A 62256-nucleotide genomic window follows, 5' to 3' on the forward strand; every position below is an offset into this window, starting at 1 on the left:
GAGTCTAGTTTTCATTGACATCGCTTCCTGGTCAAGGATCCACAGTGACCAGCTGTAAACACCAAGCTTATGCCAAAGGAATTTCCATTCAATCCAAAGGATCACTGGGACTGACCCTGGGACCCTGCCTGATTATCAATCAACTGAACCCACAGCTTCCCTAACCCTTCTCCCAACTTCCCTTTCTCCTTTTAAGTCTTCCTGATGACTTGCAAATTGGGACACGCCTTTTAGAGATTGAAGAGATCTGCTTTCGCCCCAGTATTGCCAACCCCTTGACTAAACATGCTTCCTTGCATCAATTCTCTGTGGTGAACTGTTTGCCCAGCAGTGAGTAGCACTGGCCTAATTTTAACTGAAGTTTAGGAACTGTGATCCTCAGACACATAGCTAAGAATTGAGAACGTTCTCTCAAGGAGTTATATGGAAGACAGTAAATTATTTCTACAGAGTCACCACTTTAGATTTGAAGTGCTGCTATCACTAAAAGAGACAGCCCAAGGCCAGTGCTGTGGCTTTGCCCCATAGGCCTCCACCTGCAGCGCTGACATCCCATATGGGTGCTGGTTTGAGTCCCAGCTGTTCCACTTCCAATCCACACTTTCTGCTTATGGTCTGGGAAAGCAGTAGAGGATGGCACATGTGCTTGGGCTCCTGCACGCTGTGGGAGACCCAGAAGGAGCTCCCGGCTTCAGATGGGTTGAACTCTGGCCCTTGTGACCATCTGGGAAGTAAACCAGAGAATGGAAAATCTCTCTGTAATTCCTTCTGTCTGTATCTTTGCTCTTCAAATGAAAATTTTAAAATCTTCAACATGGAGGAGAGAGAGGGAGCCCACAAAGTGTCCAAATACGTATTTATACATTAACGCGACAGTCTGAACATTTGACCAGAAAGAGCAGAAAGCAGAGGAGGTTCTGCAGAGCGTCTCCCTGTCCTTTTGCTTATGGTATAATCTAAGCTATATGTGACTGGTATCTACCTGTATCTTTAAAAAGAATCAGGGATCACAGGTAACATTACAACCTGTGAAATCATCTATGAGATGGATAAGATCAATGTATCTAGTTCATGATAAGCATTTGCTAAAGGTTAATTTGCTTCTCTCTTCCACCAGAGGTTGAGAGTAACACCCACCTGTGCAGGATCCAAACAGAAACTCCCATGGCATCTGCTGCCACTGTAGATGGAAACACTCATCTTCAAAAAGCCTGTGCTGTGAAGTGAACTGCCTGGATTAATAGACTCTAATTGCTCTGATAGGTTCATTTATCTGTGGGCAGATGGCACGCCCTATTGACATTGGTCAATAATGCACGATAGGAAAATGAAATTTTGCCATCACTTTCTTTCAATAGAGCATGAGGGATATGCAATGCAGCTGAGTCACACTCAATGAGATTCAAAGTCAAGTCTTCACTCACTGAAGTCTGTAAAAGTGACATCTCTAAATGACCTTCTATTAGGTCACTCCAATGCAAGCAGCTTGGCCAGACATGCTGCCCTGAATGGGGACTAGAGTAAATCTTCCACATATTAGTGAGTGCTAAGTGTTGCAACATTTCTTAAAAATCAGAAACAACGCACTAACATTTTCACAAGCCAAGATATTACTGTTTCATCGTTGATACCTGAGAAGTGAAACTCCAATACTGGTCAAGTAAAAATCCTTGCCATAAATTAAGTACAATAGTACCTGGCAGTAGACATCACATACATAAAATATAAATAGCTTTGAGATTTTAAAATAAAAGGCCCATTCTCTTTACTGTTTGTGGGTGGCAATATGCAGACAGCCAGTACAGGTGCCCTCTCTTTGTTGCTGTGTTGTACGCATCCAAGGAGACAGAGATTGGAGGCGCTGGGGCCAAGCTTCAGCCACAGGTTTGCCAGAGGGGAAGGAAAAGAGAAAGGTGGCTCTGGGTTAAGCTCTTTAGGTCCCCGATACTTGAAGATTACTGGGAATAAGCTCCCCTCTTAAAACCACTAAAACGCTTCTGATAACAAGCCTGTTCTACAAGGGGTGTAGCGGGTGACCTGCCATACAAATGTTAATGCTTTAATGACTGTTTTTACTTCTTTTCTTGAAAGGCCTAGGAATCATCCAGGATGAAAAGCCCCAGGAGGCTGGAAGGGATTAATGACAGACTCAGGTGTTAGAATCCTCCCACAGAGACACCTGCAATCTACGAGCTGGAGAGAATTTTTAGCCAGAAAACACTCTGGTGATGTGCACTTTTGCTGCTGCAGAAAAATCTCTCCAGGGGTGACTGATGGCACCGAGAGAAAAGGAGGCTCTGATAAACAACCACAACCGCAACGGCGATACCATGAGCAAGCTGACCAGCTTGCCAAATGCTGCTCTCAGTACTTTCCATCTCAATCTTACCACAGCGGCATGGTTTTACACTTTCCAATGAGGAAACTGAGGCACCTAGAGAGATTCAGTAACTTGCTCAAATTTAAACACTTTATACGAAAGGACTTTGGAAAGCATTTGGACAGGCGCCTGATCTAAGTTAAGATGAAGTGCATGGCTTCAATTGCAACTGGTGATTCCAGCTTGCTGCCAGTGCAGACTCCGGGAGCAGCAATGACGGCGAAGCGATTGGGTCCTTGTCACATATACTGAAACCAGAGTGATTTCCCAGCTCCTGGTTTCCATCCCCAGAGTCTTGGTAGCATTTAACTGATCATAAGGATAGAGAACACAGCTCTTAACCCCTGGGTATTTTGTGTGGCCCACAAAATAGTTCTGAACACATAATTTTTAATGTGCGCATATAAGAGATTTGTTGTTGTTGCCATCAGTAAGCTATTTAATGATCTGTAGCCACATGTTTTAGACTTTCTACTATGATTCCATCTTTTCCATTGTGGTAGCTGAACACATTCCTTCAATGCTTTGCTCCACTTTCCTCACCACGGGAGCTCTGTGCCAGTGGCAGAAACAAGCCCAGCGGTGTTGAGCTGAATGAGAAAGGCAGGAAATAGCTGATGGACTTGAAGTCCACAGCCTGCAGCAGGCAGGGTGGAGGAGAGACTGAGATTTCTGAACAGAGTGTTCTTAGGGAACTTGGTGAAGGTCTCTAAGTTCAAAACAAATGGGCAGGGGCCAGCACAGTGGCAACTCCGGTTGTCCTCTGCCCTGTGGCACTGGAACACCAATTCATGTCCCAGCTGCTCCACTTCTCATCAGCTCTCAACTTATGGCCTGGGAAGCAGTGAAGAGTGACCCAAGGCCTTGGGACCCTGCACCCATGTGGGAGACCTGGAAGAAGCTCCTGGCTCCCAGCTTTGGATCAGCTCAGCTCTAATTGTTGCTGCCATCTGCAGAGCGAAACAACAAATGGAGGGCATCTATATCTCTCCTCCGTCTATACAATCTGCCTTTCAAATAAAGATAAATAAATCTGTAAAAGAAAAAAATTGGCAGCAAGGGCAAAAAGGTGAGCAGGGCCAGGCTGGTATCCATGTCGTTCTTTGTGGTGTCCCCAGCAGGAAACAGCAGCCAACTGGGACACAAGGTAGCTCTGCTCTATTTTGCTTTGTTGTTGTTTGAAGAAAACGCACCACATGTCTACTGGCTGAAACAGTTGTTTTTAACAACAGATTATAGGAAAGAAGGAATTAACAGAAGAAGCAGGCAGAGAGAGAAGGAGGGACTGGGAAGTGACCTCAATGAAAGAAAGTCACGGGGAAGAAGTCAGTAGATATTCCTATCTTCTGGGTGCCAGGCCCATGCCACCTCCACAACAGGTGAGGAGTAAGTCTCCTGCAAGTTTTCCTTCAATTCACAATTCCTTAATTAATGCAAAGAGGAATTTGAGTCCAGTGCAGTGTGAGAGGCCAGGAAGCACTTGGCTGGGAGTCCCTTCTCCTGCACAGCCAAGGGCCCTGGGCTACCTCTCTTCTTCCCTGGGCACTCTGCCTCAAGGCCACATCCACCTCCTCACAACAAGTGCACTGAGTCTGCGATTTAAACTGAAAGCAGTTTAGCTCAGCCCTGGAAACACCTTCCTCAAAGTAAAGGAATGCAATCAGAGATCAGCAGGAAAAGAAGTTTCCAGGAGTTTGTTGAAGTGGTTGTCAAAGGAAAAGAGCCTATGAGTAAAGCCCCCAAGATTGGTCTAAGGACCAGCTCCCTTGGACCTCCTCTATGCCTCCTGGTTACCAATAGGTGGAGAAAAGAAAGCTTGATGACCCACTCTCGGGAAATCTCAACAATGAGGTGCTGGGTAGTAACGCAAGCGCTAACAGTGACCCTTTCTCCAAGGGACCCGACAAGGCACAGTCAGGAGCTCTAGCTCACATCTGCAATTACCTTTGTCACTAGCTAGTTCATGGCTAATACTCCATGGGCCAACATACAGGTGGATGAACTGACATCCTCAGTTAAAGCAGAGAATCTGCAAAGAGAAATCTGGCAAAATGTGGAACAGACATGAAGGATGTCAGGATTGAAACATTTGCAGAAGACCCAGAAAACACCAAGAAGCTTTTTAGGGGCTGGATAAGGAAATTCTTTCTGGGGTCCTAAAATACCCCTACCACAGCTGGTTGCTGCCAACATCTGGCTAGAAACCCTGGGTTATTCTGAGAGAAACAGGGGCCAGCAGTGCAAAAAGCACAAGTGTTAGAAGAGAGCTCACTCACATCCCTTCTCAAGAGCAGGGAGGTTGGTCTGTGCTGCTGGGGAGCACTGGAGCCCAGCCCGCGACCTGGAGCACTAAGGTCCCCACCAAGGGACTCAGACCCCAGAGGACTCTGCACAGCCACCCCTCCTGCACACAATGCTCTGAAGGTGGCTGAGACACAAGACCAAGACAGGCCCACAACTCAACTGAGTGACATCATAATGGCACCGGACACAACTATCTGGTTTAGCTTTTAGGCACTCACTGCAAGCTGACTGGAGGCTTACTTACAGTGATGGTATACAGTAAAGCAAATGGACACGTTCCTCGTGATCTACAAGTGAGAACACAGAGTCCCCAAGTGGACCTAACGAAACACACCAGGTGTGATCCAACAGCCAGGCAGGGCCAAAGGGTGGACCCTCGTGCCTAAATTAACAGAAGGCAGCACTTCAAGAGGGCAAAAGGAGGCAGAACCCATCCTCTCCGTTTGCCAGGATTCCCTTTCACTCCCACTCTTGCTGGATGAAGCCCTAGGGAGAGAGCTGGGAGCACGCTCCTTTGTAAGAGGGTCCAAATGCCTGGCAAATCATTGGTCTCGCCCCAGGAGCTCCCAGGAGTTCAGGGCACACCACTCCCCAAAAACAGGCTGGTGGAAAAGTTAATAAAAAGCTCAGCTTCCCTCAGGCACCAATTAGCACCTAATATAGTGAACATCCACACAATCCTCTCCAAGCCTTGTGGGGGAGGCGGAGCAAGGGGGGGTACCGTCATGAAGAAAATGTTGTCTTTATTCTCAAGGAATTAACACTCTTCGAAGGAAGGATAATTTGCATATCAAGCAACACAGGGCATAAACTCCTTCATGGAATACTAGACCACGAGTCTTCAGTATAGCCAGACAATACCTCAATCACTGGAAAATCATTAGGGTTTGTCATCCTTCTATGGCTGAAGCTAATTGCTGGGATAATATTTGCTTTGCTCACTATCATTATTAAATAGAGCCATACTTGCACATTTTTCACCTACATGTTTCAATCTCACAAGCCTGACATGTGCTACTACAAATAACATTCTTGTTTAACTTTTTAATCCCTTTTATTTAAATTAGGATCCTTGGTAATAATAGCCTTGACTAACTCTTTACTCTGTGCATACCACTCCTAGAACTGCTAGATTTATTAACTTCTCTAATACCATAAAGTAGCTTGTATTATCTCCACTCTTCAAGTATGGAATTGACCAGATAGATTTTGAATAAACCTACCAAAGTCACTTAGGTAAAGTGGAACAAAAGAGGATTCAAACCAAGACCTGTCTAAATCCGAAACTCTTAGAAGTTTGTTTTCTTAACATTATGTCATCGCTAGGAAGGCAGGCTTCACTGACCCCCATATGAAAGATGGGTTCGCCCAGAGGGTCAGTGATTTACCTAGGAATTTCAGGTCTAGACCTCAAACTCTGCTTCTATTTACAATCCATCCCATCATCTTTCTAAGATATCAGTAGCTATTTGCATCAAGAAGGAAACCCAGAATATCACAATATTCATTAAGACTTCAGTATGAACAGGATATAAATCCATTCATTTTTTATTGTTCTTTGTTATACAGATAGCGGTGGACCCAAACATTGACATGACAATCCTTCCCTTTATCCAGTAGAGAATGAGACAGTTTGAAATCCTCAAAGCCAAGTTAGAAATGAGCTAACTTTGAGAGAACTCCTGAGATCCCATCTAAGCCACACGATGCCAGGAGTAGTCAGATGCTACAGTCCCTGGAGCATTTACCCACTGTGAAATAGCAGTTACCTCTGGATTCCTGGTGGGACGGTTAACTTCCATCTACACTGGAGTGCCTTGCCGCACACACGTCATATCCACTCTCAGATACTGCCACAGAGCTTCCTGTCTCTGGACCAATGCTGTATTTGTCTGTCACTATGGAAGCTGGGCAATGCATACCTATGGAAAGAGGAAACACGGGTGTGAAGAAGCTGTTATGTCTCAGAGCTTTTGCTCCTTTACACACAATATACCTATTTATATACATTTCTATTAAAATGTATTTATTGTTATTGGAAAAGCACATTTACAGAGAGAAGGAGAGACAGAAAGATCTTCCATCTGTTGGTTCACTACACAGATGGCTATAACAGCCAAAGTTAAGGTGATCCAAGGCCATCAGCCAAGTGCTCCTTCCAGTTCTCCCATGAGGGTGCAGGGTCCCAAGGTTTGCGGCTGTCCTATACTGCTTTCCCAGGCTACAAGCAGGGAGCACAACTCGGACTAGAACCATACTCTGATGTGGGATGTTGGGTTAAATAGATGCGGGTTGACCCACTGTGGCATGATGCTGGCCAAATCCAATTTTTAAAATTTTTTACTGGAAAGTCAGATTTATACATAGAAGGAGAGATAGAAAAAAACATCTTCTGTCCACTGGCTCACTCCCCAAGTAGCCGCAACAGCCAAAGCTGAGCTGATCTGAAGCCAGGAGATAGTTTCCGCTGGGTCTCCCACACAGGTGCAGGGCCCCAAGGCTTTGGGCCGCCCTCAACTACTTTCCCAGGCCACAAGCAGGGAGCTGGATGGGAGGTACAGCAGCTGGGATATGAACCAGAAAACCTATGGGATCCTGGCAGAAACAAGGTGATGATTTAGCCACTTATCTATCACACCAGGTCCCAAATCCAACTTTCAAATAGAGTATTTCTCTCTGTCTCTCCTCCTCTCTGTAAATCTGACTTTCCAATATAAATACATAAACAAATCTTTAAGAAATATAGAGTATTACTTATTTTGGATTTGTGTCATGTCTTCTACAGCTCAGACTCAAGTTACACAGTGACCACATGAATACTACATGAGTGATGTGATGTCCTCCTCAGGGGTTTCATATCTAGAATGACATGATGACATGCAAGGTCCGCCTGCTCCTAATTACTGAAACCAATTTCAATTACACAAAGTGCTACCTGATTTCTTGACCGCACGGTGCTATCTGAGCTCTCAACTGTAGTTACATTTTTCTGAATAATTACTATCAGTGGGAGACACTGTAAAACCACACAACTAGCCTGTTCCCCATCAAAATTCCCCCCATGAGGCTGCTCCAGCAAGTTGGCAGAGAAATGGTATTAAAAGGCAAACTGATTTTAACAGTTTTTAATCCATACATACTTTTCATAATATACATTCTTACCAACTTTTTAAAGACTACTCATGGCATGAATTCCAACAATTTTTTGCACCAAAATAAACACCTTTTAATTGCATTTTCTATAAAGTTGGAAGTATCTCCAGATATTCACCATCCCCTGATGAGTGTGTCTAAAGCCAACTTTATTATAACAGTTGTAGAATGACAACTTTCCAGCTTGAGCGCACCCTGCAGGTGTAGCAGCCTGATCTTTGCTTCATCCACGAGGCAGGTGCCTTTTCTTCTCATTTATTTATTTGCTTTATCACTTACTGCCTATGTGTAATCACTATAGGCTCATGAATTCCCCCCCGCCCTTTTTTTTCTCCAGTGGTCAATAACTCCAAAATTATTTTTATGGTCACATCATACAATTTATCAGGAGACTTGACACCCTTCTGAAATGCCTTGTCACTCCCTTCATTTTCTTCCCAAGCATTTCTTGGTTTTCCAGAATAACAAGATCTTAAAGTTTATCTTACACTCACCCTTGTCCCATCTCTGGTTCCTATGTGAAGCTCTGACTCCTTGCAATATTAAAGACCAAGATCTATATACTAGGAGTTCATTGCTACTCAGAAGCCTTTGTTGTGGGTCATTTTGAAGTCTTTGTTTCTGGGCAATTTTGGCAGAAAAAAAACACACATGCTACATGTGTATTCATACTCACAAATACAATGCACATATATACATGCACAAATACACAAATATGTATGTTTTATGCATGTGTGTATTTGCATATTTATGTTATGCATTTGTATACTTCCTATCATAAAATTACATACATATACATACAGAGTCTTCAAAAACTGTATTAGAAAATTAGAATTTTAAATAATAATAGAGGTACCAGAACTGTGGCATAGCTGGTAAAACCACTGCTTGTGATGGCGGCATCCTATTTGGGCACCAGTTCACATTCCTACTGCTCCACTTCCAACCCAGCTCCCTGATAACAGCCTGGGAAAGCAGAAGTGCTTGGGGACTTGGACCCACTAAGAGACCCAGAAGAAGCTTCTGGTTTCTTGCTTCAGTCTGGCTCAGTCCTGGCCATTATGGCCATCTGGGAAGTGAATGAGTTTTCGGAAATTTTCTTTCCATCTGTCTAACTCTGCCTTCAGGCCAAATAAATTTTAAAAATTTTAAAAACAAGAAAGACAGAGAGGAAGAAAGGAAAGGAAAGGAAAGAAGGAAAGAAGGAAAGAAGGAAAGGAAAGGAAAGGAAAGGAAAGGAAAGGAAAGGAAAGGAAAGGAAAGGAAAGGAAAGGAAAGGAAAGGAAAGGAAAGGAAAGGAAAGGAAAGAAGGAAGGAAGAAAAATCAAGAGAAATTAATTCGAAGGAAAGAAGAAAGAAAGAGAGAAAGAAAGAAAGAAAGGAGAGAAGTTCATTCCAGGGGACAGTGTTGTGGTGCAGCCTGTTAAAGCCACTGTTTATTGCACCAGCATCCTACATGAACCCACGTGGGAGAGACCCAGGAAACTCCTGGCTCCTGGTTTCAGATTGGAGCATCCCTGTGCACTGCAGCCATTTGAGGAGTGAACCAGTGGATGGCAGATCTGTGTATGGACAGAATATCTGTGTGTGTGTGTGTGTGTGTGTGTCTCCTCTCTAACTATGCCATTTAAATAAATAAATCTTTAAACAGAGAGAATAAGTTCATTGTGGTGCTTTATATCCCTGCATAGTTTTTTCAGTAAAAACATCTTCCATGAACCTTTTTAAGACCTTTGAAGTCATGAGATCACATGAAGGCTTTTATTCCCAATCCAGCCCATGCAGCCACTTTTTGCCTTTCATCATTCCACACTTTGACGTCACTTCCCAAATGAGGACTCTGACTCACAAAACCACTAATCCATTTCCTCATGTGCCCAGTTCCAGAGCACACCTGAAACAGTTTCCAAACAGCTTCACACAGATACCAAAGATGAAGAGCGTACATCTGCTAATGAGTTCAGAAGCTGATCCAATTTACCTACACTCAACTCGCCCCAGGCTGACCCTGGGCAAACACTGTATTCCTGAGTTGTTTTGCTTTCCTCCTTCACTGTGGCTACAAGTATACACTTGAAATACAATTTAGTTCACTTGTCTGCTTACTTTCAGTTTTAGGGTTCTCCCCCCCACCTTATTTGTTTAAAGTTTTTTTTTTTTTTTGAGAGAGAGAGAGAAAGAGAGAGAGAGAGAGAGAGAAAAGTAGGGCTCCTGTCTGTTGACCCACTCCCCAAATGCACCACCAGCTGGCAGGGCCAGAACCAGATGCCAGATGCCAGGAACTCAATTCATGTCTCCCATAAGGGAGGTGAGGACTTGGTTACTTCAGCCATCACCAACTGCTTCCCAGGGTCTTAACAGACAGGGAGCAGGAGACAGAAGCTGAACCCAGGAACTCCAATGTGGGATGTAGGTGTCTTAACTACTAGGCTACAGCTCTGTTCCCCTTCCTTTATATTTGAATATGTAAAACATGAACATGCTTCCACAAGTCGCAACTATACCAAAAATGTCCTCAGAGAAGCGTTACTCCTCAGGAATCACTTCCATTCTCTCCTTCCAGTAACTGTTTTCTGGATAATTCTCCCTGTACTTCTTTTGGCAGTGGTACGCATACATAGACACTCACATGACTTGTGCAAGTTTTGTTTCCCTTTCTTACACAAAAGATAAGGTATTGTGAATCCTCTTCTGAACTTAGAATTTTTCAGACTTAATTTTTCCAGTTAGTATTTTCTAGATATAATTCGATGTTCATTCACATAAATCTCCCTGGTTTGGGTTCATTTTCTATAGCTGCACAGTGCTCCAGAATGAGTATATAAGGTATTTAATTCAACCAGTTCCCTATACTTGGACGTTCAGGTAGTTTCCACTGTTTTATGACCATAAATAACGTTACAACAAACAAGTCTGGGCAATATATTTTCATATTGTTGCAAGTACATCTTCCAAGTAGATTATTGTAAACAGATTTCTGGGTCAAAGGCAGAAGGCATGGGGTTGTGTTAGATGTCACCCTTACATCTCCCTAAGGAGACCAACCCCATTAATGGTGTGCTGTCAAGCTTCTCAACTGTGCCAGCCTGGTGGGTGAGAAGCGGCATCTCATCACTGTTTTCATTTGCCTTACATTTGTTGAGTGACTTGAATGTCATTTTCATCTAATTAGAGCTATTTGCATGTCTCTTTTTGCAAATCAACTATTCCTGAACTTCATCCAATTATCTATACAATTTGGATCCTTTTCCACTTTTTAAAATCAGTTCTTTATGTAAGAATACTTCCAAAAATTTGCGGAAGATAGAATTCAGAGATCAGTTCATCTTGCTACGAAAATTTTTTAAATCTATGTCATTTTCTCAAAACATGCATTTCAATGAACTTTTAAAACTCTCCTCTTAGGCAGAAACATCAGATTTTTATCTATAATATGCACTACAAGCATTCTCTTCCAATATACAATCTGTTTTTGGTGACTTCTTCCTCATGTAAAACTCTGGGGTGTTTTAAGTATAGTCAAGTCCGTCCATCTTATCAAGAATTCGGATTTCTTGGTCACTGTTACAAAACCTTTCTGTATAGCCAACTTGTAAAGCAATGTGTCCATGCTTCCCTCTAGTGTGTGCATACTTTCCTATTTGAAGCTTAGCCTTCTATAGGACATGGGGAAACAAGCACAGTTTCTGTTTCTCTGAATTGCTATTCACTTCATAACAACACTATTTGTTAAAATGCTCGTGTTTGCTCTAAAGATCACAGTACCTTTGTCAGAGCCTGTGTTTGTTTCTCAACGTTCTGTTCTATTCCTTTAGCCAGGTACCTTGCAGGCTAGGGAGAATACTTCAGCACCTAGCGGATTTAATGTCATGTTAGCACTCTTCCCTTGTAGGGTTTCCTACTTACCCTTGTGCATTTTATCCCAGTATGAAAATTTTGACAATTTGTACACTTAAAGACACTAACCTTATGGATTTATCTGAAACGCACACAGAGAGACAGAGAATCAGACAGATGTGGAAAAACCACCTACCTAGAGGGCCAGCACAGTGTTGTAGCCAGCCAAGCCTCTTTCTATAGCCCCAGCATCCTATACAAGCCCTGGTTCGTGCCCCAGCTGCTCTGCTTCCCATCCAGCTCCCTGCTTGTGACCTGGGAAAGCAGTGAAGGATGGCCCAAAGCCTTGGGACCCTGCACTCACATGAGAGACCCAGAGGAAGCTTCTCGCTCCTAGCATTGTACCAGCCCAGCTCCAGTCATTATGGCTATTTGGGGAGTAAACCAGTAGATGGAATATCCGTCTGTCTCTCTTTTCTTTATAACTGTATAGATCTTTTCAATAAAGATAAACAAATTTTTAAAAAGTAAAAGCTCCTTTCCACTGACTGCCCAAGTCCCTTCAACATAAGCAGTGCACCAAGCCCAAGCCAACAGCCAGGAACTCAGGTAGGATTTCCTGCGTACAGTCTGCAGAAACTCAACTCTGAATCATCACTGATGCATCCCAAGGCCTGCAGGAGCAGGAAAGCTATAGTCAGGAGTGAGAGCCAGGCATCAAATCCAGGAATACAGGCTCACATCTTAACCACTAGGCTAACTGTTAACGTCAGATTTGTCTTGGTCTTTTAGAATGCTCTTTGGCATTTGAATCAGGGTTACATTATATTTTTCAATGAACTTAGGGAGAATTGACATCTTAGTCAAGTGGACCACACCAAGAAGTACTCATGTTACTCTTTCTGTTCAAGCTATTCCCAGGTCTAACAATCTCTCCTGGCCTCTCACTGAGGCATCCTAGGACACTGGGTCAAATAATCATTATTAAGCAAGTTGCATTAGACACATCAGAAATGCAGAAGTTGGCATTACATTAGACACTGTGGACGTGCAGAAGCAAGCTCTGTCCTCAAGCAATCTAGAATTTCATGATAGAAGCACACTCACACCATGCAGCTAGGAGGAAATAAAGAACGCAGGAGGGAGACGATGGGAATAAGATACTGCGTGAGACTGCTGTTACAACCCTGAAGGAAATGTGACATGTAGCTAGAGCAGCAAAAGGAAAATGGAATCCCAGCAAGCCAAGGATCAGAGGTGAAGTGAGAGCAATGGAACAGCTGGAGCAGAAGGCCTAGGTGTGTGGCTAGAGGACTGCGGAAGCCAACAGCCCCCTCCCTGCAAGCCTCAGAGACTCAGCCTTCTGTGTAAGCAGTCACAAATCCCACTCCACATTCATTCAAATCACCTTCAAGAATGCCTACCAGGATTTCAGACACCCGTCTTCTAGAACGGTACAATCTCTACTGCATTGCCTTTCCAGAGAACCTTCTGTATTGTGCTAGCCCCATTATAGTTACTGCCACAGCTGGCCCTTAAGCCAATATGATGGGACAGCTGAGGCAACAATTATATTTAAACCTTTTTAAATGAGTTTTTTTAAGCTAAAAAGATGGAAGATTGTGAGATCACCTCTGCTGGTTCATTCACTCTAGACCTCTCGTGTGGATGGCAGGAACCCAGCTACTTTCATCAGCTGGCTCCCAGAATGGTAGCATGGACAGCAAGCTGGAACCTGAACCAAGAACTCCAATAAGGAATGTGGCATCTCAACCACTAGTACAACCACTGTGCCAAATGCCTATTAAGCTTGAATTTTAAAACGGAAACAATGTAATACATACTTCCATGGAAGCCAACCATGTACCCCGGAGAAGACTACGTTTTAGTTTAGCTATAGTGTTGTGTCTCACATTGCTGTGTCCTGCAGCATGTGTGTAGATACTACTTGGTAAGATGCAGCTACTGGGGAATTGTAAATTACCTAGGTGGCTCTAGAGTAGAGCCTGACAACTCAGTGTGGTCTGGTCTGCATCAGGTGTGAGTCACCCCAGACCTGCAGAATTCACATTTAACTCACTCCCCAAGTGATTCCCACACACAATGAGAGAGGCACGGATAGAAGGCCTGGGAAGGGCCCAGACCATAGGTGGAGCAAAGCCTGCTCCAGGTGGGGGTTGAGTGGGGGTGGGGACAGGAGGCAGGAGAGTAGCAAGGAGAACCTTGCTGCTGGCCACTGTGACATCATAGAGAGAGTCCACGGGTCACCCAACCACACCCAAACAGGTTTCCCACCTGAAGGACATCTTTCCCATCCTCTCCAGCCCACCCACCCATACCACCATATCCCTCTGCTGGCAAGAGGGGACTTGGCTCATCCTCAGATTAACACTCACTCCACGCAGCTAAGATCCAGCCAAAAAGCGAAAGAACAACAGTGGATGACCAGTCCCCCTCAACTGACTAAAAATGTTTGTCTCACCCAGAAGGTAGGTAGACTGAACAAGGTAGGTGGACTGTTTTTGAGATCTTGTCTGATACAGGTTATACTAATTCATCAATTTAACCTACTGCTCACAGTAGGGCGCTTGGGAACATACACTACAGGACTATATGAAATGGAATGAAAATTTGTCACTGCAGCCCAGTGTTTAATGGGTGAATCTGGCATGCTCATACCTTGGCCTCTTGCTCTTTTGTCTCCCATTAAAACTCTTATTTCTTTTTCCATTTCCTCTTTCTTCCCAATGCTGCCGACAGCCCTTCAGTTCTTCTTTCTCCCTTCCATCTGTCTGGTTTCAGTTGCCAAAAATCCAGTCCTAGGGCCAACGCCCAGTGAGGACGGGCAGGACAGAGATGCAGATAGCCTGAAAGGACAGACATTAAGTTCTGTGCCTGACAACAGAAAGAGAAAACCCCTCCACACAGCCCCCCAGGTCCTGCTGGAAGCCAGCTCAGATCTGGAACCCCAGGAGAGGCCTTCATAGCCTCGGGTCTCAACGATCCTTCCAAACACAGGAAGGCTCTCTGGACAAGCAGACATCTTGGCTTGTCCTTGGATTTGGATCAAACATCCAGAAAGTTCCAGGGAGCCACTGAACAAGAAAGCAGTGTTGTGTTCCCAAAGCTCTCACCTTTCTCAGGGAGAAAAATGAAGTTTCAGACTCAGGAAAGCTAGGAAACTGAAACACACAGGGTTGAGAAAAGCGAGGCTGTGGGACACTTAGGAGTTAGAGCTGCCAGGACACTGGGCATCAAGGGCCACAACAGTGGGCCCTGAAGACCCAGAACTGAGGTAGCTGGGCTCTGACCAAGGCCAACGCAACCAGGCCCTAAGCAACAAAGCCCTCTGAGACGACGCAGGCAAAGCCAGCGGTGGCTGAAGGTGCATTTTATCGTTTTCTACCTTTGCTTTCCTAAGCAAGACAGGGACTATGGGAGAGTGTTTGCTGACAGGCACCCGAAAAGTGTACAGTAGGAAAACAGTTCATCTCTTTTCATAGCCAGGACCGCCACCTGGGACTTTGGTGAAAGGGGATGGGAGTGTTATGCGTACTGAAGCCGGCCTTGTGGCCTGGGCCCTCCACCTGAAGCGGCGCCTCAGCCTCACCTTCCAGGAACCTGTGTGTGAAGGATGTGGCACGCCTTCCCCTCTTCACAGGGAACGGGGACAAAGCCAACCCTTGCCCTTATTTTTATCCCTAAGGGCACATTTATGCCTCGGGGAAGTCGTGGGTGGAGAAGTGACGCTGCGAGGCCCGCGGGCGTGGAGCCCCACAAAAGGGGCAAAGGTGCGCGTCCTTTTCCTCATGAGAGGCGCCAGGGGCCTGCACGTTTCGGGGAGAGGAAGAAGGGAGGGAAAATATGCGTAGGACATCACAGCCAACCCCCTCACCGGCGCCCCCTAGGGCCCCGTCCCAGTTCTCGGTGAACGCGAGGAACCCCAGGTGCGGAGACGCCCGGCCACGCCCGCTCCCGAGGTTCCGCGCGCGCGCGCAGCCGCCTCCGGGGCGGGGCCTCGCGGCATAATTTAGACCACACCCCCGCGCGGTGCCCTAGCAACGCGCGCCCGCTGCTAGGCAACCGGGGAGCGTAGTAAACCACGGGCGGGCAATGACTCACGGCGGGAGAGGAGGGCAGCTGGCCCGGCACGGGGAGGGCGAGGGCAGGAAAGGGAGGGACGGAGGGGCCGCGCAAGGAAATGGGAATGGGAAGGCCGAGCCACGCCTGCCGGCGGCCGCACCCTAAGCACCGCTCCATCACCACCACGCCACAGCCCACACCCTGTCCCGGGTCCCCAAGAGCCCCCCAGGTCCCCGCGCGTGAGCGATTGCTCCACAGGAAGTGTAGATGTGACACCCTCTGTATTCACCGCAGCTGTGGTGCATGGACAGCAGGCGGCTTCCCCTCCTGGAAGTGACTGCCTCAGCTGAAGCGTGCCCGCCGCTATCAGAAAGGCGAGAAGCAGGCCTGGAGATGCCCCCTCAACCCTGAACAGACGTGTTCCCGGCCTCGGGAAGACTGGGGTCGTTTTCACTGTTGGGAATGCTTGAGGCTCTGTGAGCCCCAAACAGGGACGAAGTCTCCTAATTAATCTCACAGCCATGACCCATGCCGTTGTAGGCACGCTGACCTCCCAGCAAAGTCATCTTAGTGGCAAACACTCTGCCACGAAATAAAAAAAAAAATATCCCGGGTGAGGACATTTCTTTACTCATCACCCCCGAGGTGATCTCGAGTGTCAAGCTCTGAAGTAAACGTTGTGATTAGAGCAGTAAAATCTCAGAACATCCCTCACCCCTGGGGTCACGAGGTTCTGTGACACCCAGCCTGAGAAAGGACATCACGTTTCCGAACTGTCACTGGCCCTCCAGTGATCTGTTTGTTCCCTGGGCTTTGCCGAACTACAATTAATCCTTGTGCATGAGCTCACTGCTGTGCTCTGGGCTTTGCCTGCTGAAAAGCAGGAATGTTTCCACAGGTGGGAGGATATGTACTGGCAGGGAACCGAGTAAAACGCTGAGTGCATCTGTGTGGAAAGACGTGGGGTGTGTCCGGAGTCGTGGACCGCTTGGTGGCTTCCCGCTGCTGTTATGCATGTGAATCGGGAGGAACCATACCTGCTTTACCAACCGGGGCTGTCTGGACACTGCCTCCTTCATATCTTTGCCTGCATGTTCCCTAACTCTACCCATAAGGCTTTGTGTGGCAAACCTCCTTCATTCATTGGGGGCATTAAGCGAGGACTAAGCTCGGAGGCTCGACCATGAGCAAAATGCAGCTGTTACTCTATCAGGCAATGTAAGGTCACATGAGCTTGGTAACACACAAGCACGCTGTGTGAGGAGTTTCATGAGACAGGTGCCTGCTGGGACAGGAATCAAGGACGCAGACAGTAGGGCTACATTCCACTCCAGGCTTCTCGCTACTGAGTAACAGGAATTGATGAGACATGGATCAGAAATTTCTCAGAGAAACCACTACCAGGGAGGGGCGGTGAAACTTCAGAGGATGACATGCAAAAAATAAAATGACAACCAAACGCTGGGTCCCTTCACCTCAGGCTCTGGCATTGAGGAAATGTCTTCTTGCACCACCTATCCAAGCCCAGTGCCACCCATCATTCCCATCCCCTCGCCTTGACAAAGCAGTGCACTGAATTCCTACCCACCACGGGCTGGAGAGTGTCCAAGACCATCGTTTTTGTTTTACACCTGCCTAGTAATGTTCCTTTTTTAACAGTACGGGGGCTAGTCACCGAGAACCTCAGTAAATCCTGTCGGTCACATCTCTTGGCTTTGTGACGTCACACACGGGGTGGTTGCATGCAGGTCGCCATGGAAGTCATCCTGTTAAACACTACGTTGGCATGTGGAATCTTTGGGTCTGGACTGAGTCACCAGCTTCGGAACCCAGCCCAATTACATTCATGTTGCATTGATTGGCAATTACTTTTTCTAAGAGAGGAAGGAGAAGAAGAAGAAGAAAATATATGCCCAAATTACAATGAGAGGAAGTGAGTGGGTTGCTGGACTCTGAGTTTTGTGGCTGGGCAGAGAAACCCATGTTTTGTCAAAAAGAGGAAATTAGACATTGCGGCTCAAAAGTTCTTGGGAGAAGGGGGAAACTCAAGATGGGGTGTATCCAGCAGCCCAGCAAGCCCACACCCAAAATACAGCTTCTTAAGGGTTGCTCCGTGGAGGCCTAAAATCATATGTTTCTAAAGATTTTCTTGAAGAGATAAATGAATAAAGTTATAAGAAAGAAATTAGGCAACCAGGTCTCAGAAGGGCCCCAAGTAAGCAGGCGACCACGAAGCCGAAGTTTCATTCCATTCACTCTGAATCCATCCCTGGGCTGCTCCTGTAACACAGATAGGACTCTAACCACTCCTCTCCCCTTTTCCCTGGAGAAGGCGAACTTGAGGCTATTAAGGCACAAGGGGTGCGGTTTATGAGCAGAGGCAATAAAAAGCAAAGAGCCAGGACTGCCAACAGTGACTCAAGCGGGATGTGAGAAGTGCCTGCAAGTATTTGAAGGGTGTAAGAAGGATACCATTCAGTAAAGAAAAATGCACATACAACTCATCCGGGAAGCATTGGCCAGCTGTATGTTCCGATGGGGTGCGGGTGTGTTTCCTGTGGAAAGTCTCTGAGGGTATTTGGAGTCACTAAGAAGTGGAGTTGGCCACACAAAAATGTGCTACCGGAAGCAATCCCCCAAGAAGTGCCCCCAGGGAGTGACTGGGTGTCCCCGGAGTTCACTGTGAGCCCTGAATTCCATGAGACTGACACATGGGGTTCCTGCATGAGTGAGCAATGAGGCCAGAGGAGGGAAAAAAAAAAGGGCAGTCCTGCAGGGAGGAGCTGCCACCTCCACCCACATCTCACTGCCTGCCGGGTGGGAGGAAGCAGGAAGAGAGAAGGAAGTGTGAGGGGACAGCACCACCCAGCGTTGTCCTGGCACTGCGGAGTCAAGAAACCCAGAGCCAGTTCAACTGTAAAAGTGAGCACCCAATCCCTGCTGGTTTGGGTGAGACAGAAAATGTGCCTGGATAGCTCTCCATGTGTATCCACTTTGCCTGTTCACGTCAGTCTGAGACTGTATTGAGGGGCGAAAACAAGATCCAGAGAGAGTCATTTGGCCAATCCAGAACAAATTCAGACAGTGAAGTTACAGGAAACCTGACTTGGCTCTCCGAAACTAGATGCACAAACACAGTAAAGGAAAAACATGACTTTGTGACTTACCTGGAAGAGAAGGGGGAAGGCAGAGCAGAATTCAGAGGCCTTCAAAGCAAAAAGACAAGTTTCTATGACACACAGTGTCACTGTCCATTAATTTCCAAGATATCTACTAAGAACTTTATAACATTACCAACTCTCAGGACTTGTATGGAATCTCAAAGTGGGGACCAGAAAAGTATATATTCTCCCATCTTCCAGAGAGCGTTGTGTTGAATGGAACTCACCGAGGACTTTGCTTTAAAATGAAGGCAAGGCCATGGGAGAAACTATAGTCAAGGCCAACAATCCCGATGGAATATAGAAAGAGCTGAGAAAGAAGTACAGTGTGACCAGGACAAAGAGGAAGAAACTCTCTCTCTCTCTCTCTCTCTCGGGGAGGAAAACAACCTTCTCAAAGGCAGTTCACACTAGTGTTGATGAGCAGCCCAGGCAGGAGGGATGCAAGGCACTGAAGGCTAAAGGAAGCGCCTCAATCAAGGCGTGGCAGGTCAAGTCCACAGAGCGTTTAGAGAATCGCCTCCCAAATCTGCCCACCAAGTACTGTGTGCAATTTTGAAGGCAGAAAGAACAACTTGTACGTCTAAGGTATGGCAGCAAAACAATGTGTTGACTTGCTGGATTCCTTTTTAAGATTTTAGAAACTCTATAAATTAAAAAAAAAAAATTCCTTCCCTAATAGTAGTATACTAAAGTAGTAGTATACAAGTCATAGCAGCACTGAACCCTGGCTGGTATTTATTCCCAGCACCCCATGACTCTGTCCTTCAGCACTCCGTGTAGAAAGTGGTACTCTCCATGATCTTTACCAGTTAGGGTTAGCTAGAAGGCATAGAAATCACCCATGTCACCAGGAAGCTCATTCATCTCATTGTGCACCTGAGAACATTGCAGAAAATAGAGCTGCTTCAAAGGCACACAGAACCCAATTCAACAGAATTTTCACAGTATCATTGACCTTGCAATATTTTCTGTGTCTGCTGCAAAACAAAACTGAATCCATTCCACCGCTTACCTAGGGAATGACGGCTAGAAACAAGCTAACCCATCACCTACCCCTGAGACAGGCTCTTCTACCAGTCAGTGCAGGTCCCTGCTTCTTTGTGCTTAATTCCACATCCCCATTGGCAGGCTCTCCAGTGTAATCTCCCAGAACAGCTGGCCTGTGATTACATTGTCAATTATTAAATGCCCATGTGCCCTGAAAGGCAGCATTTAATCATGAGGCAATCCAAAATATATGAGCTAGAAGGGGAGGGCTGGGAAGGAGAGGGAGGGAGGGTGGGCTGGCAGCTCTCATTCTCACCACATTCAACCAAAGGGACTTGGAGCACGGATGGCAGCCTTTGGTCCTCCCAGACAAACCGCAAGACACTGACCATGGCCAAGGTAACCAACTTCCTCCTCCTCTTGCCCAAAAGATACTTTCCACAGCTCATGTGGTTCCTTTAAGGAGGTGTGCCTGCCTCTCCGGTTCATTGTCCTTACGAACCTATGCTGATGCTGAATTTTTTTCTAATAAGATATGCTGGTGGAGGAGTGTGCAGAGAAATCTTCAATACCTTAGTGAGGAGTAACTAATCTTTGTGTCCTAACTAGTTCTGCACCTCAACTGTTGACATATGCCTTGCTAGAGTTATAAGCCAGTTTAGACTATCCTTAAAATCTGCCAAGTTCAGCAAAATTATGCTTCAGCACTATGAACTGCCAAATACTAAAATGAAAATAGACACAAGACAGCTGAATAGTACCCTATAGCCATTTTAAGGTATATAGAAGTGAGTCGTATATAAACTAAAATTGAAATGTCAATGAAGTAGTCACAGGATGTGGTTAAGAACTTGCATTTTTTTAACATATTGGTTACTCAATACCATGTCAAATAATTCCATAATGTTGTAAATTGCTGCTGATGTTATGTTGTGGCTTTTAATTGATCGGGATGATATTCTGCCAGCTCTGCCTTCAGACCAGAGATGGTCTCCCCAAGAAACCATTGAATTTATCTGGACAATAAGATGCTGGACTCTATGCTTGGTATATGTTTGCAATGAAAGAATCTTGACTGAATTTGAACTGTAATACTGCAACAAGGTGGAGGAATCCACCACGGGGGAAGGGTACAGGAAGGGGTTGGGGGAATCCCAGAGCCTATGAAACTGTCACATAATGCAATGTAATTAATAAATTAAAAAAAGAGATATGCTGATGGAATTATTCTGGACGTATTGATGCCCATGCACTCTTGGGTGGTCTGAGCCCCCTGGGTGTTGAATAAGCCACTCCTTTCCTTTTCACCTTGGCGAGGGGTTTGTCTCCTATGCAGATGGAGACTTTGATGGCTTCAGAAAACCATTGCAAAATGAGGTTTGTTCTTCCATTCGAGAGATACCTGGATCCTAACGAGAAACGACAAGTTTTGGAGGAAGGAATATGTAACAAACAGCATTGTGCTCTAGGAGTAGATTGTCTTCTTGATAAGGTTTTAGAGTGAGACTATCATCAATGACCGATTTGGTGATTCGTAACTATGGGTTCCTTTGTGTCTGTCCTTGTTGGACATTCCTTCTGGAAGGAGCTTCTGTAGACTCCAGTCTGAGCTCTTTCTCATCTTTTGCTGTTTCTCAGATCTCCTCTTCCTCGTTAGGTGTCACCATGCTGCTACAAAGCAGATGTCCCTCCATGTGAGATCCATTATTTTTCACATTGGAATAACTCAGAGAAGAACTTGTGATTATATGTAACTTGGAATGGATGGTAAAGAGAGTTTAAATCTAACAGGGCATGATTTCCAAACTGATTTCCAAACCAAACAAGATTGAAAATGGCTCCTGACAGTGAACCCTGTCAGAATATTCAAAACTGCCTAAATCCTTAGTCCAGTCATTACTCATTAGTAAAGATTCATTACCTGAATATGAGATTAAACCAACACAGTAACAGACAATGACTATAATCAATGATTTTCATAAAGATCATTTCTTGGGGCCAGCATTGTAGCATAGCAGGGAAAGATGCCACCTGCAGTGCTAACTCCCAGATGAGTGCTAGTTCAAGCCCCAGCTGCTCCACTTCTAATCCAGCTCCCTGCCAATGGCCTGGTAAAGCAGCAGAGGATGGCTTGACTGCTTGGGCCCCTGCACTCAACATGAACTTTTTATCTCTCCATCTGTCTGTGTAGCTCTGCTTTTCACATAAACAAATCATCTTAAAAAACAGAACAAACTTTCCTTCCTCCAGTTACTATGTTTTTTTTTCTTGTCCTTAGCCAAAGTCAGTCCAAGGACTGACAATTCTTTGTGGAACTGATTTGTTGGGCGTGTTTAAAAAAATGAAATCTAGTTGATTGTGTAACAGAAGCCATTTGAATAAATGTTTGTCTGTTTCACATATATTTCTTATTGCTATTAATACATACTTTGTCAAATGTACCGTCTGGGTTCCTGCTAATTCTGAAGCACAGACTGTTGCATCACTAAGATAATATTCTCTGTTAAATGCAAAAGCTGGTAAGCTGAGAGTGATGACAGAAGCAGATTTATGGGCCTGTCAACTTAGCTATGGTTTTACTTAACATCTCTCAAGCTAAGCAGATTTAGGGCTGATCTACTCTGATACGAGTAGATCCCCCAGAAAGCTCTAGATGGTTTACTTTAAGAAGAGCCTGTCATTAATTACGCGTGGGCTGCTCTGTGCAGTAAGTGTGCACCCAGCAGCACAGTCTGCTCCTAACTCAGTGTGAGGCATGTCAGATTGCTTTATGATTCCAAAACGAATTAATTTATCCAGGCCCGCACTCAGACCCTTATGTCATCTCCCTCTTTTCTTAGGCTCTGGTTTTATAAAAATAAGCAGGGGCTCTTTCTACTGTCACACAGTATGTCTCCATCATAAGTCAGGAATGGTCCTTGTCTCAAGAACTTGGCTCTAGGAACCTCCCTATGTCCCCATGGTCACAACCACAAACCACCTCCCCTTTGAGATTCTGTAGCCTGGGTGACAGTGGGCAGAAGATGGCTTGGATGTTACCTCCCTCAGAACCCATAAATGCCACCATCTCTCCAGAAATCACACAGACAAAGAAGTCCTATCCTCTAGTTCATTTCCCAGATAGCCACGACAGTGAGGGATAGAGCCAGGTCTCCCACTAGAGCGGCAAGGCCCTCATCCGTGAGCCATCTCCTGCTGCCTCCAAGGGTACTCATTAGTAGGAAACTGGAATTCAAACTAGAAACAGACTGGAACCCAAACCCGGGACTCTGCAGTGGGATGCAGGTATCCTAAGCAGGATCCTAACCACTGCACCTAACACCGCCCACCCTAACTCCAACAGCTTCCACGGTTCACTGCCTCTTTAACCCTTGAGGTCCCAAAGCTCCCATGTGCTCCCTGGCATGTAGGTAACTGCTGAGACATCTTCCCCATTCCTCCTCCAAGGTGAACACCTAAGGTAAAGAAAGTCTCCCGCTACAACTCACTGCTAGTCCCAGTCATGCGGACCTCAGCAAGCCTGTGCTGCTGATTTTCAGAGAAAACAAAGCCTAAAAGAGTAACCATAAAGAGCAATTGAAATGTTCCCAATTCTTTCTCTAAACCCTCTCTATATCAGCCTCCATGGTTTAATCCCACTTTGAGCTTACTGTTACCTGATGCTCCCTCAGCTCATCCAAGTTTAATCACAAGTTTAGTATCGAGTGTCCAGTGTGCAAGTAGCTGTGGCACAGACTAAACACAATTGTTGCCTAATGGCACTTTGAAATCTTAGAGAGAGAGAATAAAAAATGACTGTGCAGGAGACAAAAGCCAAGAGCCCTCAAAACCCTTCTAAGTCACACTTCTGGTAGCAGGTGTCACTTAGTGCATCTTACTAAATAGCAGAGGGAACTTGGGTTGTATCTCAGAGAGAAGGACAGCATTGGATAAAGACCAGCCTCACTCTCTCCTGCTCAAGCCCTGGGCTCCCAGGGCACCAGCTATGGGGAAATCTGGGGTCCTTGTGGCTTTTCTACAAAGGTACCTGTGTATTCTCCTGGGCTTTGCTGGCTGGGGGCCCCACATGTGGATTGTTACCTTTGATGGCAGAATTGGAAGATTCAGATATGTATCTGGTTCTGACTTCCACATTACCTCATCCTAACAGGGCCCTTCAATAGGTTAATGGGAAATGGGATTAAAAGGTAGGAGTTGGATAGGTGTTTGGCAGAGTCATGGGGACACCACTCAGATGTCTGTATCTACATCAGAGTGCCTGGATTCAAGCCCCAGCTGCTCTCCAGATTCTAGATTCTAATTAATATGCATCCTGAGAGGCAGCAAGTGGAGACCCATATTGGCGCTGGTTCTAATCCCGGCTGTTCCACTTCCCATCTAGCTTCCTGCTTGTGGCCTGGAAAGCAGTGGAGGGTGGCCCAAAGCCTTGGGACCCTGTGACTTGAAAAAAAGCTCCTGGCTCCTGGCTTTGGGTCAGCTCAGCCAGTTGGGGAGTAGGATAGTGGATGGAGGATCTTTCTCTCTGTAGATCTGACTTTCCAATAAAAAATAATAAATCTAAAACAAATAAGCAAACAAGCAAATACAGTGCCAAAAATTTTTGAAGCCCAGGCATAACTTTTTCAAGAAAAGTTTCAAAGACTCTTCCCAGGCATGCATGTCAACAATTTTTGTACCAAAGTAAACTCTGCATTTCATTTCCATGAACCTTTGAAAGTACTCTTATCATTTGTCCTATCTGCTGGGTCCCTCTTCCCCAGCCTCTGTGTCTTGCTGTGTACCACAACCAGCCCAGTGCCTGTATCTGCTCAGGGAAAGCCACCATCCTCTGTGGAAACCATACAAGTTGTGAATAAGGTGTTCACGAATCATCACCTGCAGGGGCTGGCTCCAGGCTATTCCCAAAGCCGAGCTCCTGCACAGAGCTGTCAGACTGCTCTGAGAGACTGGCTGGGTTTTATGGGTGTTGGGGAGGAGCCGTCAGCAAAGCGCCCCCTGCTGTGTGCCTAAGGAAGCTCACCTCCCCGTATCCCGCTTTGTGTTTGTTACAGATGGAACTCCCGAAGGGCTGCTCTGGCCAACGGACATGCCTATCTGCCGTCCTCGGCCTGCTATCACTCAGCCTCTCCACAACATCCCTGCTCAGCAGCTACTGGTTTGTGGGCACACAGAAGGTGCCCAAGCCCGTGTGCGGGAAAAGTCTGGCAACCAAATGCTTTGACATGCCGGTGCCCCTGGATGCCGGCATCGCCAACGCATCATCCCAGGAGGTGGTGCAATACAGCTGGGAGGCTGGGGATGACCGCTTCACCTTCCTTACCTTCCGGAGTGGCATGTGGCTATCCTGTGAGGAAATCATGGAAGAACCAGGTAGTCCCCTTACCCCATCTACCCAGGTGGTTTTCAGAGTGGGGACTAGGGAGCTGCTTATGCGGGCAAGCAAACCAGTCAGGACAGCATGGGGCAGAGATGGATGTGGGAGTACAGTGCACTCCCCCAACCCGGAACCTTCCGTCTCTGTATTACATCCCATTTCCTTGGGTTTCCACTTTTCCTAAGGTCAAAAGCCCTGGCTCGGTACCTCTCTCTCTCTCTCTCTCTAGCAGCCTAATTGGCTTAAAATAGCAAGTTTGTAATGCTTGGCTTTGCCACTAGCTCTTCCACGTGTCAGAATTTCCAGTTTTGTAAGCTAGAACTGATGTCTAAAACAGAACAAGGAGGACAGAGTATTGTAGCAAAAGCCCCAGCTCTGTCCAACTATGACGTGCCATGCACAACTCCACTCTGCAGGTTTTAGCTTTTGCAGTCGGGAGCAAAAAGGATCTTAGAAGGTCACCTCTCAAGTCTTCCTCCATCTCTCCTCCAAAAAGGGTTTTCTCATTCTTGGAATTATTGTTAGAATTATTTTAAAAAGTGGGTCTCTGAAGCCCCCAAGGAACACCCTCAGGAAAGCCGATGAAAAACATTCCCAGGTCCCTTGCCACCTGGTGGAGCCAGCAGGCAGGCACAGTGTGCGTGTGTTAACAAGGCAGAATCCTCAGATGGACAGGCGGGGCTGGAGGATACTGCCTTCCTGCTCTGAACAAAAGTTGTGTTGCGGCCTGGGAAGAGAGCACCTGGTGGTGAAGTTTCTCTAAATGCCGTGCAATTTGAGAACTGCTACTTCTCCTGATTGGGCTTAAGGGAAACAGAGATGGAGAGGGAATGAAAATGCAGCTACACTTGCATTTACATTTATTATTGAGCCACTTAAGCCTGCTCCACTCCAGACCTGGAAGCACTTTAGAACCAGTTGATACCGTGAGCCCCGGGATAACAACCCCTTCCTGACATGCCCGTGGGAGCATTCATTCACACAGACCCACACAGACCACAGAGCGGTCTTCACAGCCAGATGTGGAGGAAAAAGAAGCTGATGTTAGAGGAGTGTAGCCTATGCCCATGAGCCTTGCATGCATTCCTCCCTGCTTGCACAAAGAGACATATTCTGTGCACCTGCTTCGGAGGCAGCCCCGGTATGAGGGGGCAGAGAAGGCTTCTTGTTCCCCCATCTGCCCAACGTGGCAGCACCTCCACAAAGTTGCCCATTGTACGTTTCAGGGGAGAGGTGCCGAAGTTTCCTTGAACTCACACCACCAACCGAGAGAGGTGAGAAAGGACTACTGGAATTTGCCGCGTTGCAAGGCCCATGTCACTCCGCTCTCCGATTTGGAGGGAAGCGGTTGATGGAGAAGCCCTTCCTACCCCACCTTCCCTTGGGGCTCCTGGCAAGTATGTGTTTGTTCACTTACCCTTGAGTGGGGCCTCTCTGGATCTTCCCTGCGCTGTGATCTGCTTTTCTCTTCTTCTGAGTCCTGAGGGAGTGTTGCCCATTCCTCCTCCAGCTGACTTCCAGGCACATGCAGACACGCAACGGGGATGGCAGGAAGGAAGAAAATTTACAAGAAGAAAACCATCAACATCTACCCAATCCTACTTTTGTTGCCACATAGCTGTGGACAACAGACTTTTCCTCTCTTCCCCCTCCCCCCGTAAAGTAATAGGGAGGGAGAGAAGAGGAAAGGAAACAACACTGACTGTCCCCAGATGCCATAAGGAACAAGAGAGACAAGATGATGGCTTGGCAAGGATTTTTGGGTTCCTTTTCAGACCTCCCCAATCACATGCCCAACCCATGCTCCCTTTTCTTCCCTCTTGGCGGACACTGTCGGGCTCTTGACTTCTGGGGGGTCTCAAATGCTCACACTCTGTCCAGTGTTTCACTGCCACTGAGGTCCCATTCCTTCCTCTGGTTTCTGATAGAGATCCTCTGGTTATCCCTGGGAGCCCAGATCACCTACATCGGCCTTCAGTTCGTCAGCTTCCTCCTGCTTCTAACTGACTTGCTCCTCCCTGAGAACCCAGGCTGCGGACTCAAGCTGAGCGCCTTTGCTGCCATCTCCTCCGTCTTGTCGGGTGAGTGGCTTCCCAGGTTTGAGTCTCCCAGTAGCCTGGAGGAGGAGAAGAATCCAAAAACATAAAACACAACACAACACAACACAACTGGTGGAGGGTGTTGCTTTACAGACATCTGGGAAACGTTGTACATAAGATCATTCTGGGCTTTATAACACAACTCACCTCAGCGTTCCGGTATTGGCAAGCTTTCTCCATTTCTTTCATTTGGTTGTGACACATTTCCAACTGTTCAAACTTCTTTCTGCTGAACAAAGTGAGAGATGTATAAAAGGAAGATGGACAGGTGGGAAGGATCAAAGGGAACCACAGCTCTTGGTGCAGCACTGATTTCAAGGCCTTCATAGTTCTCAGCCTGGTTTGGGACAACCCATAGTAAAGATGGGTATTCAACGAGATGCCCCACGAACCCTTAGTCTCCCTTGAAGTATAGGGGTACAAGAGGAATGGACGCCACCAAACAGGTTGCACCTGGGGAAAACTCAAAGACCCTCACTCTAAAGTCATGACAAAGGAGGTGGCAATGACAGCCCTTCTCCAAGGGCTACCTGCCTCTTCCCTTTGTAGGCCTTCTGGGGATGGTTGCCCACATGCTGTACTCACAAGTCTTCCAAGCAACTGCCAACCTGGGTCCAGAAGACTGGAGACCACATGACTGGAATTACGGGTGGGCCTTCTAGTAAGTGCTTCCCATTTATTTCAAATCTTTTCAGTTCCTTCCCCAGCCAACCTGCAACAGAATTCCTGGCCTTGGAAAGATGTTTGCTCCTATGTCCTTCACCCTTCATCCCAGCAGCCCAGCAGCCAGATCTAAGGCTGGACCCCTGTCACATGCCCATCCCTTCCCCACCTGCTGAAAGGTGCAGAGAGAATTCCTCTGGTTGGCTTCATGAGGCTGTTTTCTCCAATTCGGGGGCTTACCAGCTGTGGCAATTGGCCTTGAGCAACGAGACTGATTTTGTATGGTTTATGGAAATGATGCCATATAATTTTTTATTTGATATATTGGAGAGCAGAGGATGGAGAATTAGCTTTGAGAGTTGGATGAGTTCTATTAATGAGTCAGTCATCAGTTGAATTCTCATCTATCCATTCTAAACTCCCTGAAGCTAAGAACAACTTCCTGCTCCAATCTCCATTCTTATCCTACCAAACTGTATTAGACTTCCTTCAACAACTGAGATGTTAGTCACTTTAGATTTCTCTTAAACAGAAGCAGGAATGTGGCAAACAAGCATTCAAGCCAAACTCCCTTTGTTTAAAAGCTTCCTACTTTCTCCCTTGAGGAACACTCACAAGGTTGCCAACTTGACCATGCATTAACTGGGCCAAGTCAGTGCTAGGCAGGATGAAAACCTGGATCCTATCCCCTTCCTCCATAGTATATTTATTTTGTTTTTGATTGTAAAGTCAGATAGAAAGGAGAAGAGACAAAGATGATCCTCTGTCCAATGATTCACTCCCCAACTGTCTGCAATGGCCAGAGCCTCCCCGATCCAAAGCCAGGAGCCCCTTCCGGGTCTCCCATTTGGGTGCAATCCAAAGGATTTGGGCTGTCCTCGACTGCTTTCCCAGGCCACCAGCAGGGAGTTGAATGGAAAGCAGGGCTGCCAGCGTTAGAACTGGTGCCTACATGGGATCCCAATGCATGCCAGGTGAGGACCCTAGCTGCCAGGCTACCATGCTGGGCCCGACTCGAGTCTTTAATCCACTCTATCAAGCACCACTCCAGCTGCACTCATTTTCCAAGCCCACTGTTTTTTCATCCTTTGTCTTCAAGCTATCTTTAGCACCAAAATTTGTACCAGAAGTATTCCAGCCTGGATCTACTTGGTCAGCAGCAGATAAAAACACATTGTTCCCTTCGCATTGGCCTGGCTTAACCATCACTCTTGGCTTCCTGAAATCCTTCCCTAACCTCACAAAATTTCCTGTTTCCTGAGCTTCCCAGAAACATGGAGAGATTTAGGGCTTGGGGTTTCCAAGTTTTTAGGAATGTGTTTGATACAGTTCCCTGGTGTCTTTTTTGCCTTTCTTGAATCCACCCAGTTCCTCTCTATCTACAGCTTCTCCTCCTCCATCCCTCACGAACTCCCCTCAGCCAAGAACCACATTCTCATAAGTAAATTCCACTGTGTAAGCCACAGCACGTCCCCTTTGTAGCAAACGCTTTCCTGAACTGAGGCTCCCCTCTGGGGATCTTGAGACCTGGCAGTTCAAAACAAAGGAAGATGGGAGAGGGATGGTGCTCCCACTGGCCATCTTTGGGAAGTTTTTGGCAGTATTAGGGTAAGAGAGGAATGGAGAAGAGGGAAAAGGCAGGAAGTGCATTAGGCTGCCCTTGTACATGGCTGAACTGCAGGAATGTAGAATTTTGGAGATTTTTACATGGGTACTTGCAGTTTGGGAAATGCACACACACACACATGCACACACAATAGTACAGCAGGTATAAAAGGGCACAAGGATGGTATGTTACCAATTCAGTGGAAATAAATCCACTTCACTTTCCACGCCTTAAGTTCTGCATCAGTTGCCATCTTCCTAAACATTCAGAACATCCCCCCAAATGCAACCAACTAGGTACTCTTGCCCACAATGTACCTGAAACGTGAGAAAAGGCAGCATACCCAGATCCCTGAATTGTCATGAAGTTCTGCCTCGTCCATTAAGTATGAGGTGATTATGGCAGCTTTCTTTGTTACCGTCACAATTTGTTTTTGTCCCTAGCACAGCCTGGGTTTCCTTCACCTGCTGCATGGCATCAGCCGTCACCACCTTCAATACCTACACCAGGATGGTGTTGGAGTTCAAGTGCAGGCACAGTAAGAGCTTCAAAGAAAACCCGGGCTGCCTACCGGACCACCACCGGTGTTTCCTTCAGCAGCTGTCATGTGCAGCCCACCCAGGAGGGCTCTTGCCCAGCTACCACCAGTACCCCAACCAGCCTCTGCGCTCGGTCTCTGAAGGAGTTGACTTCTACTCAGCGCTACAGAACAAGGGGTTTCAACAAGGCACCAGCAAGGAGCTAAAAGAAGTGATTGGGGGCGCAGTAGAGGAGGCTCAGTGTTAGGTGCTAGGTGGGTTTGGAGAGCTGGCTGAGCCCTAGCTTCCATGTATCTTAACATCTGCTTAAGCCACACTTTTGTCTCTGGAGCATGATTTTTAGAGGCTAAGACCACCAGGGGGTCTTTATGTCCAAGTCCAAGGGTGCGCCTGAGTGCCACTGTTCCCTTTCCATCCACGGTTCCGTCTAGTTCTCCCCCAATATCACATGTACCCAAAATTCCCTTCTTTCCTGTCCTGACAGCTTGGGTGCCAGGCTCTGCTCTAAGCCCTGGTGATGAGAAAGAGCAGTAAACACAACTCCTTTCCATAAGAGTCGTACTCATCTGGGAACTGGAGAGAGGTGTGCGATGCAGCAGTGGCTCGTGGCTCCGCTTGCCATGATGCACTTCAACTCTTCCGGAAGTCACATGCTGGCAATGAAAGCACTGCTGACTGCTCTGGGGTATGGGACAGACGTCCCCCACTTGCCTGTCAACAGTGTCCCGTGTCCACATAGCAGGCACCAGCAGGAGTGTTATTAAACAGGACCCTAGAAACCATGCTGAAAAGAGCGTAACATGAGAAGGGTCTTCCAGCCTTGCCACAGGATCAAGTTCACTGCCAGAATACTCTGCTATGTATTCAGATGGGATTGTGGCTCTCATGGAAGGATCACACAGGATTCCTCTCTGGATTCCTACCTTCTCTTGGCTTTTGAGAAAATTTACCCTGCTCTTTTCCCCCATTTAGAAGACCAACCACCCACTTTCCCTTCCTCTCTTCCATAAAGAAAAAAAAAAAAACAATAACAAAAACTAACAAGATACTCCTGATGGCTAAGAAGAATGAGACCGGCACCCGAGTACATTCTGGGACTGTTTATTTGTTCTGTAACAGTTCACATTTTCAGTAGTGCTTCCTGACAACACACCAGCTGGCTCTTCTTCCATACACACAATGAGGTGAGCAGTTCACATTCATAGGACTGTTAGGATCGCCATGCCACAGGGAGGGAGGAGGGGGCTATTAGAGCTGGGCATCTGGGATGGAAGGAAAGAGGAGAGGCTGGCAGCTGGGGAAAGACTCTTGATTCGCCAACATCATCATCATTTCTAAGTCATGGGCACACTGCTGTGGTCGGCAACTCTGCACTGTGGAGAGAGAGGCGTGTGTGCTGATTCAGACCTTTTTAGGGGGTGGCTACCTGCAAGGAGCAGAATGTCTTGGGACACATTGACAAGAGACCAGCACCTGCATCAGAGTCATGTAAAGTTCTTCAATCCCCAGTCACCCATTACCCCATTCCCCTTCCCATGTTTAACGAGGGGAAAAGTCAAACTTGCCATAGAGTTTATGTGACATTCACTGATTGGCTCACCATGAGGAATTTGGTGACATTGCATTTTTCCCCCTAGGGGGGTCACAGCTGTTTCTGGGACTACTTTGCCCCAAACAGTGGCCTCCAAACAGGTCCCCAAGAAACAGGTCCTCAGGCAAGCCACAGGACCACCACCCAGCCAACCACCTGTGAGGCTTTAGAACTCTGCACTAAGCCAAAACAGACCCTAGGCCTTCTCATCAAGCAGACGCAAACCCTAGGAAAAAACAATCTGGGAGTCATCCCCTCACTAGGGTCTCCTGTTTCCCAAAAGTCAGCTTGAAATCCACACATATCTTCTCAAAGATTGAAGCCAAGTTTGCTTTCGAGGTGTCTTAAGGTGACTTAAGATGACAACCCCTGTCAAGCGTAACCTGCAGGCTGGAATGACACGTCAGCTTGGACCTTTCATGACCAACCTCCTGGGACGTCCTAATACCATTGACTGGCACTTCACAGATATCCTGGAATCTATCAGCACAAGCTACAGAGCTAAGCCCAAGTAAAGAGAGCGCCAGATTTGCATTCAGGGATGTCAGATCAAAATTATGCAAAAAAGCAGTTCTCCACCAGCTATGCTGGGATCTTCGGCTATATAACCAGTGGCCTACAAGTACAGAAAGCTTACTAGAAAGAACGCATTTGTATAGAAGGGGTAATGAATGTGAGAGGCAATTCCATACAACGTAACCCCTTACAAAAGTAACTTTACCCAGGAATTTCTTCAAAATAGAATGCCTCAAGGGCTCTAGAAGAGGGGAAGCCTGGAGCTGGGAGCGGGGGATGGCTCTGCATGCTGGACTGAAAAGTCCTAGTTCAGAGACGGATCCCTGAATAAGAGGAAGCCAAGCCAGCGGCGGCAGGCAGGACACCCTACAGCACAGGAAGCAGGCAGGCTGTGCTCGCGGGCCTCGTTGCCTCCTGACCGCTGGCTGGCCTCGAAGCTGAAGACAGCATGCACACACCTGTGTGTGTGAGGTCACTGCGTGGAGACAGTCGGGACTGGCAGGACTGTTAAAACCACATACAACACAACACAGGGACATGGTCAGTGAGCGGGGGAAGGGGCTCAAACTGCTGTTCTTGCTCCCTCTGGGATGGAGACAAGATGATTCTGAGGGTCACCACATAAAGAAGGAAAGGATCAGGAAACAGGATGCTTCAGGAAGAGGTGCAAAAGCTGCAGTACTTCCCTCACACCTCTTAACTGTTGTCAACAACTGGGAAATACGGTTAGAAAAATTACTATGGGAAGCAAGTGGGGAAAGAAGGCGAGACATCATGAGGGTCATTCCCACTCAGCCAGGTCACTGGGGGTCTCAAGAAGACAAACCACACACATTCCAGAGGGACGAGAAACTGGATCCCTAAAGTTTAGGACACACCTGGAAAATAACAGCAAAGAGACTTCACCCATCCCCAACACACACACACACACACACACACACACACACACACACACACACACACACACACACACACGGCATTATGCCAAATGCAACCTTTCCTGCTCTTCACTGATTTCCCAGCACGAATTTATAAATTAAGACATACAAAAAAAAAAAAAGCCCACAACCAAACCACAGTTAGAAACCATTTCCAAACTCCGCACCCCCCAGTTCTGAGCGAGTGGGACCACGGGGGCAGAGGTGCAGTACGGCTCAGGCTGTGTTGCAGAAGGCGCTTCCCCAAGTGCTTTGCCACAGTCAAACGCAGCGGTGGTCAAGGACGTGGACGCCGGACGTCGTGTCTCAAGGACGGGTTTCACGCTGGCAGGAAAGAGGCGCCGCCGTTGTGACTGCCACTTCTGAGACCCCAGACTGCATCAGACTAGCTCTGTGGGGTGAGGGTGGGGGAGTGAAACATAAGTAACACACCATTTCTCAGGAAAGAGAAGGGGAGAAAACCTAAAGGCCGGATGGTTTGCCGCCCTCCGCCTCGCCCCGGTGGCTTGGCTCTGCCTCCCTCCAGAAAGGCCAAAGGATGTTATCCTCCTCCATGATAGGCTCTGAAACTCAACCGTCCCCAGTGTCCCTTGGGCCAAAGAGGGGTCATTGGCATTTTCATTTAATCCCAAGAAAAATTTCCAGAAGACATAACTGCTTCAAGCCCTGCATTGTCGGCCTCTACACAGAATTCCAGCAGTGTTCACTCCTCTGTCACAGGGGCCATTAAAACCATTTCCAGGGCCCGGCGCGGTGGCGCAAGTGGTTAAAGGTCCTCCCCTTGCACGCCCAGGATCCCATATGGGCGCCGGTTCTAATCCCGGCAGCCCCGCTTCCCTTCCAGCTCCCTGCTAGTGGCCTGGGAAAGCAGTCGAGGACGGCCCAAAGCTTTGGGAACCTGCACCCGCGTGGGAGACCCAGAAGAGGCTCCTGGCTTCGGATCAGCATAGTATCGGCCCGTTGCGGCCACCTGGGGAGTGAATCATCGGATGGAAGACCTTCCTCTCTGTCTCTCCTCTCTGTATATCCGCCTTTCCAATGAAAAAATAATAAAAATAAATCTTTAAAAAAAAAACATTTCCAAAAGGTCCCCCTTAAGGGGACCATTTCTAGCTTAAAAAAAAAAAAAGCTTTTTCACCAAACAGCACCTGTTCAAGAAAGCGTCTGTGGTGGGCACCAGGGGACACGCACAGCCACTGTGCAGTGCCTGCGTTGGAGTCCCAGCTCTGCTGCCTCCCAGCCTCCTGCAAATACATGGCCCAAGTACATGGGAGACCAGAATTGAGCTCCAGCTTCCTGGCTCAGCCCTGGCCGGCTGAGTAAACTCGTGGGAGTAAACTCATGGCTGGGAGTTGCCACTCTTCCTGTGTGTCTCTTGCTCCACCTTACAAAGAATGTTTTAATTTAAAGAAAGCTCCCATGTGGCTGGTGTTCAACACACTAAACTTCCACCTTGCAGCACCAACATCCCATTTGGGTACCAATTCTAGTCCCGGCTGCTTCACTTCTGATCCAGCTCCCTACTATGGTCTAGGAAAGCAGTGGAGGATAGTTCAAGTTCTTGGGCTTCTGTACCTATGGGAAACATGGACGAAGCTTCTGGCTTTGGATCGACTCACCTCTGGGCCAATGAGGCACTCTGGAGAGTGGACCAGCAGATGGAAGTTCTCTCTCTGTGTAAACCTGCCTTTCAAATTAAATCACTTTTTTTTTTTTAAATAAAACTCACCTCCCTCTTGGTAAAGAACAAAGCTGTAGCAGCAGGTGCCCTAAACTCTCAGGAGGGACCAATTCTTTGAGTAGAGGCTCACCTGATAGGGAGAATCCACAAACTTGATCCTGGAGAGGAACCTTCGCAGCTCGCCCCGGCCAATTTTGGGCGTGGTCTCCTTTAGCTGGACCATTTGGCCCTCCATCAGCGCCCACCGTAGGCTAAGCTTGCTCACCGCGAGGGACGCTAGGTGTCCTTCAGAGTTGGGGCCGGTCATCCTGGTCACGTAGAAGGCATCTTTCCAGAGGTCGTTAATTCCAACTGGGGAAAGACGAAGCAGACCAGTCAGCAAGGACAGCTGGCTTCTACCAACAGGAGTGCTCCGGTTGAGGAGCCCAGCCAGCCACTCACTCGGTAATTCACACAAGAAATTTACTGGGCTGGGTATGGTGGCCTATGGTTAAAGTCCTCGCCTGGCATGCACTGGCATCCCTTATGGCCACTGGTTCGTGTCCCAGCTGCTCCACTTCCCATTTGGCTCCCTGCTGTTAGCCTGGGGAAGCAGCAGAGGATGGCCCAAAGCCTTGGGACCCTGTACCCATGTGGGAAACCTGGAAGAAGCTCCTGGCTCCTGGCTTCAGATCAGCTCAGCTCTGGCCATTGTGGCCACTTGGGGAATGAATCAGCAGATGGAAGATCTTCCTCTCTGTATCTCCTCCTCTCTGTAAATCTGATTTTCCAGTAAAAATAAAAATTTTTTTTAAAAGATTTATTTTATTTTTTTATTGGAAAGGCGGATATACAGAGAGGAGAGACAGAGAGGAAGATCTTCTGTCCGGTGATTCACTCCCCAAGTGAGCCGCAACAGTCGATGCTATGCGGATCCGAAGCCAGGAGCCTCCTCCGGGTCTCCCACGCAGGTGCAGGGTCCCAAAGCTTTGGGCCATCCTCAACTGCTTTCCTGGGCCACAGGCAGGGAACTGGATGGGAAGAGGGGCCGCCGGAATTAGAACCGGCGCCCATATGGGATCCCGGGCGTGCAAGGAGAGGACCTTAACCACTTGCGCCACCGCGCCGGGCCCAAAAATAAATTTTTTTAAAAAATTTATTGAGTACCCAACAATACTAGCCAGTGAACTAGGCAGGCAGTGAGTGTGAGGAGGAGCAGGAAGCCAGCACAGCAGCCTGGTTTTTGTTTGTTTGGGGCCTCTGCATCTTGCGTCTCTGAAGCTAGTTCCAAGAAAGCCTCAGGAAATGAGAGGATGCCCACGAGCAGTACTCCGTGGCCACAGAAGCTGCTTACCAACTCAGCTGCTTATTGTGCCTCATCTTTAAAAATAAAATTGTGGTAAAAATGGTTTCAAGAGTCTTCATTATCATTCTGCAGTAATATTCACTAATGTTATTGTATACTCATATTGAACAAACAAGAGCAGGTATCTGGCGTAGTGGTTAAGATGCCCATGTTCCCTATCAAAGTGTCTGGGTCCAACTCCCAGCTCCAGCCCCTGGCTCTGGCTTCCTGCTGGCTCGGATCCTGGGGAGCAGCAGGTCATGGCCCTAGGGACTGGGCTTCCACCTGGACCAAGCTCCTGGCTCCCAACTTCAATTCCACCAGGAGGACCGATATTGAGATATAAGGAGCAAAATGAGGCAGTGGAAGGGATCAATCAATCAATCTCTCCTCTTCCAAAAAAAGAAAAGAAAAACCAGCTCATTCAGATCCGTCACAGGTGTCTGTAAGCTGACACCTCGCCACATGCAGGCCCCTGCACATGCGGCTGATCCAACCCTCCATGGTGAAGAGCTGATTCCATGAACTTAGGGCTCTGGGAGGCAGAGACCAGCAGGAGACCCAAACCAGCTGGGAGCAGTGGCCGAGTATCCAGCACTCTGCTTCCTGAGTCGACAGCCACATGCTCTCTCCTTGCTCGGGCACCCAGACCCCCGCCTGCCCTGGGCCTCACCTTCCGAAGCAGTCACAGTGCCCGTGGTATTGGCCAGATCCAGGAGAATGGAAGGGAAGGTTGGATGCAGGAGGTAGAGGTGGTAAAGGTGGGACAGCTCGGCTCCCAGCATGGTCTCCTGGCAACGGGCAGCAGCAAAGGAAGAGCAAGGGTCACTGGACGTGCCCACACATCACCCACACAGGGCATCTTTCACAAAGGTAGAGGGCAGGATGGTGTTATCTCATTCCTCTTAGAGGTGAAACCAGACCCCAGCCATAATGATGTATCTGATGGGGCTGCATGTCAGCACAGTGTCTGGGATACAGGCATCCCATATGCTGCTCCATCAGTGACCCAGCTCCCTGTTAATGCACCTGACAAACTGGAAGATGGTCTCTGCTACCCACATGAAAACCAGATGGAATTCCAGATTTCTGGCCTATGTCTGTCCAGCCCTGGGCATAGTAGACATTTAGGAAGTGAATCAATCAACCAAACAACCTCTCATTGACTAAAATTCTGCCTTTCAAATATTTTTCCTTTTAAAAAATACTTATTTGTGGGTTCAGCACAGAGGCTCAACAGGCTAATCCTCTGCCTACCAAGTGCCAGTAATCTATATTCCACTTTTGACCAGCTCCTTGCTTATGGTTCCAGCAGTGGGCCCCTGCACCCACATGGGAGATTTGGAAGAGGCTCCTGGGTGGTGGTTACAGTCCAGCTCAGTTCCAGCCACGGTGGGCATTTTGGAAGTGAACCAGTGAACAGATGATCTTCCTTTGTCTCTCCTCCTCTATAAATTCACCTTTCGAATAAAAATAAATTTAAAAAATGTTCTGTTTGAAACTCATGTGAAAGAGACATTTCAAAGCCAGTTCAGAGAACTCAAAACACTACAAACCACTAACTTCTCCAAACCACTATTTATGGCTAGAAACTGCTTATTCACCAGACCAAGGAAATGTGTACACTTCCAGAGGAATCTCATTAGAGTCATCCCCTCTTCCTACTGCCACCCGCTGCTGACAATCCAGCCTTCAGCCTGTGGGAATATCACAACACTAGGTCAACAGCAAGCAGTCAGCCAGGGCTGCTGCAGGCTCAGTGGCACAGTAGAGGTTAAGTGGTTGCCTACAATACCAGCATCCCATATAAACGCCAGTTGGAGTCCCAGCTGCTGCACTTCAGACCTAAGGCCTTGCTAATATTCATGGGAAAGCAGCAGGAAGATGTCTTAGTTGCTTCAGCTCCTGCCACCCAGATGGAATTCCAGGTTCCAGGCTTTGGCCTGATCCAGCAATGGCCACTGGGACTACGCGAGGAGTGAACCAGGGGGACAGAGACCTCTCTCTTCTCTGTAACTCTACCTTTCAAATCAATAACATAAATTTTAACAACAGCCACAACCAAAACCTAGTGAGCCAGAGATATTTCTTTCCAATGGACAAGAAAGCTAATTGCAAGCATTAGGCTCAAAATTACAAACATCAGTTCCTAAAATAAACACACAAAAGCAAATGAATTATAAAACAACCACCCCACCCCACCCCGGGGGTTGAACCTAAGTCCCCAATCCCTACAGCATAGACATGCACATGGGGACGATCTTTGTCAGTGCGATGTCCATGCACGGAGGGGACGGAGCAGGTGCACATGTGAGCAGCCACGTGGTCATTGGCGAATGCCCATGAACACCTTTGTGCAAGTGCATGTCAGTAAACGGTGCCCCACTAAGCACCTCCAAGCCAGCCTGGGCTTCCATCAGCTGGGGGAGTACAAGCCCTGGGGTGAGTGTCACCCCATGTCCACACACTCCATGCCAGAAGAGAAAGTTCTCAGCCCCGGGAGAAGAAATGGGGGCAGGCAGCTTGCCACCCCATGCCCACATGGAAGGCACAGTGTCTGAGGGACACCCTTAGGATCCCAGCCAGGATCTCTGGCTCAGCTAACATGGCCAGAAAACAGCTGGCTGCCTACCAGTTGAGGCCAAACTTCCCGAATATGAAAACCAAGGCCTTAGACCACCTTACCAAAGTCTGCCTTTTCTAGACCTCCACGGCTGTTACTTACCTACCCAGCCCTCGTGAGAAGGGTGTTTGATAATCTACATGAACACATGCCTCCCGGACTCTAACCGCTGTTGTTCTTATCATGTCCAACCATGCTCCCTACCCACAGATATTAACACTTCCCTTCATGTGGTCCTCCACTTAAATGTTGTCTCCCTCATGAAAATACCCCTAACTACGTTAGGCAAATTGAATCAGAAGAGGAGCAGCCAGACACACACTGACACTCACCTCTGGGATGCCAGTGTGAGCAAGTGGCAGCTTTCTCCACCCCACCACAGCCTGTAGAAGCCTTCCTAATTTCTCATCCTACTATAGCAGCGAGCGGTTAGGGGCCACTGTCAGGGAGCGATCTCCAAGCAGCGATGCAGAGGTGGGAAGCACAGGCATGGAGGAAGCGAGGTTCCTGCTTCTGCCACGTGTGTGCTGACCCACTCCACTCCGACCCTGGGAAGGTGACTGAGCCCCGGTCAGCCCTGTGGCCCAGGGACACTCACGGCATCAGGAGGCGCAGTGGGCAGTGCTTCCGCCCAGAAGAGGAAGACGGACTTGCGGTCTGCAGTCAGTGCGGATGTGGCTGGCATGTCCTTCACGTGGCATGGGGCACTGTAACTCCATACGATGGAGCTGGAGTTGCCATCCACCACCATCATCTGCAGAACAGAAGGTAAGCCGTGAACATGGCCAGGGGGTGCACAAAACAAAGAGCATACGCAAGAAAAATAAATTTTAAAAAGCACATGCACATGAACACAAGCACACACACACGCTTGCACACTAACAGGTGTGAACTGACAGTCTGGATCACAGTATAGAACATGGCCACACAGGGTGCTGCTTCTCCCATGTGCGGACTGAGTCCTGGCATTTTACCTTTTTCATCCCAACACCATCCTGCACCTGCAGAAGGAAGTCTAGGATCTGGTCATCGGTGAAATACCCAGGAGTAGGCTGGCTGTAGGCAACAAGGAAGCGATTGATGGTGAGCACGACAGCAGGGAAGGCAAGGACCTCCCCACCCCCATTCCCGCCCCTCCCTTGCACAAGGCACACTTATCAAGCAACCATCGTAGGTCACTATTCCCAACAACAGGCCTGGTGTGAAACCCCCTGCAAACCTGCGCAGGCCGGGCAGGCTCAGCGTCCAGTAGGGTGTCAGGCTTTGGCCCCGAAGCAGAACCAGGCCTTGTCTGGTGGTAATCAGGAGGTTGCTGCAGTTGGAGTCTGGCGCCTTCACCAACTGGAGGAGCTCCACGCCATCACTGCACCCAACAGATCCTAGAGGTTAGTTTGGCTCCCAGAAGATGCCTAAGGCCATCGATTCTGTCTTTTTCTCTCAGTGGACTCATGCTCGTCCATGCTCTGGTGTTCATGCACCTCACCCCCACCTTAGGGACCCTGGAAAACTCCGCCCAAGTTCAGTAGGAACTCCCAGGCAGAGAGTTACAGCGCAACAGCTCTCATGTGGGGGCAAACGTCAACAGGGCCAAGAATAGAGCAGAGGAGGCAGACAGACATCAGGACAGACGAGGGAAATTATCAGCAAGCTTGGACAATGGCCCGAGGCCCACCCAGCGGGTGACAGCCTTCAATGCATTATTTCTTTGTACCACTGAGACCATTTTACTTAGCAGATGTCCTATTCACCAAGATAACATTACACTGCCAAAGGAGATGGTGAAAAAATTATAAACAACTTCTGGTGGAAAAGAACAAAATAATTTTGACCAATGCATGGAGTTAAATGGGTAAAAATCTACCACCTAACACAAATATAGGTTTTAAAAAATAAATAACATTAAAAAGTAAGATTTCATGCCTGCTATGCTTGCTTATATCATAATAACTCTTCAACCAAGAGGAAAATACACAGCAAAAGTAGGTCAGTACTTTAGTACTGTAGAAAAAAACAAATTTATCACCCTACCTGAAGAGCCTGCAGCCCCTTCCTCTTGCTCCTCTGTGATTCGAAACCCTCAACAAACATCCTACCTCTAAGTTCCTCCCAGTCCCCAACACACTCTCAGAAACACCAACACTCTATCAAGAGAAGGCAATGTCTCTGGGACAGGTACACTGTGGGAGCTGCAATGCCACTTGGAACACTTGCAATGCATATCAGAGCACTCAGGTTGATTCCCAGCTCTGCTCCCGACTGCAGCTTGCTGCTAGGATTTAACCTGGAAGCAGCGGGTGACAGCTCAAGTACTTGGGTTCCTGGCACCCATCGCGGAAGACCTGGAGTGAGCTGCAGGTTCCTGGCTTTGGTATGACCCAAGCCCAACTCTCACAGGCATTTGAGAAGCAACTTAGTGGATGAGAGAGCTTGCTCACTCACTCTTGCTTTCTCTCTCTCTTTCAAGTTCATAAGACATACATAGAAATTAAAACAAAAAAGGCTTTTCATGCACGCTAACCAGATCAGAAGACGGATACACTGGCAGTGTTTGTCCAATTCTTCACCGACATATTCACCAGCCCAACCAAACCTAGAGACTCCGCAGAGTGCAAGTTCAGGCACTAGGACCAATGCAGCATGCCTGCCCTACCTGTAGATATCGATGAGCTCAGACAGGTTGACAGATCTCCGCTTCTCCCACTCCGGCTCTTCTATCTGCAGGGAAGGTGGCGAGCTATCTCGATTCTGGGCCTGAACAAAAATGTCCCGCAGAGCCACAGCTTGTATATTTCCTAGCACCACAGGAAGAACCAACACTGAGACTTTGAATGCAGCAGAACAACCCCAGCATGAGATCTGACCAAGGGACATCGAGACTGGCCTGAGGGCCTCATAGAATCTGCCCAGGCTGGCCCAGGGCAGGGTGTCAGCAGGGTGCTGGCCGAGTGCCATGAGAAAGTGGGACAGTTATCAGACCAACACTGGACAGTCTTCTCCGTAGAGAAAGCAGCAAGGGAGAGCAGAAGCCGTAACTGGCAGTGGGGAGGGACAGCGGGAGCGGCCTCTGCAGCAGGTAGCAACAAAAGGGGTGGTACTGTCTGTCTCCCCAGGGAGGCCCAATTGCACCCATCAGCGCAGAATCAGAGCGAACATCACTCCTGCTTCTTACCAAAGCCAAACAGGATGTAGACAGCTCCACTGGCGGTGACGTAAACCTGAGGACCAATCAGATTCCCCACGCCCACGATGTTGTACTTGACTGGTCGGCCCAGTAGGCTCCCCATCCGGCCAGACACCAGCAGGAAGCACAGATCTGGCTAGGGAAGACAGGGCAGGAAGGGATCCAGTGAGAAGAAGCCCTGGGATTTCTTAAGCAAACAGTTTCTTGAGACAGTCAGCTTCATCTCCTTAGCTGTTCAGAAATACCTCCCAAGGCTGGGCAGCGTTGAACTTGCTGCACTTGGCTTTCCCGAGACTCAGAAGCGAAAGCCAAGACCCCTGCCCTTCCCAGGTGCAGGCAGAGGTCCTTGGGACTGCAGCCCAGACCTCCCAGGAGTCTGGCTAGTGCTCGGGCAGCACCTCGCCGAGATGTGAGCTGCATTCAGATACCGGATCCCCAACGGCTCACCCCTCACACCCAGACATCCCAGCAGGAATCAACCCTACACAGCTCTCTCATTCAAACAGGAGAAGCCTGGCCAGGCCATTGTCATCTTCACTGGCCGAGCAGAGATCAGGAGACTCCGTGAGCTGCCAGACAGTGAGCCGCTGTCTCTGACAGCCAGTTCGTCCTGCTGTTCTAGGGCAGAAGCAGTCACACTCAATAAACAAACGGCCATGACGGTGTCCCAGCAAAACTTTATTTACAAGAACAAGCAAGGGCCCAACTACAGCCTGCACGCCGTAGTTTCCCACATCCAACTCTGGAGGATTTTTCTGGGAGGGACAGGATCACCAATGGGGATATACGCAGGATGTTTTCTTTATCTGCAGTAAAGCTTTTGACAAAGTTTATTATTCTATGAATGCGTGTAGACAAGACAGAGAAGTGTGGTTTGCAGAATAAACACACACCTTACAGGAAGATTTTTAAGGAAATACCATAGCATGCTGTTACAACCTTTCTTGTCAAAGACTTGAGTGAATAGAATTCTAGTTTGTCACAATGCTGAGGGATAGCCAACACAGGGTTTAAAAAAAAAAATCAAAAATCAGAAAGTCCTTAGACTGTAAGATGATCAAATCTGTAAGAAGAAACTCATTTAAATAACTAAAAATTGATTTACACTGAATTATTTAAAAGGTGGAGCTGCTTTCAGGGCAGTTGTTGTGGCACAAAGGGTTAAGCTGCCACTTGCAGAGTCAGGATCCTGTATTAGAGCACCAGGTGGAATCTCCATTGCTCCACTTCCCATCCAGTTCCTTGTCAGTACTCCAGTCACCCATGTGGGGGACCCGGATGGAGTTCCTGGATCTACAGGCCCAGTCCTGACCATTAGGGTTATCTGGGGAGTGAACCAGTAGAAACAAGATCTCTCTCTCTCCCTCTCTCTCCTTTCTCTGTCACTGTCTTTCAAATAAATACCTTTTTAAAAAAATCCGTGGGCTCTTTAATCATAAAACATGATTATTACAAAAGACTACTGCAATCTTGGGCTGTAAACACAGAATGCAAGGAGTCTTCAAAAAGCTCATGGAAGAGTGAATTCCATTTACCTGTGACCTTTCCAAAGTACCCTCACATAGAACCCACAGCAAAGGACGCCTTGAGCGGATGCCTGGCACAGCAGCCAAGCTGCCACCTGAGACACCTGTATCACAGATGGGAGGGTCTGGGTTCAAGTCCTGCCTCTATTCCTGATCCCAGCTTCTTGCTATGCATACTTCTAGAGGCTCAATCAGCTGGGGCCCGGCCATCACGGGAGTCCTGGATTGAGTTCCTGGCTCCCAGGCATTTAAGCAGCAAACCTGTTAAGGACATGTCCTTCGCTCTCTCTAAATAACATAAAATAAAACTTCCAAAGGTAATGATTTCCTTAGGTTGATATAACTGGTTGTACCACAAACAAAACACTGTTTTCAGCCGTGGAAATCAGGGCTGTTTGGCCTTGCGAACAGCAAGCTGGGAGAGAGCAGGTCGGGACGCAAGGGCTTTCATGGAGAAAGGGGATTAGCTTCATTGAGAGCAGCTCCATGGGACAGCCACTGGCACAATGAACAAAACCTCTGAGAAGGCACATTTCTCATCAGTGGGACAGGGTTTTCCAGAGCCAGTCCCCAGCGAAGCGGCCTGCCCGTCCGAGTGATGCTCCCATCAGCCCAGGCACACGAGGAGAGAAGGGAGCCAGTGAGCAGGGAAGGCCGAGTAAGTGACTGCACTGCAGTAGAACAGGGTGACCTCCCGGATTCCGCGGTGCCTTCCCACTCACACACAGGACCACACCAGTCTTCCTCACCCCAAACCAGGTCCAGCTCTCCCCTGCCCGACTCTATGCAACAGGTATGGTCACACACCCACTGGGTTTCCTTCCCTGGGAGGAGATGGCCTTATCCCGCTACAGCTTAGCAGTTTCCTCTGCTTCTTGGTTCTTGGCATAGAGGTGAAAATCAAGATGAAGCTACTGCTTGAATACCACTGCTCTGCCAACATTTTGCTAGAACTGCCCATTACCTTGTGAGCACAGGAGGGACTACTCCACATTTGTACACTATTGTACAAACGGGTACATTCTGGGAGGCAAATCAGTGACACACTGGTACAACAAGGAAATAAAAGAGGCACTATGTTGGAAAGAGCATTTCAGAGACCAATCCCTTTGGCAACAGCTCCCTCACTAATAATGTAGTGACCCTGAAGGCCCACCCTACCGTGTCATCGGCCACCACTGGCTAAAAAGCCAAAAGGAGTATTAGGGCCAAGATTTTCAGATGTGTTCTGCACATACAAGCTATTCAATGCCTGCTATGCCTGTGCTGATCATGATTCCACGAACAGAAAATCCTCCTCCTTCTCCCTCAAATTATCCCCTTGGGAACCTTAAGAAAATCAGTCCCCACTGGGAAGAATCATTGTAATTTGTCCAGAACTCCAACATCTGGAGTCACAGTGTTGGGATAAAAAGATCGCACAGGCTGTTCCTGAATTCTTGGCTTGGGTCCATTTGGAGACCAACTTGCTAGCTCAAGGACTTCAGAGAGTCAGCACATTATCTTCCCTCCCCCCCGTGTCACAAGCGGAAGGCATCATCTGGCATTCTCAGGTGACACTCCATCAAAACCTTACGACAGGCAGTATGTGGTACTCTGGGATGAAAGCCACAAAACATGGAGAGCTTTAGTTTTATTCTAAATAACTGTCCTCACTAATTTTATTTTGAAGATTTGTTTATTTATTTGAAAATTAGAGTAACAGAGAATGAGTGGGGAGTGGAGACAGGGAGAGATCTTTCATCTGCTGGTTTACTACTCAAATGGCAGCAACAGTCAGGTCTGGGTTAAGCTGGAGCCAGGAGCTCCATCACGTCTTACAGGGACCCAAACAGGTGGGCCATCACCTACTGCTTTCCCATTTGCATCAGAAGGAAGCTGGATCAGAAGCAGAGCAGCCAGGGCATGCACCAGCACTTCAACACGGACGCTGGAGTCTCAAGCAGCAGCTTAACCTGCTGCGCCACAACACCAATCCCCACTTGTAGAATTTGTCACTCTACTCCATACGGTAAGTATAAGTGAACCATGACAGTGAACACAAGGTCTGCTAAAATTAAATTATCAAATGAGGCAAAATTACCTGCATTTTCCACAAAGAGAATTTTCCATGGCTTTAAGGCCACAAAGCTTATGAGGTGGCAAAAGAGGATTTAAACACAGACAGATATGGCTCCAAAGTTCCAACACCCGATAGTTCCCAGAACCACAACGAGAATGCGGGGAAGGACGGTTCTGTGACAGTCATGTAGTCATTCATCTCGCACAAAGGAAACCTATTTAAACCTCAGCTGTTGCAAAAACAAAGTTTCAAGAGGACGCAGAACACAAGGAACAGAAATGACTAAAACGGAAGCATTCCCTGCAAAAAATAAAAGCCACGTCAGAGCCTACCTGCATGTCCCCAATGGCCAGGACCACGAGATCTCTAACGCCGTCCTCATCCAAGTCCGGCAGCACCACAGCCGGGGCGGCCAAGGTGCCGTTCAACAAGGAGCTGGGGTTTAAAGTCCAAATGACCTTCCCTGGAGGAGGACAGATATGCTGGTCACCGTTACTGCTTCCTGCCTCTGGGAAAGCCAGGCCAACGCTCGCAGGCCAGCACAGAGAGGCTCAAAGGGCTGCCCACCACAACCCCCAGCAGGACCCACTTCCTCTGCCAGCAGTTCTCAGCTCACTGAGGACTGTCATCTGTAATCCTCAAGTATCCAGCCGACAGCTCCCTGGAAGAACCTCCCATCTGGATTTGTTACACAAAAGGGAGGTGCTCAAGTGTCCCCAAGAAAGGGGACCACCTGTCTGGGGAGAAGGAACTGACCTGCTGGAGGTTGTTTTTTGTTTTTTCGGTTTTTTTTTTAATTTATTTTATTATTTTCTTTTATTACAAATTCAGATTCAGATATACAGAGAGGAGACAGAGAGGAAGTGGAGTTGCCGGGATTAGAATCGGCAACAATATGGGATCCGGCACATTCAAGGCGAGGACCTTAGCCACTAGGCCACGCCACTGGGCACCCTGTTGGAGATTTTTACAAACCATCCACTGATAGGCACCAGAGAAACACAGAAGGTTTTCAAGGTGACCTCAGTCCTACAGTGAGCCAAATTCTCACCATTTTCCCCCACTCCAAAGCTTCCCATCACCAATTTCCAACCGCTAAAACTGAGAATGTTCTAATTTAGGCAGCTTTAGAGTGGCTGCACCTAGGTGTTAACAAGTGTATTGTACTATGGTTAGGACAGTGTAAGGAGGCTTCATTTCCTTTGTTATATTAAAGGGTACTTCTAAGCTTAGGAGAAAATGGAATTAAAAGAAGAGTTGGGGCAGACGTGTGGCACAGTGGCTAAGATGCCACTTGGGGTGCCCACACTCTATACTGGAATGCCTCATTTAAGCCCTGGTTCCACTTTCAACTACAGCCTCCTGCTAATGCACACTGAGGGGCAGCACGGGATGCTCAGGCAGTGGCACTGCCGACCCCCGCGTGGGAAGATCCAGACAGGGTTCTGGGTTCCAGCCTTCAGCCTTGACAGCCCCGGCTACGGTAAGAAACTGAGAAATGAACCAATAGACAGAATATCAATCTCTCTCTGCCCCTTAAATGACATAATTTTAAAGTTTATTTTGCTGCAAAGAAAAAAAAAAAGACGATGACGAAGGAAAAAGCATGCATGCAAAGGAAGTCCATGCATGGTTTTTTTCATAATACTTTTTTCCTTTTTAATTTTTTGCACTAAGGTAAACTTGCCTCTTCATTCCATTTCCCCACAAACTTTCTGAAGTGCCCTTGCTTGTAACATGTAAGTGCAACCAGATGCTAAAATGCCAACTCCACAGGCCTCTGTGTACATTTTGGTTTCTTCACTGAGGGATCTGTAAGGAGCTGATGCCCCAGCTTGTGTGTGAATCCCATGCTGTCAGACACAAAGCGAAAAAGCTCTGTTTTCTTTGGCAAAAAGAACAGAGAGACTATTCATAAACCAAGAGTCTCAGGGCACTCTCCGTTTGGGACAGCACAGGGTACACAGGTTGAACCATGACTCTCTCTACTCCATCTTGCCAAGCTTTTCTCTGATTCCCTTAATAGCTACCCTCCCGAGCACTAAATCAGATCCGCCACCACGTACGGGCAGAAATGTGTCCTCCCCATGGAACTGCTCGTTTCCAGCATCAGGCCGTGGGACATGTGTGGCCCATGCTCCTCACCTGAGGTGGCGTTGAATGCATTCAGCATCTTGTGCGTCCCTGTCACAAGGCAGGTGGTAGCCGCTAGGCTTCCCGGCATCAGGTCCAGACAATTGATCTCTCGCACCTCCTCTGGGAGGGGACTGGACCACAGCACGCTGCCATTCATGCCCGAAAGGCACACCAGATTAGCAGCTGGCCCTGAGGCATCTGTGGGTACACGAGAGAGGAAAGAAGTGAATGGAGGCAGAGACAAGAGGGGAGGCTGAGAGGAGCAGGAGGAGAGAAAGCCAGGAGCGAATCGCAGAGACCTAGCCCCTTAACCTGAGCAGCCAGCATCCTCCTGCAACACTTTTGCTCAGCACACTCATGGCAGACAAGCCACGGAGGCCTCCTGGGAGCTGCCTCATCCCCATCTCCATCTGGCATCTCTCCCCAGCCCTCCTCCACCACTGCTGCCAACTTCCTCACAGTGAGTATCTCCTTTACTTCTGTACCCTCAGCACCCTGCCAAGTGCCTAGCTCAGACAGCAGCCAATCACTTATGGAATAAAAGCAAGGAGCAAAATCACGAATATGGTAAAGCCGTCTTGGGACACAGATAACCAAGAGGACAATGTGTGCCCAGAAACACGAGACTGATCCAGGACACGTGCAGGGCAGGGAGCCAAACACCTTTGTTCTAATCACCACCACAGCTGCTTCCTTGTGTGCAGAACAGCTGTGCCTGAACAAACATCACCCACAACAATCATCCAAAGGTGATGGTGCTGCACTGGACTGGCCTCAGTTAGGAAAGACACTTGCAGAAATGGAAAACGCAGGGCCCAGGACGCATGTAAGGCAGGAGTGTCGCTCACCTCTAGCAAATAAGCCTCCATAAAGTTATCAGAGCAGTAACTGCTCCTCCTGCCAGTTTCACTTTTAGGACACAGATTCCTCAAAACGTCTCACACACCTTCCACCCAGGGCAACATCTGACAGCAGTAAGCAAGCATTGCTTCAAAGCTTCATTCTACCTCTTCCTGGTATCGCTAACAACATCAGAAACCCAAGAACAAGGGACACACTGTGGCTCCCCGGTCAGACCCTGCAGGCAGAAGCAGAGACATGACAAACAAGGGCCACAAGTGTGAACTTTCAAGCTTTGCAAGGATGCTAAGACAAGACCTGTGGCCACTCTTCCTCCTCCAGGGACCTGCTGACCCCAGATCAGCTCCTTTCTAGAGTGCTGATGGTGACCTCAGCTCTGTGCAACCATAGCTGGTAGAGGTGGATACCAGGTCCCACTTGTTTGGCACTCTCTGTAACACCAGTAGACCCTCAGAGCCAGCCACACCTCAGACATTTGACCAGTGAATGAATCAACGAACAAGTGAATGGCTTAAAAGCACTGTCCCTCTATGTGCAGCAGTACAAAGCTCGATGGGTTAAGGCACCATACTGTGAGCCTCCAGGACCTGAATCCCAGCTGGACCGTCTGCCAGCTGGGGGCCCTGGGGCAAGTTCACTACCATCCCTGTCTCAGCTTCCTTGTCCGCAGATGAGGATCCTTACATCACTCTACCTAGGGTAGTTCTCAGGGATAAGTTGACATTACATGCTTAGGCTTGCACATGACAAACAGAAAGCAACAAATGCCAGCTATGCTCTTATTTTCATAATTTATGGTACATCAGGTTGGCCATGTTGTGTCCACCTCATTTTAAGTTTCAATCCACAGTAAACCACTTAAAATTGACTACAGACATCTCTAAGTTCAAAAGTTCATGCAGAAATTAAAAAAAAAAAAATCACATGGGCTCAGTGTGGTGGCCTAGCCACTAAAGTCCTCGCCTTGATCACACTGGGATCCCACATGGGCACGGGTTTTAATCCCAGCGACCCTGCTTTCCATCCAGCTCCCTGCGTGTGGCCTGGGAAAGCAGTCAAGGACAGCCCAAAGCCTGAGATCCTGCACCTGTAAGATTTATTTATTTATACTGCAAAGTCAGATATATAGAGAGAGGAGGAGAGACAGAGAGGAAGATCTTCCGTCCGATGGTTCACTTGCCAAGTGATCACGACAGCTGGAGCCAAATCGATCCAAAGCCAGGAGCCAGGAGCCTCTTCCGGGTCTCCCATGTGGGTGCAAGGTCCCAAGGCTTTGGGCCATCCTCTACTGCTTTCCCAGACAACAAGTAGGGAGCTAGATGGGAAGCAGGGCTACTGGGATTAGAACTGGCACTCACATGGGATCCCGGCACGTGCAAGGTGAGGACTTTAGACATGAGGCTATTGCATTGGGCCCTAAGATAATTCCAAACTGCCCACAAATGGCATTATAAATATCCAAATAGCCCTTGGCAGAAACAAGATTCCCCATCCTGGCCTAAATGATTAAAAAGTAGTTACCTGCATCCTTAGCCTCCAGCTCGGATCAGCTTACAGAATGTGCCGCAGCTCTGCTTGGGTGTGGAAGCTGTGGGACAAACAGAACGCCCCTGTGTACTCACGGGGAAACGTAACCCTCTGTTTGCTTTTGCAGTACATGGTGTAGCACTGGAGTTCCCCAAACAGCACACTCCAGGCTCAGTGAGGAGACTCTGAGCAGGATGGAAAGGACACCGAAGTGACAGGATGTCCCTCAGAGCTGTTACTGCCCGCAAGCACACAGGGACACAGAGAGCAAACAATTCCTGCACTCCAGAAGGAGGTCCCGTAAGAAGATTGCCAGTCTAAGTGGTCATGGATGGTGTCACCTACAGGGACCTCGGAAGGATTCCTCCTGCCAACTTGCCCACAGGCCAAGTTCAGGTGCAAGCCACAATCAAAGCCACTGGTTACTCTCAACCTCCCTGAGCACAGAGCAAAGTTGGAGAGTGAATGGAGCAGGGAAAGGAGAATACCCAACCACGATGTACGTGTGCAGAGCTGTGGGATCCAGGAACAGGTGTTTCCTGCCGGGGGGTGGGATGGAAGCACAGAGGTAACATGCGATGGAAACAGTATGAGAGACCTCGAAAATCCCAAGTTCTCTGGCTGCTACTACGGAGTGTGGACAAGCCACTTCCTCTCAGGCTCTTCCTCCACTGGCCTGGGTGACCACCAACAGCTCCTCCGGGGTGGCTCCCTCGGATGTCTTGGCCTCCTCTAAACCAGCAGGGCTCTCCTGGGTGACATTACTCCCAGCAGATCCTCTTCTGCAGCATTTCTAGAGACAAGTCTGATACTCTGTCCTAGCGCCTGGCCACCTGTAGCAGCCTCAAGAAGACACAGCCCAGAGCCGGTTAAAGGCTCTGTCTGCAACGCCGGCATCATCGGTGTGGGATGCCAGTTCAGGTGCTGGCTGCTCCACTTCCGATCCAGCTCCCTGCTAATGGCCTGGGAAAAGCAGCAGCAGATGAACCAAATGTTTGGACCCTTGCCATTCCCATGGAAAATCTGGATGAAGCTCTCAGCCCTGGCCATTGTGACCAGCTGAGGAGTAAACCAACGCATGGAAGATCTCTCTCTTTCTCCCTCTATCTCTGTAAACTGCTTTTCAAATAAATAAATCTTAACAACAACAACAATAAAAGACAAGTCTGAGGTAGGCAGTGCCTGGGCTCCCACACTGGAGGCTGGCTGAAGTCCCGACTATTCTGTTCCTAATCCAGCTCCCCTTCCACCCCCCTTGGGAAGCAGAAGATGGTTCAAGTACTCGAGCCCCTGTTCCCCGCACAGGAAAAGCAGCAGGTGTTCTTGGCTCCTGCCATGGGCCCAGGCTGGCCCCAGTTATTGCAGAAATCTGAGTGAAGCACTGGATGATACATAGCTCTCTGTGACTCTGCCTTTAAAACAGGTATCTTAAGAACAAAAGAAAACGCTTCTCTTACCCACTGCACTCCCATTGCTTGCTGTCACAAAGGAGAGAAGAACGTCACGCAGGCCGTCTCCATTCACGTCAGCCAGTTCCAAGGGAGACAGATCCCCACCTGATACACAGAAAAAGAGTAAGGTCCTCATCCAGTTACGGCCATCCAGTTCTCTGCTGCCAGGTTAGAAAACCGACAGAGGATGATACAACGCTGCTGGCAACTGCAGAGACGCGGGCCAGCTTCCTGGTCCTCCCCAAGAACGCTTGCTTCTCCCTGTTCCTCCTGCTGTTTGAGTATACCATAAAACCCTGGGCAACCGACAGAGAGCAAACAGGAAAGGTGGAGAGGAGGAGGCAGACTGGCTAGGGACTGCGAGACCCACGGCACGACAAGGCAATGCGCACCCTGGGTTTGTGTGTTCTTCCCAACCGTATCCCCCTGCACTCAGCAGAGGGTTCTGCTCTCCCGAACTTGGTACCGGCTATGCCTTTACTTTGTTTTAGAGCTTTGCCATACCAATATCAGTGCGAGCAGGTTTTTTTAGATTTTTAAAAATCTTGCTCCTATGGTACTTCCTAAAAAAACCTGCTCGCACAATGTCATGAGTCTGGGATGTACAAGGCCAAAAGCAAACCCAGCGTGCTCAGTACCTTGTCGTGCCGTGGGTCTCCAGTCCCTAGCCAGTCTGCCTCCTTCTTTCCACCTCTCTTGTTTGTTCTCAAGAATGTTCTAGAGCTTAGGCTGGGCAGTGGGTACACTCACAAAAGGTCACGAACCTTGACCCTGCAGGTAAATATTCCATGTGTAGATTATATTGGCCTTAGGAAAAATGGAAAATGAGAACACAGAACTTGTCAAAGTGAACTCAACTGTGATCAGAGAAAAGTAAGACCATGCAAGGGGCCTGGGAACCACCCAGTTAGGCTGACAAGTGACAGGCTCAGCACTGCCAAACAATCCCCAGGGAATGAAGCCTGCTCCCAAGGGAGACAAAATCCCAGGAACTTGTTAGGAGCAAGACAGAAAACTCCCTTTTTACATGAGATAATGTTCAAGTCTGAATGAGGTCAGGCTGTTTAAATGAGCAGGTGCCTGGGGTGGTCAGGCTGGCCTTGGGCCTGACTCCTCTGTCAACAGCTCTCCTGCAGCCGCACAGTCTGGGAGCCAGCAGCACTGTGCCCTCATGCAATCCAATGAAGACCACAACACCAAAGAGTGATTGCCATGCGCCTAAGGGTACAGACATCCACCTAGTGGTTTCATTTTCAGTTCTCACTTCCACACCACTTCTCTCCGCCCCCAGCCGCACACACACATTGAGCAGAATGCCAAAGGGGCCCACCTGTTCCTGAGACAGATGGAACAGGGGCCGACAACCCTGCACCTCACCTGCCTGGGAGCCCAAGTGGCGGCTCCACGTGCTGTGCAGATCTCGGGGTGGACAGGGGATCAGGAAAGCACAGAGCAGTACCAGCAGCATGGAGAGCCCCAGCGCCAGCAGGAAGACAGAGGTGCGCACGTAGGCCACCAGCGGGGAGGTCGCCTTCTGCTCCAGGCTCCCGAGGGGCTCCGCGGGGTACCCCTCCGTGGTGACCTCTGAGTGGTGCGGCTTGGCAGTCCCTGCAGCCTCCACGTCCGAGTCAGGCTCGGGGGCTTCCCCCAGAGCGCTCTTGCCATTTTTGACCCCTCCGTTCTTCTGCTGCAGGTTCAGCACAAGGTCATCCTCGCTCTCGTCGCTGTCCGCCTGAGTGAGGGGATCGTACTCCCCCAGGTCTGGGCTCTTCTTCCCTGCAAGAGTAAGACAGGGAGTCAGGGAGACCCTGGAAGGTGTTTTCAACCAGACCTGTTTCCATAGAGACACTTGAGAAGCCAGAAATATTGGGCTGTGAGTCGCAGCACCTATACTAAATTTAGTTTTTAAAAGCAAAAATTATAAGAAAATAAATCTATTATTAGGAACTCAATGCAAAACAGGACTTCATCATAAGGTCATCAAGCTCAGGCTAGTTCCTACACTGCTGCTTTACAAGTCAAATGACTTTATCAATTAGGTCATGGCAATCCCTAATCATCCCAGATAACTCCATTTGTCATAACCAGCAAACATAGCCACAGACTACTGTAACTGTAATATAGTCAAAAGATGTTGCTTTAGTTATTTATTTTAAAGCTAAATATACCTGACATTGGCCCACAAAATGCAGTAACATATACCTACCATGGAATACTACTGAGCCTCCAAACAGAAGGGCATGCTGATACATGCTACAATCAGATAAGCCTTGAGCACATCATGACAGTCACCAACAGACAAAGAAGCCTCTTCCACTTACACAGTCACACTCCCAGACAGAACAGTTGACACAGAACTGTTCCAAGAACAGCCACACTCCCAGATGCAGAGAGCAGACGCTGGGTCCCAGGGTCTGGAGGCAGCAGGCATGGGGAGTCATGTTTTACGAGTGGAGCATTTCTGTTTCATCAGGTAAAAAAGTTTCTGCCTGTTGACTGCAAAGCAATGTGGACATAATCTGTGCACTTACAAATGAGAAAGAGCGTGCTCGAATGTGCAGATGATAGAAGTACCTACAAAGATCCATGCATGGAAGCTTGGTCCCAGGTCTGCCCAATGCCCTGATCACGCTCCTTTGGATGCATTAGGATTTCCCAGGGCTGTTTCAAGGGCAGTTCCCAATCCCAGGATGCGACTGGCCAGAGAACCGCAGGGAAGCACCCATCTGCCTGCTCTCAGAACACACACTGCCAAATCCCGGTAGTTCTCCCAGCAGCCTCAGCACAGCACCCATTCCACTTAAACTCCTGAGCATTCTTAACACACACTCCGACCGTTCCATAATTGTGCAACTGGAGGCTTGTTACCAAATGAGAAAGACAGCATCAACATCTACTTAACCTCAGGAATCAGCTTCCATGTTTGCAACAATCACACCAGCCTGAAACAGCACCTTTGCCGAAATGAAAGCATTATTAAGACATTGGCTAACAAAAGAAACCAATGTTTCTCACATGATAGTAATCAATGGTAGTTCATAAAAAAGAAGCAAACATGCCTCCATGTGCTACAAAACATAGAATCTTTCCAAAATACTTAACAATGCTTTTGAACATCTGGAGGTGGATCGGGGAGCTGCTGTTGAACTTGTCTTTATTAAGGATGGCAAAGGAAGACATTTCTGTCAGACTCTCAAAATAAAAATGGAGGGAGGGAGGAAACAGCTACATTGCCAAACCAAGATTTATGAACAGCTATGGCGAAATGCAACCACCCATGTATTACACTGAGGGAACGGGGTGGGAGACACCAAATGCAGCAGTTGAAATGGCAAATGCAGAGGCCGCAGCTCCAGCTGGAGGGCCTAGATCTGCGCCTGAATCTGTTCACAATTCTATCTTCTTTCTAAGACATGAACTGCACAGCCCGGGCAGGAGCAGTGAGCTTCAGCAGTGAGCAGAGTTCAAAGAATGGATGATGATGATGATGACAACAGTGGTGGCGATGAAGGCAGTTGGAAATGTATCTAATGCTACTATATCAAATACTGATCTAATCATTTACAGGTATTAGTTCATTTAATGCCAACAACAACCTTACATGGTAAGTATTATCCTCATTTTAACAAGAAATCTAAAATACACAGATGGAAATTGCCCAAGATCACAAGAACTAACTAGAAGAACAGCCAGGATTTAAACCCAGGCTTTTCACTGCAAAATCCACTTGTTCTCACCAGCAAGTTATACAACCACCCTCGTGTCCCAGAGGCCAAAGCAGTAATGTCCTCTCTGGAAAGACAGGACTGGAACCACAGACACACCAATAACCCCCCTCAACGCTCTGGAGTCACAGGGGAGGGAAGACTGAATGAGAAACATTGCAAGCTGATGTTGTGATCAGAAGGGAACTTGCAGGATGCCAGCTCTGGGAAGTATAGGCACAATCAGTTCTCAACAGGCTCTTAAAGAACAATAGCATAAGGAACCCACTGGAAACAGAAACGAGGCACAAATTCAAGGAAGATAAATTTAACATTATAAAACTACTAAGCAATGATAGGAGAACCACTGTGACAATGGGACAAGAACACACAGGCATCCTACGGCTGACACTGACCAAGGATGGACAAAGCCAGCCTGGAAAAGGGCCTAGCATCTCCAGACACCCAAATGAATGTGAATAACAGGCACCATAAACAAAAGCAAAGGCGGAATCAGCATTCTAACACAGTGACAAGCAGGTAGCCTCGGACTGGCCAGGACTGACACCTTTACAAAGCAAGAGCAGTGGGAAAGGATCTGAGTGACTCTAGATGAAATTCCTGTGTCCTTCCAGCCCTAACCCTCACCCCAGCCCCAGGTTCTGTCCCTTCTGAACTGGACCATCAACAGCTGGAAAACAACTCCCCCAATAAATAAAACTATTAACTAAGGAAGGAACCACCAGCATTAGTACTCACTCCAGAACATTCTTCAGAATTTTGCAAACATTGAAGAAAAAATCATAGTGACACAAAGCGAACAGAATCAGCCAGAGAACAAGTGCTGGACTAATGATACCACAAGATCCATCGGACCTCATTAAGTTCAAGAAATTAAACATGGCCTTCCCTGAAAAGGCCGATTCACAGAAAGATATCATCTTTCTAGGAAAGAAATATCAATTCTGCTGAAAAGGCAAAAAGTAAACAAACAGGGCTCAATGAAAACATGGGAGACAGTAACACAATGAGTTTAGGAAAACAACTGCGATTGGAACCAGCCAAAAAAAAAAAGGTACTGTGTTAAAAACAGAGACACAGAGGATAGCCTGTGAAAATCAAGCAAAAGGGAGGCAAAATGAAATCACACGATGGCTGGCCATCCTGAGCACTCGCCAGCCACTACCCCAGCCTTCTTCCTGTCTTTGCTGAGTAAATCCAGACTACTCTTCATGGTAGACCCATTAGCTCCTTGGTGGAGACTGGGAAACTCCAGTGAGCCATGGTTAAGCAGCAAATAAGCTCAAATCCTAGTAGTCTGGCTTCAAAGCCTACACTGGCTACCTGGGTGGCTCCCACAGAAAAGGTCAAGACTCCAAGAAAGATCAGAAAGTGATGGATACTGAGAAAAAAGGATACCAAGATAGGCATAAGGGAAGAAGAGCACAGAAAATGAAACCAAAAGAAATATTGAAAAGAGATGTTTTTAGAAATTTCTACCAAAAACTTCAGAGTAAAGGATACACAGAATCCCCAGACAACAGCACACAGAACTCAATAGAAACAGTGCCTGTTATAGGCACTGCACTTCAAGGGCACCAAGGGATCAAACAAGGGCCAAACAAAAGAGTCAAATTACTAAGAATGGAAATGAAAACAGGCCAAGTTTTCCCCAGAAATGGACAATGCCCAAAAATGGGCCCAATACCAAAAAAGCCCTCAGAGAAAGCAAGCGTGGCTATAAGTTCCAGAACTCAGAATCGACCACTCTGTCTTTGAAGCATGAAGGCTAACACTCAAGAACTCTCCTGCATCTTTGGCTGATTTAGGGCCAGACTTTTTAAGAAGGTAAAATATTTATCTTGACGCTAATATATTATATGTCATTCAGATCATACAGACACAAGCCTAAGCTTAATTATTACAGACTGCCAGGCCTTGGGTGGGTTTTTTCCACCAATTTTATTGATTATTTCAGAGCCAGAGACAAAGCGAGGTTAACGAGAGGTTCATTTTCCACACACTGGTTCATTCTCCAAATGCCTGCAACAGCAAGGGCTGGGCCGGGATGGAGCCAGAAACTGGGCACACACTCCAGCTCTCCCATATTGGTGACAGGGACCCAATTATAGTGGCAGGAAGCTAAAATCAGGAACTAAAGTCAGAGACAGGAATCAAACCTGGACACTGTGCTGTAGGTTGTGGGTGTCTTAACTAGGCCAAACACGTGCCCCAAGACTGTGTGAGCAGGCTCTCTGACTTGCTCCGGCCCTACCCAGGTTGTGGAGCTGGATACGAAAGCCACAGGCACTTAGCATTTATTCTCTTTGCTGCTCTCAGCTAGGTATGTCCTGAGTACAAAGTTTTCAAAGCATAAGGCAGGTTCTGAGCCCATATTACGTCAACATAAATGAGCTTCCCACCACCACTGGTTTTCCTCTTAGAAGACTGGGCACGTTGGGTCACAGTATTTACAAAGTCATGCAAAGGCAGACATACATGAGAAAGCAATGTGACTAGACCACCCCCCAAATGTTTTTGGGAAACTCCTTCAAAGTATCCCATTCTGCAACATACGCTACCCTACAGCACTATGCTGCACACTTACTATGCCATATACCTCAGTGCAACTCAAGGTAAACAATTCATATCACGACCCAGTTTACCTAATGGCACATAATTGCTCTAAGTTACACATAATAAAACAAACCTTAACAATAATATTATGATATGAAATTCCCTTCAGTGTTTGACCTTCAAACTTTTAAAATGGGATGTCTGGCCCACAGGCTTTAGGCATGCACCTGTTACTAATTAACCTCACCTGATGTCCATGAGCCAGCCGGCAGTCCACCAGGAGCCTGGTGAACCCCAAGCCAAGTGACTCTCGAGCTTGGAGAGCTGCTGGGGAGCTTGGTGAACCCCAAGCTCGTGAACCCTGAGCTGGGGAGTTTTGTGAACCTCGAGCTTGGGGAGCAACTGGGAAATTGATAAAACTCATTGTAGAAACTGCTCTTTCCTCGGGAGGTTGCCCTCTTCAGATTGCTCCAGCAGCTGACCTTCCTCCAGGCATCAAGCTCATCAATGACCCTGGGACTGACAGAGATAATAGTAACAGCTAACCTTTACTGAGTCATTAACCTGGTCAAAGGTTAACAAGCCTGTCAGTTACAACCAACCCTTTCACTTTTCCAAATCACCCTTTCAGGTAAAGGGTCCTATAGCTTGGGGCAGACACTGATGGCTCCATCCTGGCACTAGCATTGTAGCTGAGGAAACGAGCTTCCTGGGACAAGGCAGCCAGGTGGCTGAAAGCAGAGCCCAGCTGTGGCTCCTAGCTGCCTTTCTGTTCTGTTTTTCCTCATGGGTGCGTGCTCTCGCTTGCTCTCTCTCACACACACAAATGGGCTGGTAATCAAACTAATATGACCAGGCAGCCCAAATAGAAGTCTTACAGCCCCAATTACAGGGTATCTGGAAATAATAAGAAGAAAGCAACTTCTATCCAATATCAAAGCTAAAAATTTGTATTTTGAGTGGGAGGAAGTGGTGCAGGAGGAAAACAAGCAAAACTGCAATTAAAAAAAAAAAATCACTTCACATGAAGAGTATAGGTAAGGCAACAGTATCAGACACACCTTGCTGAAGGGCCAGGCTGCCTGCCAAACAGATCCGAGGACAAGGCTGCCAGAAGCCCTTCACCCAGCCCATCAGCTACCAACAGCAATAACGCCACAGCGCAAGAATGTCTAAAGCAAGACTGTCTTGTACTCTTAGCCCCGGAGAATATCAACTGCCTGTGCTGAAAAGAAAATGTAACCACTGAAGCAAAGCTAAACATTCCATACTGCATCGCCCAAGGCTACTCTCTTCAAAGCAGATTCACTCTGCAGGTTCAGGGACTGCTCCTCTTTCCTTTCACCACTACGCACACATTCCAGGACAGAGAGCATCAGAGTCCCTTCTGTCCTTGTGAGCCCTTGTTTTCTTTCTTTTTTTTTTTTTTTTTTAAATCTGTCCCTGTCACCAATTCTGGCAACAGCAGCACTATCTGAGGCGCCAAGCCTGTTTCAGGGCCGCAGACTGCCAGCCCCCCAAAGCACCTACACTGTGAAACACCCTTGTAACCCCGATATCCGTGGAGGCAGGGGAAGCCACTGCTTCTCCCTCTAACGCCTTCAGCCATCTGCAAATACCTGTTTATCTCTAATGGCTAACACCTAGTTAGGCAGAAATGCTGTGTTCACCATTCATGCCAGCAGAACCAATCTACTTCTAAGGAAATGCCAAGTTTCTAGCTGTCCCATTCTGAGGGTTTAAGATGGAAAAAAAGAAAAACTTGAAGTTGCTGCCCAAAGTCCTGAATCGGACTCTGCAAGTTGTTATCACCTAACGCTTCTTGAAGGAATATATTCCACACATTGACTGCAACTTTCAAGAGCCAAATCATCCCCTGGCTGGGCCTGGCTTGGGGGGGTATCAAAACCTTCAGAACTGGAGACACCCCTGAGTTCAAGGCCAGGCTTTTGAAGGCCTGCCTTCGTGCTCCTGGACAACCGAATTAACCCTTTCCCAATCTTGCCATTTTCCTCTCTTGTAAACCGGCAACGAACTGAGGTCCAACGAACTGAACTACCTAGCTCACGGCTGCGTCACCGCGGGCACCACAGGGGAAGGCTCGTCCACCGTCCCTCGCTGTCCAGTCGCCCCCTGCTCACGCCCAGGTCCTGAGCTGGGCGTAGGCGGCTGGAGTCCCCGCGGTACCTCGTCCCCGGAAGGATGCTTCCCTCCGCAGCCCTCCCCAGGACGGCTGACAGTCACGCCACAGCAGCGCCCGCCGGCCTCCGGTCACCTGCCCGGCGAGGTCCCGACCGCCCTTCCCCGGAAGCCCCCCCAGGCTCACCGAGCGCCGGCGCCCCTCCCGGCCCCTGCGGGCGCACGGACCCCAGCCCGCGGGGGCTGCACCCGCCTCGCCTCCGGGCTCCCGCAAACTGCGCCCACGGCTCGAATGGCCTCGTCCGTTCCCCACCACAGCCTCGCCTGTCTGTCTCCCCAAACCCGGCGAGGGCAGGGTGGTCGCGAGGCTGCGACTCCTCCTTACCCGGGAGCTTGAGCGCCCTGGACAGCACAGTCGCCATGGCGGAGGCCCCCGGTGCGCGTGCGCGCGCCCGCGTCCTGCCGGGAAGTGTAGTCCGCAGTGGGGCTGGGACCTGGAAAGGTGGGAGCCGCTGGGGGAGCTGAACCTGAGGGAGACGCGGCGGAGACGTCCCTGTGCACGCCCACGGTGCTCGGATGGATGCTGGCTCGCTCCGAGCCACACGTACGCAATCAGTTAAATGGCAGAAGCTGTAGCTACCCCAGGGGCTTAGCAGTAAGACTAGAACGAAACAGACATTGAAGAAGGCGTGGACTGTGAAAAACGCGTGGGTTTTGGGTATCGGACAGACTGGATTGGGTTGCTACCTACATCCCTTACTACCTGCGCCATCTTGGGCGAGGCGCTGGGTGCGTCTGAGGACAGTCTTGTCTACCTCACGAACTTGCTGAGAAAATGTATCAAGTGTTGACAGCTCACTGTGCAGAGTGCGTTTGGGTTTCCGAGGCACAGGCTTAAGTGCCCCGGAGATGCGGTCTGATTTCTTTCTCCCAGCCCTTCCCAAGTCTGCTCAGCCCCTCACTCTGAGGCTTCAAGCTTACAAAATCCAAGAAGCAAGACCCAAGAGGTCCGCCATTTAATGCAGCTGTGTAAAGGGTTCTACCGCTCAGGACCTGGGACTGTCCTAAGAGTTCAGGTAATCCCACCTGCCTTGAGCCACAGCAACTGTTACCACCTCTCTCACGGAAACAAATGGCACCGTAAGAGCACAGACTCTAAAACTGAGTTAAAGTCCTGATTCTGTCGCTTCCGAGCTGCTACACCTGTTGCTTATTCTCTCCCGACCTCCATTTCTTCCTCTGACGAATAGGAACGAAACGATTGCTGTACTATTGTTATGCATGGGAAGCACTGGCTCAGTGCCTGACACCTGCAGTTTTGTTAGCATCAGCGCTTCTTTTTATTAATAATATTATGGTTTCCATCATTTACACGCTGATTTGAACTCCACATTTAAAGACAAAGCAATGGCTTACTCATGTGCTGCTTCTTGAAACAATCCACCGTACCCCAGGCTTTTACCGTTTGCCACTTCTTTGGAAACATAATGAAACACCCCATCTCTCGCCTATGTAGGTCACGCAAGAGGCACAGCACTCCAAGTCACAATGAACCACTTGTTGCTTGTCTGATATCAGATGAGTTCATCAGAACGTACTCTGGAGATAGCAAGACTGGAGAAAAGAGCCTTTACTTGTGAACAGGATGTAGGAAGCGTCCTTTTCGGGGCAGAAGAACAAGAACCTGAGTTCCTAGCAGAAGATGCAGGTGGGCTGGAACAGCGAGGTGACAGAGGACAGGAGGAAGGGGGAAAAAGCTGTCCACTTTTCTCAGTGACAAAGTGTACTCCAGGAGAGTTCCTTCTTGTGTCATTCAAGCGAAATAAAACCATGCCATTTAAAGTTTCATTGCCTCAACATGCATTTCCCCCCAAGCGCCTATGTGTACGCTGTGTGTAGGGACACACACCCAACAGACAGGGCACCTCAAGCCCTCAGATTGCTACAGCTCCTCTCTCTGGCGTTCCAGCATTCCCCACAGTCACTCCAGCACTTGCCAAGGGATCTTCAGGAGGGGAAGCAGATCCCAGAGAGTCCCTCCCTCCGGTGTCCTTCCTCCACTTTGTTTTCTCATCTGGAAATCTCTCCCATCCTTCCACTCTGCGTTTTCATCTGAACATAGGAACTGGAAGTTGAAAACAGTATTTCTCAAATTTAACCTATGGACCTGCTTTTTCATCTTTTTACTTTTAATTTTTAGTTTGTGTTTAACACAGTCAATGTAATTTG

At 48.1% G+C, this 62256-nt stretch overlaps 2 protein-coding genes across 4 annotated transcripts; one reads left to right on the top strand and one right to left on the bottom strand.

Moving 5' to 3' along the window:
* Window positions 1-14071: 14071 nt before the first annotated feature.
* LOC121166845 (germ cell-specific gene 1 protein-like) lies at window positions 14072-30499 on the top strand. Of its 3 annotated transcripts, none has more exons than XM_040996145.1 (6): window positions 14072-14163; window positions 24960-25278; window positions 26509-26679; window positions 27211-27363; window positions 27931-28042; window positions 30094-30499. In XM_040996145.1, the coding sequence occupies exons 1-6, from the start codon at window positions 14116-14118 to the stop codon at window positions 30434-30436; spliced, it is 1146 nt and encodes a 381-aa protein (XP_040852079.1). In that variant the 5' UTR covers window positions 14072-14115; the 3' UTR covers window positions 30437-30499. The 3 variants fall into 3 exon arrangements, with proteins under 3 accessions (XP_040852079.1, XP_040852080.1, XP_040852081.1); XM_040996146.1 differs by having other exon boundaries at window positions 26509-26556; XM_040996147.1 differs by lacking the exons at window positions 14072-14163; window positions 27211-27363 and having other exon boundaries at window positions 24957-25278; window positions 26509-26556.
* A 2745-nt stretch (window positions 30500-33244) lies between these two features.
* On the bottom strand, window positions 33245-60449 carry LOC121166849 (protein FAM234B-like). Its single transcript, XM_040996152.1, has 13 exons — window positions 60413-60449; window positions 52985-53383; window positions 51614-51712; window positions 47778-47966; window positions 45965-46095; window positions 42033-42180; window positions 41514-41655; window positions 40083-40226; window positions 39838-39919; window positions 39462-39617; window positions 36914-37031; window positions 35047-35267; window positions 33245-33625 (listed from the first exon to the last, which is right to left on the bottom strand). Exons 1-13 carry the CDS (start codon window positions 60447-60449, stop codon window positions 33620-33622), a joined length of 1872 nt encoding a protein of 623 aa, XP_040852086.1. The 3' UTR covers window positions 33245-33619.
* Window positions 60450-62256: the final 1807 nt, after the last annotated feature.

Source organism: Ochotona curzoniae, unplaced genomic scaffold (genome assembly GCF_017591425.1).
Source record: "Ochotona curzoniae isolate NIBS_2020 unplaced genomic scaffold, NIBS_Ocur_1.0 patch253, whole genome shotgun sequence".
NCBI lineage: Eukaryota > Metazoa > Chordata > Mammalia > Lagomorpha > Ochotonidae > Ochotona > Ochotona curzoniae.

What these genes read in the sequence shown, in the direction of transcription:
- LOC121166845 (XM_040996145.1), top strand. Translation starts at nt 14,116, where the DNA reads ATGACCAGTCCCCCTCAACTGACTAAAAATGTTTGTCTCACCCAGAAG. An exon ending in ATGTTTGTCTCACCCAGAAG is followed by an intron (nt 14,164 to 24,959) that starts GTAGGTAGACTG and finishes TGTTTGTTACAG; the next exon opens with ATGGAACTCCCGAAGGGCTG. An exon ending in CATCTCCTCCGTCTTGTCGG is followed by an intron (nt 27,364 to 27,930) that starts GTGAGTGGCTTC and finishes TTCCCTTTGTAG; the next exon opens with GCCTTCTGGGGATGGTTGCC.
- LOC121166849 (XM_040996152.1), bottom strand. Translation starts at nt 60,449, where the DNA reads ATGGCGACTGTGCTGTCCAGGGCGCTCAAGCTCCCGG. An exon ending in CCACTTGGGCTCCCAGGCAG is followed by an intron (nt 51,713 to 52,984) that starts GTGAGGTGCAGG and finishes TCTGTGTATCAG; the next exon opens with GTGGGGATCTGTCTCCCTTG. An exon ending in GAGCTCATCGATATCTACAG is followed by an intron (nt 40,227 to 41,513) that starts GTAGGGCAGGCA and finishes TGTTGGGTGCAG; the next exon opens with TGATGGCGTGGAGCTCCTCC.